Raw genomic sequence first — 72,089 nt, 5'->3', positions numbered from 1 at the left:
TATGTGTGTACAATGTCAACTATAACATCATGTAATTCCACATATGACTACATTTCTTATGTTCCACATCTTAATGCCCATTATACATAATCAAATTTAACATCATCTATATACTTACTCATATGGCCGAATATACATACCCCCATATAATATCATTTTCATTCCATTTAACACTTAATTTCCACCATATAAACACTTGGCCGATTTTGCTAGCACACAAGCCTATGACCGAATGTCCTTGACCTCTAGTCACCTAGATTTTTATTCTTTAAGCCTCATCCAACTCATATTTTTCATTGACAACCTCCTTAACTTCAATTTATTCACATCTTTAATCATGCTACATTCGACCATTATTTAACAATAATTCATGCATCCTTTTTATTAAACACTCAAAATCAACCATCTTCATACCTCATCACCAAAGACATCAAAATACCAACCAAGGATGTAACATTCATGGCCGAATATCATCTCCATCAATTAACAAAATTTGAACCATGGCTAGGTAGATTTTCACTTACAACTTAAAATATACATGAATCTCAAAGAATAATATCAAACATACCTTAGTCTAGCAAACCACCATAGCCGATTTTCTCAAGCTTTTCCCCTTCCTTTCTTTCCTCTATTCGGCCAAGGATGTTCAAGAATGAACACTTTTTTTTTTGTTTTCTTTCTTCAATTCACGGCAACAAGGGGGTATGGATGAGACCATGTTATTTTTTTTCATCACCCTTCCTTTCATTATTTAATCACCATGCTCATTATTTTATTTTTCTTAACATACATCACTAGCATAACATGTTGGAGACATGTTTCCACCCATAGCATGGCCGGCCACTACATATTAGGGAGGGGGAATTTGACATGCAAGTCCCCTTTTTCTTCCACATGCACTAATAGGTCCTCATGCATTGACCTATCACATTTTAGAATTTTCTCATATAAGTCCTATTGACTAAATTCACATGCAATCGACTAAATCGAAGCTTGAAATTTTCACACATTCATGATTACATATTCTAGACAATAAACATCACATTCGAACCTTTCGGTGACTCGGTTTAGCGGTCCCGAAACCACTTCCCGACTAGGGTCAATTTTGGGCTGTCACAATACTATCTTTAATTTTTACCAAGAAATTCCATTAAATAGCAATTTGTTAGTTACTTCCTAATACATCAACGAAAATACGATAGCTTGTATTATTGTGTTGAGTTTGACAACCCAGAGTTCAAGATAGTTAAATTGCATTAAAATCAATGTCAGAAATAACATAAATAATGACTAGATGCTGATGGCATAATCAACTAAAAAAGTGATGTGCTCTGTCTAAGTATGCAAGTTACAAAGAGGAAGGAGGGAGAATTAATGAATTATACCTGCAACAATGCTAGTAATTGTTGATTTTTGGGGCGGGGAAATGAAATTGTTTTTAACTTTAATGGTAAGAGTTGAAATTTAGGAACTAGAAGAGGTTTGAAAGTCAAGGAGTTGGAGATGAAGGGGAAGAATTGAAAGTCTCTTTTATTTTTTTTCTTGTTTTTCCTGCTCCAATGAACTCCTTTGTTTTTTTTTCTTGTCTGTAACGTATCAGAAAGTTTAGAAGATGAAGAGTTTTTTTTTTCACTTCTGAAGAAATAAAATATTTTTGGGCTCCCTTCCAACTTTGGATTCTGTGCAGCTGCACTCCTAGTCTACCCCCAGAGCCGAGCCTGTATGCGATGCTACTGGCTGAGAGATGCTGTTAAGCTGATTTAATTTGTGTTCTTGTTTTAGGCTTTATCCTTTTTTTTTATAAATAAAAATGTTATCTAGATTATTTTTTATCAAAATATTATTTAGATTATTATCTATTTGAAATTATTTAAATAATTTTAAAAAAATTATCTAAATTTATCATTTAAAATATCTAACAATTATAAATTTCGATTAATTGAATTATAAAAAAATTATTGTAGATGATATTCTTGAGAGACAATGGTCTCATGTGTGATTTATAAAATTTTAAAAATATTAAAATATCTAATATATATTTTAAAATTTTCTCTAATTTTAATAACATTCTCTAATATTTTTTAATAATTTTTTGTATTTTTTTTTCAAATTTAAAGATTTTTTAAAAGTTTTTTGAATGATGACATCATTCTAACATCATCATATGACATGTGATAGAATATGAATAGTTGAATATCTTAGCCATTAGTTTTACTGTTCAAAGGACTAAAGTGAGAATGTCTAATAATGTTAGGAACTGAAGTGAACTAAAAAAATTTTAATAACCAAAATGAAAAAAAGACATATTTCAGGGACTAAAAGGTGTATTAAGCTAATTATAAATTTGCCCATCATTTATATTAACTATAAAAGATAAATATGATTTATATGTTAAAATTAAAATTTATAAATAATTTATATTAATTACTTAAAATATTCAAAATTTATATTTTATATATCATAATATTAACAATGAATTATCATAAATTATTTTATTATATTTGCATTATAACTTAAATTGAATATTCATTAATACAAGAATAATAATAATAATATGATATAATAATAAGTGAAAATAAAGATCCAAATATAAATTTTATTATAATTTAAGTTTATATATTTTATATATAATAATATAAGTTTATATATTTCATATATATAATATTAATTTCTTAATAAATTATTTTTATTTTTAATATAATTTAAGTTTATACATTACATATACAATAATATTAATGAGTTTAATTATAATTTAAATACATATTTTTTTTAGAACAACAAAACAAAAACAAACATCTTATTTAAAAAAAATGTTTTTATGACACTGAATAATAAACAATTTAAGTTTTTTGAAAGCTCATTTTAACCACGTTAACCCTATACAAAACCAACTCACCCGAATTCATAAACACAAGCGCGTGGCAAAACAACCGGTTCAGAGTTTTATCTTCCCCCTTCTAGAGGCAGACCCCATGCGTCCTCGGTCCACCCGATGATCCAATAGTTCAAAATGAACACTAGAATCTTCTTGTCCGAAATAGACATCTTTCCTCTCTCTATATTTTCTAGTTCATCCCACCACACTCCATTTTTCATGATCTTTCTACAATCAGCATTTTGACAATAACCAGAAACAGAGCCAGTTCCCTTCAGCTCGTTATTGCAAAACGTTTCTTGTTTTTCTTTTTATCTGGGATCAGTGCGAACACTTGGAAATGGCGAAGAAGTGCTACCCGACAGTGAGCGAAGAGTATAAAAAAGCAGTGCAGAAATGCAAGAGAAAGCTTCGGGGACTCATTGCCGAGAAGCATTGTGCTCCCATCATCCTCCGTTTAGCGTAAGCTTTTTGTCATTTTTTCATTGTTCTGTTTTTCTTTTTTCTGCTGTGACTTCATTATCCGTTGGTTTATATGAGACAGATGGCACTCAGCTGGAACATTCGATGTGAAAACCAGAACAGGAGGGCCGTTCGGGACGATCAAGCATCGGGATGAGCTCGCTCATGAAGCCAAACATAGCTGTTAGGCTTTTAGAACCCGTTAAGGAACAGTTCCCCATTCTGTCTTACGCAGATTTCTACCAGGTATTCCAATCCCAAATCAGTGTTTGCTTTTGCTCTATTTACTCGGTGTTTTTCTTATTGACTTCGAAGTGGTGAAAAGTTGGCTGGAATTGTTGCTGTTGAAGTTACGGGAGGGCCTGAAATTCCTTTCCACCCTGGGTGACCGGTAAGATATCCATTAATCTCCCATTTGTGCTTGATCACACCTTATTTTTATGATCTTAAAAGGATGGGAAACATATATAGTTATAACTCCGACTTGTTTTTCTGGACAAAAATGAACCACCTCCAGAGGGTCGTCTGCCACAGGCCACCAAGGGTCAGTTTCATGCATGAAAATTAAGAAAATGGATAATTACAAGTGTTTCGTTGTAAAGAAGTTTCCATTCTTTAATTTTTGTTTCTATACAGGCTCTGATCATCTGAGAGAAGTGTTTGGGCACATGGGTCTTGGCGATAAAGACATTGTTGCTTTATCCTGTGGTCATACGCTGGTAAAGTTGACAAGAGAGATTATGTTTTCCAACTGTTAGACGTAAGTTCAATGCGTTCTAATTATGTCGTTGAAACCATTATTATTACAGGGGAGGTGCCATAAGGAGCGTTCTGGGTTCGAGGGACCCTGGACTTCGAATCCTCTCATTTTTGATAACTCCTATTTCAAGTAACAGCTCTTTTAGTACTTAAATTATTGTTGTGAGTTGATGCTCGAATCGTTTCCAACTTGATTGCATTGTGACCCATGTTCTTACATTCTTGTTTGAAACAGAGAACTTGTCAGTGGAGAGAAAGAAGGTCTGATGCAGTTGCCAACCGACAAAGCACTTTTGGAAGATCCTGTCTTTCGCCCTCTTGTCCACAAATATGCTGCAGTAAGTATCAATTCATATCTTTCAGCTTTTTGTTATATATATCATATAGATTTAACATATGCAACCTTTATTTTATCTCTCAAGTGCGGTTCATTTGTACCAGTACATGTATATATATATGTAATAGTTGGAACTTTTAGTTATGAATAATGTTGTGCCTTATTAGGATGAGGATGCCTTCTTTGCTGACTATGCTGAATCTCATTTGAAGCTTTCGGAGCTTGGGTGAGTAGCAACCAACTTTTTATTTCATCCCCTTCTGCAAATTCTCTTGCATTTTTCCTATATAATCTAACAATTTCTTTGACCATGTTTTAGATTCGCGGATGCCGAAAAGGGGATTTACAAAAGCATCCAACATGATCATGCTGCTGTCTTGTGCCTGATGTTTACGAGTCTTTGCCGTTTGTGAAAAACATGTTGATCAAAATTTATGTTTTGTGTCCTGTGTACGATTAATAAATATCACAGTATGATGAAATAAGAATTTGAGGACAAAGAAATGTTGGTGTTTAGTGCACGTTTTGTTGGAAATGAGTTAATTGTTTCCTCCTATTAATAGAAATGAGTATGTATTGAAAGCGTGGGAAATGTTTTGGGTACGAATTAAATGGTATATTTTGAATGTATTTTTATTATTTTAATAATTTATATTTTTATAATTTTTAAAGGATAGATCAATTTTTTTTATATTTTTAAGAATTAAAGTATAATTTTATCATTATTAATTTAAAATTTTATAAATTTTAAAAATATATAAATGAATTTTTTATTTCATGGTTTATGTTATATTTTCCTACTTGTATTATTGGTTGTCATGCTGAATATTTGTTGAAGATTATCAAAGTTATATTTGATTCAATTGAATACTATGATTGCTTTTAATTTAATCATATAATATTTTCATAATATCACTATCCAAAGCCATAGAAGTTAAATTAAATAATATATGAAATTCGTAAGCCTGAAACGTAAATAATGAATGTTTCAAAATATTTTGTTTTTCTTTTAATTTGGTATTCATATGAATACAAAAAATTCGAGAATCTTGAGTCCATTTATATATATATATGAAAAAATATATATAATGAAAGCTTTTGCTCTTGGCATTTACCTTTTTGTCCTAGAGACAAATTAACATCAAAAGAACATCACAATTCACTTCCACCATTTTCATGGATGGCTTCTACTCTTCCCACCATCAAAAGTTTTTTGCTCTTCCCACCATTTGGGAATTCTTGCACAACTTGTAACCAATGTTGCACCACCTGCATTTGCTCTTGAAGTTGTTTATCTAGTGTTATCTGCTCCCACCATGGTGATTACTTTTTTTTGGCTTTCCCAGCTCGACTAGTAAATCTTTGTAAGCTCTAATACCAATTTGTCACAACCTTAGCAGTGACAAGTTTGGATTTATGGAAGAATTTGAAGAAAGAAGGTTGAAGAAGAGAATTCTGAAATTTTCGTTCACAAGGAAGAAAAGACATTACAATGACCAAATCATGCCTATGACCATTAGCATAAAACTAAGCCCATTAATCAACTAGCCCATCTTTCTCGGTCCCTAACGTCTGTGATCCTCGTAGCCTATTATCTATCAGCTTACATATAGATATTAGCCCATATGTGAGTTTAACTAACCATCGGATACATTATCCATAACTACCCTATTTAGGGATTTCATTCCCAATTTCCCCCTTTGTAGTTGAGATCATGACAATGAGTTTCCTAATGTACCCATCACCTTAGAATGGATGGGATACTGAAGGTACGGTAAATTCTACCTAAGCAAAAAGGCATAACCATCATGCGGCATGTATGAATGTGATAATGCATGGGTGGGTTCAAATTTTCTTTTCCATTTCAAGATTAAAAGAAAGATGAATCTAATCTCACTATTTCGATTATCTAGTGGAACCTAATTATATTTGATATCGATAGTCATTTAATTATAAATAAATTTTCATTTTGATAATTTAATTAAAAAAATTACAATTTAGTTCCTAAAATTTTCAAAAAAAAAAATTTACACCCTAACTAATTCATCAGTAACATGACACTTGTTAAATTGGTATAATAATAAATTTAATTCTCAAATTTTATATTCCCTATCAATTTAACCTTGATTCTATGTAAAAATTATAAAAAAAATGAAAGCTCTTTTATTTTAAAAATTGAAAATTTCTATAAAAGTATTTTAAACAATATATAAAAAATTTAGATGCATAAAAATTATTTTTCGATAAGATTTATAGGGGTTTTAGTTTAACTACAATGCAAAGATTATGTTTTTCTTTTTTTAAGGTCAAGTTTTGATTTTATTTCTTGGTCTTGGTTGATCGATTCCATGGAAGATTGATAACAACATTTGCATAGATTTTTATAGGTTTAATCTTCTCTTTATCATATCATTAAGCTAATTTCCTTAGTTTTATCTTTCAAAAAAGTTTAAGAAGTTGAGTTTTTAATAACTCAAGCCCGAAGTAACAATGTCCAAGGCTACAAGAAAGTCGACGATTCAAGTTCTGAATCCAATCCACTTAAAAGTACTAAGTATGGAGGATTGTATAAGTTGAATTTAGGGGTCGTTGAACCGGGAAATATTAAGTCCAAAAGTGATGGTGTGAATTGATGACGAAGACGATTGGGAAGGGGAGGAGTGTACTATTAATGTACCGTAAATAGAGGACTTAGGATCGATCAAGGAGCGCAGAGGTGTATGGAGAAGAAGGCGGCAACATTGGTTCAGGGAGGGTAATTAGGGTTTGCCATTTTTGGAGGTAATTTATCTTAATATTTGGTAATAGATTGGGTTGGACATTTGGAAGGAAAAAAATTGTGTTAGAAGCACATATTAGGATGATTTGATTTTGAAATAAATTTTTTTATTAATACTTAAAATTATAAAATTTATAATTTTTTTAATTTATAAATAAGAAGATAATATATTTCAATACACTTGAACTCACGTTATTCTCTTATATTATCAACAAGACCAGACTAAATCAGCCATTGAAATAAAATTTTAAATCATCCAATTTACGATGTCGTCCACCTCTAGCTGTTGCGTTTTGGTAGAAGCCTTTAAACTTTTAGGCACCCAAAGTGCAACGTCAACCTACTTAGCTTTTGCGTGTCCCACCCAAGGTGCTTTGCTTTCTTCGCCTCGACGTATAATTCGGTGCTTTGAAAATCCAGAGCCTATATATTTTGTTTTTTATTCTTTTCGTATTGGGAATCTAGCTTTTGTACAAAATGTAAGTTCCTAATTGCTTCCATTTTATTTATATGTCAACTTATATATCATATATTATATATTATAAATTCTTACATCTTAAGTGATAAGAGAACTTAATTTATTCAAATCTGATATACTTAATATGATAATACGTGGGAATTGTATTATTTATTTTCATTTTTTATTGTTTTAAAATGAAATAAAATATTAAAATTGCACTATTATTTGAATAATATCAATAATTTATATATTTAAATATTTAAATTACACTCTATGTTATATACAATTTTATACAATTGACAAAATTTTAACAATTAAAACCAACTTCATATTATTTGATCATAAATTAATTTTATAAAATTATTAAATATTTGAATTTTTTAAAGAATATTATTTCAAAGATATATATTATTTATAAGTTTAAAATAATTAATTTTGCTATTAACTAAAATTACGTAGGTAAAGATATCAATAGAAAAAATGGTTATTTAAGTCTAAAATTAAAACCAAATTTTAAACAATAATAATTAAAATCAAATCTTAATTAACACATATTGGATGGTGCTTCACCTAGAATATCCCATTTGAGCATGTGTCACTTTAGTATTGGATGGTTTCGGGACATTATTTATTTTACTTGAAACGCACCGTTTGGATAAGAAAGTCTATAAAAATCCTTCATTTTTCTTCTTCAACCATCAATTTCTTGCATTAGCTGCTTTGCTTTCAGTATTGTTCTCCCTTTATTCAAGTTTTCTAGATTTTGTTCTTCTCTTCTTCATTTTCATCCTCAAGGTAAGAGATTTTCTTTTTATTGTCTGTTTTCTTCATTTTCTGGAACAATGTTGTCTAATGAAGTTCAATTTGGTTCATCAAAGTCCTCTAGATCTTCGATGACTGGGAATCAAGAGGGAAAGGTAGGCTCCTCCAGAAATGTTGGTGATGAAAGAGAAGATAATCATCCTCGAATGACGTGAAAGCCTAGGGGCTTCGTCACAAAATGGCTCTATATGAAGTATCTCAGATAAAAAGGAAGAATGGCTTGCTTGAGACTTATGAGAAACCTCCATGCTTTTTCCTCCCATTGTACGCATTAGAAAGGGGTTTTACCCTCCCTTTTCATCCTTTCATACAGAAGGTTTTGAACTTTTACAAAATAAATCTCGAGCAACTATTTGGAACCTCTTGATGGTTGTTGACTAGATTTATATCCCTTGCCAAGAAAAAGGGATGGATCCAAAGCTTAAGGTCTTCCAAAACCTATATCAACTATCTAGGAGGGATCAAAAGAAACAACTTAAGTTGTTGTGGTTCTGCTGTAGGCAGGGGCACCCTTAAGTTAAACACATTTTCTTTTGGATGACCAACAACATAAGGATTGACCGTTGTAAATATCTTACTGTAAAATTAAAATTCAGGAGTGACTTCGACATCTCTACCAAGTGGCTTTTGCCTCATTGGGATGTTTATAACCTCAAGCCTTTTATAGCTGAAGATCTCGAGGCTCAAGAGCAATTTAAAATTATTAATAGAGAGGTCTTACTTATGTCTCTCTCCGGAATGTATTCAAGTATTGCCTCTTTGACGCAGGAGATTGTGGATTCACTAACGCAAATATTACAGAATGATTTGACCTTGAAGAATGCTGGAAAGCTTGAACTTATTCATACCCATTTGATTACGAGTCTAGCATAGCTAAGATGCTTATGGGGAGGATTCCAGATTCTTGGAACCATTTGGTGAACATAAGGGCTCATCCTAACTGAAAGTAACCTATGCTTTGATCAATAATAGTGGATCCCCTGCCTCTCCTTTCCCCCGAGTAAAGGTCCTTATGAGACCATCCAAGATTGGACAATGTAGATTTTGAAGGAGGTTGACTTCGTTTTTCCTCCCACTCAATAAATGAGAAGAAGACATTGTAAGAGATCATCACGTTTTTAGTCCTTATTAGGTTAATAATTTATTTTTGACTTTTTTTGTCTATGCAAGGCCAAACATAGATGATGATATGATTTAGTAGCTTCCATTGTAAAGAGCATGCTAACAAGGTGTATACATTTTTGTCTGCCCTATTGAAGCGGGTGAATAAGAAAAGGAAGGGGGCTCCTTCCTAGGCAACTGTGGAAGGGGATCAACAATGAATGGTTGCTCCTTCCCATGTTGAGGGCCTGACTATTGAGGTTGATCCTCAAGATAATGCAGGTGATAATAATTTCTTCACTCGTCCCCTTACAATTATTACTAGTTTGGCCGACTTTTCTACTAATGTGGATGTGTAACATCCAGAGATCAGTCCTAAAAGTTTTAGCCTTGAAATAGAGGGTTCGTCAGTGTTTTGATGAACTGGGGGTTCACCAAAAAAGTACTAACAAGGGATTCGCCACTAGCAATGTATGCCAAAAGATGTGGTAAGGGATTCGCTAGTCTGTTTGGCGAGCTAGGGTTCACTAGGTAAGTTGTGAACTAGGGTTCACCAGTTGAGTTGTGAACTGGGGTTCACCAATAAAAAATTGTGTCAGACTCAAATTAAGAATTAAAGATATAGTGTATCTAGGAATATTTTACATGCAAGAAACATCTTTCTAAAGTCAAGTTGGGTATCCTAAAATTGTCAGGGCTCTAAGGTCTATAAAAACGACCCTTAATTCTATGAAATTATCTCATAGAATATTCTACCATCAAGTCTCCGTTCTGAATTAAGTTCGTAGCACCTAAAGTAAGACTCTGTCTTGTTAGGTGTTATTGTCCAGTAAGTTAGGTTTGCTTGCATGTATGAATCATATATGTTTTTCTGTTTTAGTAATTTGTGTGTTTATGTATGTTGAGAACAAGTCAAACCATCAACCAGCAAGGATAAAGGCAAAGCCAAGTTTGTTTAAGTTTCTCAGTTTTTTTGTGAGTAATTTGGGATTCATCATAAGTATGTTTGTTATTATGTTTTCAAAGTATAAGTGATTGTTATCTGTTTTGATTTCAAGAATTATGTTTCTAAAGAAAGTTTTTTTCTAAACCCTATTTTTAACTTTGATACTCTAATTTCAAATTTATGTTTTTAAGATAAGTTTTAAAGACAATTTTTATGCGAGCTCCTAAGCGAGCTGATGTTTTAAGTATGTTTTTAAGTACAATTGTATAAACTGTGCTTTTGTGAGCTTTTGTGCGAGCTCTTTACAAGTTTGTTCAAGCAAGCTCCATATGCGAGCTCTATGTGATAAGATTCTGTGCGAGCTCATTTTGCGAGCCTAACTCCCTATGCGAATTCTCTGTGTGTGTTCCTTTGAGATCCATGTTGGATATATTGGTATACCAAAGGATTGTTGGTACCCACCTCTCTATTTTTGTGATTTTGGGCGTTGAGGCCCTAGGACATTTTGAGAGATAAGGTAATGTCAAGCTATGCTCCATTCACTAGGACATGTTGGTGTACAAGAGAGTTTATTGCCTCGCGCTGCACTTATGTGACTTGTAAAAAGACTCTTTGAGTCATTCTAAAACGTTATAAGGAGATCCACATGTCAAATGAGACATGTTTCTGTTATGTGTGGGCTTGAACATATCTTATGTTTCTTAGCCATTCTGATAAGTGTGTTAAGTGCAAGAACATATTTTATATTTCTCAGCCATTCTGATAAGACAAGTATGTGAACATGTTTTCATGCTGAAAAAAGTTAAGTTTTCAAGAAAGCACAAGCTAAGTTTTTAAGTATGATTTTTAGTAATACATACAAACTGTTTTTACAAAACCTATGTTTTCTAACAAGATCTATAAACTAGGTCTCACAACCTCACCCACGAACCCAGCACGTGAAACAATTTAAGACTAATTCTTCTTTCCTGTTCACAATGAACTCACCCACTCCTCTCTTACTTCATAGGTAAATACGTCGTGGATAGCAATGTGGAGGTAGATGACTTAGCAAGGCTCACTTCTAATTAGATATTGATGAACCTGTGAGATAAGCAATAAGTTTATTAGTTTACATGGGTTTAGATTGACCATAAAAATAACTCTGTTTGAAATAATCCCTCATACAGTTTAAGTTTAGTTTGTTTTTGTGAACTGACCGCCTCCAGATGTACTAACGTTCAGAGTGTGAATATTGGAATTAAATATATGAATTAAGGTCAGGTTATAATATAGTTACAACGAAGTAAGTAAGTACTCCGAGGATTATACCCAAGGGATTACAGTTTGAGAGAAACTGCTATTAAGCCAATTACCAAAAATAACTACTAGTCTACTTGAGTCACGAATTAGTAGTATTACTATAGAAGTAGGATGATAACAATAGTAACAATAAACTAAATTAATTGAACTAAACCTAAATCTACTCCTATGTTCATTTATTGACTTCTTCTATTCTTTTTTTTTGACTATGCGAATTCCTTTAACCTAGATACAATTGTTTTACCTGATTAATTATTGATGTAAGGTTCTAAATAGTTGGTTACTAATTAACCTAGCAGAGCTTCTCAGCCTTCTACTAACCTAAATAGTTGACAAGAACTACTCACCTCTCGATGAAAAATTTCAGACCAGGGTAGGCTAAGGTTTTCACAAATAGGTAATGCTAGTTTTCAGTTAATTCCCACCTATATGACTTCCTAGGGTCGTCAAGCCTAGGGTTTAAGTTCTTCCTTCCCTAACCAATGATATACTAAGTGATGCTCGGTAGGCAATACCGATTTCGGGTTAATTCCTACCTAGATGACTTTCTATGGTCATCAATCCTAGGGTTTAATTGCACTCAACAAAATCTAACCAATCCAAATTCAACTTTATCTGTCAATCAATTAATTAGATTATGACAATTGAAACATGCGAAATATGTATAAAGCATAAATTGATTCTAATTTTTACACAAACATTTAATTAACAATGTTAAAGAAAAAGTATAAAGACTAGAATAAAGGAAAGAGATGCTCATGGATTTATCGATGAAAGCGTGGTTCCAGAACAATCTTTGCTCGCTAAAGTCTCAATTCGTAATAGGATCTTTCGATTACAAGAACATAACGTAAACTAAGAAAAAAATAAAAACGAGAATAAAAACCTAAGGATCTCTAAAAATTGTCCCCCTAATGTGTTGTTCTGAGTGAGTATTTATAGATTACATGTATTATGACTTAACTAGGTCAAATAAAGATGGTTAAGCATGTTAATTTAGATTGTGTGGATGAAAACACCCTTGCTCATTAATTGGCCTCGTCACAGTTGTGTCGCGACACCCACAACTCTGTGTCGTGACATCGAAGGCAGTTTGCTTTATTTTTGGTGTCTTCAGGGCTGTGTCGCGACATCCTAACGACTGCTCCTTGGGTATTCTGCTTGCTGTGTTGCGACATCCCAGCTCAGTGTTGCAACATTGGGAGCAGTCCGCTGTCTTTTTGCCCTCAAATGATGTCCTGCACAGTTAATCAACATGTTAGTATTCCTTTAGGCCCAGATTGGCCTAAAAGGTCATAAAATACATAAAAATGCTCATTTTATTCACTAGGTCCTAAGAATGGAAACTTAATACTAATTATATTACTTTGCTATAAAACCAACTCGTTAAGTATAGAATTAGGCCTAATCTGGTACAACAAATTATGGCAGATCAAACTTCCCCACACTTAAGTCATTGCTTGTCCTCAAGCAATGTAAACATATAATTAAAAGTAAACGAAAAAGACAAAATAGAAAAAATAAACATGAGAACAAAAATAAAAAAATTAGTTGCAAATAAAAATAAAAAAGGCAAAATAAAAAAATTTGACTTGGTTTCTTTCTTTAAACAATCTAGAGTTAGTGAAGATGGATGTAAATAAGAACCTCACACCTAAACTCTCACACACTTAACTTTTTACTTGTCTTCAAGTAAACCAACTCTAGATATATATCATGGAAAAAGAAAACGTCCCTTGTATTTTATTACTACTAAGAACATGATTGTCAAATATAAAAGGTGAAATGATTCTTATCGCATATGCAACTTAAACTTGATAGTTCAATGTGTTACTCCTCGAGAAATTTATGAGTTTTACAACGTCCCACACTATGAAAATGATTTTCTTGATAATACAGATTTAGATACTTTTAGCGAAATAGATATGAATGATGTTGTAAAATATTTAACTAAAGGGAGGGGTACATGGAACCACCGACTAGATATCGAATTACACACAAATTTTAATCAAGAAATTATGTTTCCGATTGTGAAAATGTGGATGCAGTTCATATGCACTCATATTACACTTGCTATAAATGTTTCTAAGGTTAATACTTCCAAGAGGAGAAGGATGACAATTATGAGGCGACATTCCAGCCACAATATTTTACACCGAAATGACCCATCATTTGTAGTCCAACTTGACATGCACATTCGTTGGGTGGAGGCTCCTCTCGAGGTCACATCTCGAGAAAAAGGGAAGGCACTAATGAAGAGGGGCCAATCGCCCCACTTTGACGATTCTAACAATTAAAGGACTTTTTAATTATTTCTGGATTGTAAACAATTAAATTGGATAATTTTTATTTTGTTATTTTAGAAGTAGGATTAACAATAGATTTATATGTATGTTTTATGTTTCCAAAGTTTTCTATGCTAGAACCTCCCATGAAAGAAGCACAACATTTACGAGCTTACAACGAACAAAGAAGAAAGTACCCACCAGAAGACTATAGCAATGTCATGACCAATCGGGTAACTTCTTTGCTTATCTATTCAAGGGATGCATATTAGGGACAATGTGATTTCTAAAGTGTAGGGGGTAACATAGGAAAATTTGCTTATTTTGTTTTTTTATTATTATTATTTATATGCTTTTTCTTTTATTTTTCTTGTCAAAGTGTGCTTGAGCTTGTATAAATACAAGTGATTGGCTAGTAGCATGTATATAGATTTATTTTGTTTACTGTAAATTTGACACGATAGTGAACGATTTTAAATTTTCGATTATTAGACTAGTAAGTTCTATATATTACATTGTAAATAAGCACTAAATAATTAAATATACTAAATACCATAGAAAATATAAGGAAAAAAACATGTTAGTATAGATGATAAATAGTTAAAGTTGTGATTACTTGATTGATTAAGTTTGTGAATATTGAGATACCTAGGGATGACCTAAGGCATTGTTTAGTATAACCCAAAGCCAAAAAGGTAACCTTATTCACCAATCCTTAGTACCTATTTTGAGCCAAAAAAAACTTCTTGATGAATCTTCATACAAAACCTGTAACACCCCTAACCCGTATCTGTCACGAGAATAGGATTACGAAGCATTACCGAAACATTCAAAACATTTACAAATGATTCACATTTATTACTATTCATTTACCAAAATTATTCATAATGTCCTTTAAATGGACCCTCGAGGCCCAAATCGAGTATTAGAATTGAGTCGGGACTTAATCGGGAACTCTAAGAATTTCACAAAATTTTCTAAAATTTTCCTAGGTGCAGGGCTCACACGTCCGTGTGGTCTAAGGACATGCCCGTGTGACCCTAAGACAAGCCTGTGCTGCAAGCCATGTTCGACCCCGTGTAACTCTCTAACTTGTGCCACACGGCCAGCCACACGCCCATGTGAGTAAGCCGTGTAATCAATTTAATTTTCAAAAATTAGGTGCAGGGTTCACACAGCCAAGACACATGCCCGTGTTCTAGGTTGTGTAGCACACACGGCTGAGACATACATCCGTGTCTCTGCCTATGTACTTAATTCTGAGCATTCTGTTTCTTGAATTTAAGATGCAGGGGACACACTGCCTAACTACACTTCCATGTACCAAACTGTATGACACACATGGTCTAGACACACGTCCGTGTGTCTACCCGTGTGGACAAAATAAAACCATTTCTATCTTCATTTTTCACCCAAAAATTTACCAATATGCTGCACCAAAACTTACAACCAAATACCAAGTAATCCAAGCATATATCAAGACCAATTCAAGCATTGGATTCAAGCAAATTTTAACATCTAAATATGGTATAACATAACATACACATATGTTTATAATCTTACCTTGGTTTAACCTATGCATTAACATCATTTGACCACATACACTTAACATAACACATGGGTGTTTATCATAATAACCTACTTTATAATACCAAAATAAACCATTACTAACCATTCCAATGGCTAAGTTACAAACATCATTTTCAAGCCACTAATGGCCATGTATCCTATACATGCTACTATATCAAAATGATTTTTACTATATATACCCAAAATAAGCTAGTGGATAGTGTGATGATGCTTCAATTGATCTCAAACCTTCGTGAGCTTCCGTGCATTATAAAATAGGGAAAATAAAACTAAATAAGCATTACATGATTAGTAAGTTCGTATAACAAGAATTAAAACTTACCAATTTACATTTATTAACATTAAGCATTCAATAACATGCTTTTTCATCAATTTGAAAAAGTTACCTATAGACATGCACTCAATCAAACAAGTTAGTTACCTAAATGTTCACATAAACATCAAGTAAGCATAGATGAGCTCATCATACTATATTCTTCCATGACATAATTCATTTCGCCTCATATCATGTCAAGTATTTTATCTGTTGAAACATTGAAATTCCGATGGATATTCAAACAATACACTCAAGGTGTTCAGTTCAATAACCTGCCAATTCATATTCAGGAGCACCCATTAGGGCACTTAATCAGAAAGCACACTCTCGAGCCTCATGACGTATAACAGGATTACTATCTAGACTAAATCCTTTTTGTAATATATACTCAAAAGAGCTCAATTAGGATTATCAGTCCAGGTTAAATCCTAATTGTAACATACGCTCGAGAGGGATTATATTAGGATTACCGGTTTACGCTAAATCTTGTCAACAATAATGCAGGACCTCATTCAGCAAGGAAATTTCGTTTATCCATCGAAATCTAATACCCATTTCAAACAAATCTCAAGCATGTGATCATTATCATGTTATAACAATCAAATTAACTCACATAAATATAAAACACATTCCGTACAACAAAACATTCTATTTATCATATTTACAAGCTCAATTAAGTTACACAAACTTACCTCGACACTTGTTCGCGTATAGAAATTTACTAATCCAAAACTTTTTTCTTTTCCTCGATCTAGCTTCGAATTTGTGTTATCTGAATCTATATAAAAGAATTTATTCATTAATTTATCACATTTCACATTCAAGTGGACTAAATTTACATCCTAGGTAAAATTTCCATTTTGCCCCCAACTTTTCCATAAATTCTAATTTCGTCCCTAGGCTCGAAAAATGAAATTTATGCAATTTACTCCTTATTCCAACCCTAACCAAAATTTCACTATAAAATTGCACATACATTCTATAACATTTAGAATTTTTCTTTAATTTTTACAAATTTATGTTTTAGTCTCTAAATCAAGTTTTCATCAAAAATCATTTTGTAAAAGTTGTTTATCTATCAACAACCTTTCATTTTCTACCATAAATTTCAAATTTTCAGCATATTCATCCATGAAATAATTTCCATACTTTGATAACTTTTCAAATTAATCCCTCAAATAGATAGATTAAGCTATCCCGGTTTTAAAAATATCAAAATTACTAAAAACGGGACAAAAAAACTTACCTAACTCAACCAAGAAAGTTTTTTTCTCTCTCCTAGGGTTTCCATGTATTTTGGGGATGAAGATGACATAAAATAAGATGATATTTCTTTTATCATCTTTTAATTAATTAAATTAATTCAATTTCCAATTTAGTCATTGCCTTTTTTTTTTAAATTTCCATGGATAAGTCACAAAAAAATATCTACATTCTTTTCTTTAATGGTCTAATTACCATATAAGGACCTCAAGTTTTGAATTCCATAGCTATTTAATCCTTCTAGCTACTAGAATTCAACTTTTACATTTTATGCGATTTGGTCCTTCCCGTAATTAAACACATAAACAGTAAAATTTTCTTATCAGAATTTTCACATGACATTTCTAACATAATACGAACCATGTAATAAAATTAAAATTAATTTTATTTTTAGCTCGGATTTGTGGTCCCGAAACCACTGTTCTGATTTCACTAAAATTGGGCTGTTAGAAAACCAAAGCCAAAATATCAATTTGTACTTACCCTTTTTCTTTGGTCTTTAAATTGTATTAATTTAGACATTTGGACATACATATTTAGGGATAGGTAGATATATCATGGTGAATTTTAAAAAAATCAGAGTGAAATTGGAAGAATCAGTTTGATATGGTGTTTATACATTAGCCAACATGTGCGAAACAAAAAAAAAGTTTAGAAAAAGTTAAAAAGAGTAGAAAAAGTACTAGTTCAATGATAAACAAAAGTATTGTGAGTGAGATGTATTAAAAAATTCAAATGTGACAAAATCACAAAAATTAGAAAACTCAGTCATTAGTGCACAAGAACTCGTAAGCTAGCCATAATTTATTATGTTGTGACTTCCTATGTGGAGAAATAAAGAAGGTGAAAGAAGGAGAAATAAAACGGTGAGGGGGCAAGGGTTATTAAATGGGAAAATAGGGAACAATATGATGTGTCAAACTACTTATTGCTTGCAACTATTTTGATCCTTCTTGTTCTTGAATTTCATATCTGTCCCAAGCCTCAGAATGTTAGTAGCCGAAAAGCCCTATGTGATCTAGGTAAATCTATTGTTGAATTAATTAAGTAATTACAATAATGACTATTTGTATTCTTCTATGATAATCAAATTGCTTGTATGATTTATCAAGGATCCATATATTTGAGGACCTTATTATTTATATACTTTGTAATATACAGAACTTAGGCATTTGATACTAAGAGTGTTAAGTTGTTTAAATATCATGCTAGAATTATGTGTAGATATGATTTTTTCTAGTTATGTGTTCCAAAACTTGTCTTTTTATCATACTTGTTCAAGAGTCGTCTTTTACTTATCAATTTTATCTTTCCTTGGTTGAGGACAAGCAATGACTTAAGTGTGTGGAAGTTTGATCTGTTGCAATTCATTGTAGCATATTAAACTAGTTTTCATACTTAAGGAGCTTGAATGCAAGCAATTTTAGTATGTTTTATTTAGTTTCTCTACTTTAATTACAATTTAATAAAAATTGTGATTTGAGCTGATTTTATTACCTTAGGGGCTGAAGAGGGCCTAAGAGAAGACTAACGTACTTAGTGAGTATGCAGGACACCATTCGAAGGCATGAGGACTTGAGGTTGGCTGTCATGTTGCAACTCGGGAGTTCAATGTCGCAAAATTGTGAACAAAGTGCCAAAACACCAAGTCTACTTCTGGTGTCACGACATAGATAGTGGATGTCGCGACACACCCCGGAAGCTGAGCCTGAGCCAAGAAAATTGCATTCAACATTGTGAAATAGGAGAGGATGTCATGACACTGACCCTATACAAGAAGAAATTTGAGTTGAGGGTGTTTTGGTTCACATAATGAAAATTAACGTAAAAACGTCGGCTGACCTAGGGCTAAGGACAACCACCAACCTTAAATATTATAAATAGGCTCATTAAACACTTGAGAAGGGACCTTTTCTATAAATTATAATTTTCCTTTGAATTTAGTTTTTAGTTTTTAGTTCTTTTTAGACTTAGGATTTATTTTCAGTTTGTTTTCGTTCGTGATATTTGGAGAATCTGGTTTAGGGATTCAACCAAACACTTTGTGAATTTCTGTGCTTCAACTATTTAATACAAATCAGGATTTCTCTTTAAACTTTTATTCTTGATTTGTTCTTTATGTTTTTTTAACTTATCAAGTTTACATTATTTAGGGAATCCATGAGGAACTGATCCTCTTATGGGGATTAGTGAGTGGAAGTGTGATTAATTAATTTCTATATAGGGTTTCTTAATGAATCAACTATTTGAGATATGAAAAACTTAAACCCTAGGCCTAACAACCCTATAAAGTCATTTAGGTGGGAATTAACCCAAAATTCGTATTTCCCATTCGTGAAACTTTACTCCAATTCTGTCTGGATTGTGAGGTCGATAGATAAGTAGTTCTTGTCGACTTGTTAGTTTAGTGGAAGATCGAGAGATCCTGCTAGGGTAATGACTAGTTGATTGAGAAAAACCCAAAATTGGAATTAGTTATGACCACCGAAGCAAGCTAATCACCCATGCTTAGATTTGGTTAAGTTTACATATTAATCTACCGTTTTCACTCTTTTTTTCATTTTTGTTTCTTTTCTTATAAAAACAACTTCTTTCACTATAAGTTTATCATGCTATAGTTTATCTAAATTACTAATTAGATCTATTTACGTTTAGGTTAATATTAATTTAGTACTCTTCTTCCTTGGGTACGATCCTCAGAGTACTTATCGACTCTGTTGTAAAATTTATATTACAACCTGACCCGTATAATTGCAAACACCACCTCAATTTAATATCTTTAGTTGCAATATTCTCACTTTGGGTGTTAGTACATGCGAAGGCGGTCAACTACATATTTACACCATGTTATATTAAAAATCCACAATCATAAACTATAGGATAAGGTTAAACCTCGGTGAGAGCTTGAAGCATCTCTTTGGAGTCCTCCTCATTTCAAACTATTGGTTCGTCTATGTTGTCAACTTGAGCTTCACGCGCAAGGTAGTGAACTTATTTGAATGTATTCTAAATCCTCCAAAATACAATTTCAATCATTGCTCGTTCACTAAGAATGATTGACCATCCTGATTTGTTAATTCAACCGCTCCGTTATTTAACACTCGATTGACTGTGTATGGTCCTGACTATTTCGATTTCAATTTACTAGGAAATAATTTCTAACGAGAATTGAATAGCAAAACTTGTTGATCCTGTATGAATGTAACGCCCTCGACCCAATTCTATTTACAGGATCCAGAATATAATTTAAATATTTCTTTTAACATTTTGCCTATGTAAAGTTCTATCTATGATTTATTTCTTATAATAGTGCAATTTATGGTTACTACTACAAATCAATAAAATTTCAGTGATCTCTATTTAAGTTACTTGTCGTATTGTGTACATATGGAAATGCTACTTAGTTAACTAACACGCAGTCTTTAATATGCCACTTAACTTCCTCTGTATGCATAACAACCCAACACGTAGCTCATTTGGTGCGGCCCTGGCATCGTCTCTCGGAGCATCCTTCTTTACAAACCTGAAAATAGAAAAAACTTTTGTAAGTTTATAAGAACTTAGTGAGATAAACATTTAAATAACTTTTTCATTTAATTTACATCGTATTTTTTAATTTGTACATCCTCGAGATATTCCTTAACATTTCTTCTCACTTTCGACAGGTACATCACTGAACTGCCATAGTCTTTCTTTCCTCGACACATTTCCTTTTTCTTGATTACCTTCAAATACTTGTCTTGCTTCCACGTTCGTTAAAACATTACCTTTCGTGTCTTTTTAATATCTTATCTTATCACATTCTTACTAACTTTACCATTTCCTTTGGGGCGAGATAGGCTATGCTCACTACCTATCACAAAGGTCATCACGACCTTTCTTTCTTTAGAGTATTATCAGTGTTTAACTTTAGTTCATATCCTGGGTATGCTACATATTTTTTCGCTCTCTAGCATCACTGTTGATTTCTCGTTACTAAACAGGTTTGCCATTTCATTTACAAACAAAGCCTTTTTTTTCTGATTTCACCAGTTATTTAAATTCTTTACTTGTCTCATACATTATTTCTTACACTTACCTTATCTTCAGAGAATTGCAAATTTCCTTCTTTCCTTTCCAAAGGTTTGCCACAAAGGCCATCCTTAAACAGAGATCGCCACAAAGGCTTTCCTGTCTAGAGTTTTGCCATAAGGGCCTTTCTCCAGTAGAGTTCGCCACAAAGGTGCTTCCTTCATGATGATGGCCACAAAAGCATTTCTTATCATATGCGCTGCAAGGGTGTCTTTAACAGAGTCAGCCACAAAGGCGTTCTTTTCTAGAGACTTGCTAAAGAGTCAGCCCTTCGAAAGGTTCGCCAAAAAGGCATTCTTTTCTAGAGTTTAACCATAGAGGCTTTATTTCAGAGTTTAGACACAAGGCTTTCTTTCACTAATTGCCACAAAGGCATTCCTTTAGCAGAAATATACACAAAGGCTTTTTTAACAGAAAAAGGCCACTAAGGTCATTCTTTACCGATTTTTTTGGGTGATAAGGATTTTCTTAGACACATACTTAGTGAGGTTTTCCCCTCATCATCTTGGTACTCATCAAACCATCCTTTAAATTTTTCCATATGATGCCATAGCCCAACTATGGTCTTACACGGTATGGTCTTTATAGTGCCATGGACTTTTCCTTTTAGAGTTTATGTTTTTAGTCCCGATGGACCCCTGTAGACGAATCCGGAAACAAACATCGACACATTTACTTGAACTTACTTGTAACCGACTTGCTCACATTAAACTTACTCATGGCAGACACTTCTACGAAAAACTTATTCATTTTCTCAGACATGTGGACACATTTCCTTCAACTTCAGGCATAGACCCTTCATATAATGACTTGCAGACACAATCTTGCTTTTAGACACATATATGCATGCATATCATTCTTTTCCTTATCAGAGTTATAGTTTCACGCTTTATCAGTCTCAATTCACGACTAAGTCACTTAACATACAAGTTTCTAAAACATATAGTATACAAGCAAGAGTCAGTTTAAGGACTCACCTGATAGCCTCAAAGGCAGTTTAATATTTTTACTTAGTCTTTTCTTGTGAAGTCATTAGCTTGGCTCCAGATCTATCATTTAGCAAGATGCTACAATCTCCTCTTCTCTCGATAAATAGATACATCATTTTAGAACCTTATTTGAGTAACCTTTATCACCATTGTAAACCTAAATGTAACACTAAGCCTTATTTCTTCAAGTATACTTACAGATTTGTGTTCCTTTTTACAAGCAAAACAACAGAGCATACCTTAATAGGAGGGAAATCACTAGCAAAAATTTAGGGTTTCAAGCTCATCTTTTAGAAGTATTTTCATTTGCCTTTAGCCCTTGGTCCTTAAGAAAGAAGATATTTCTTCCTTGAGTATCCTTTTAACTTAACCAGATTTCTATGTGAACTTGATAATCGTCACATCAAGACTAAGTTGTCTTATCCAAAGTTTGCTGCTTCTAAGAAACTTATATAATTACTCCTTTAGCCTTTAACCTTTCTAGCTCATGTTTGGTTAATTCCCAACCAGCTTACCTTACAAATTAATTAGTATAGGACCACATTAGCTACGGAGTGTCCAACGTCTTTGGTGTGGACCTATATCTCATAACCATCCTTTTTGTAACCACCATTTTAGTTTCACTTATCATTATAATTTAATCGGGAATTCTTGTCTACTTATTTCATGTCAGAGTCCAGCCATTCTACGCGCTGAAAAAGTGCATCTGGGTGATTACTACTACTTTTTCAATCATACCTACTTACGATTCTTTAACCGTTCCTATTACAGAGGGTCTAACAGACAGAACACTTTTGGTTTGCCTACTTTATACGCCAAGATGGGCTTTTTGGGTGAACGCTACTTCGCCTGTCGTACTTCTTTATAACTACACCTTATTCATATACACATATCCTTACCATAATTCTTTGATTTGTCATACTTAATTTTCCTCAAAGTTAGCCATAAGCTTCGTTCTTTCAGAATTCGCCAGATCAAGGCGTCATTGGCATACTCAAAAAGTAACTTACACTTAGTCAAACCCTTAAGCTCTATTCTTCTAGACAATATTTCAAACTTTTATGGCTTTGCCCAGGGGCTTACCTATAGACTTCAATTTCTTAAATAAATCTAATCGTTTTCCCAATTTCTAACGTTGAACATTTAAAATAATTCCTTAAGCTCTATTTTTCTAGATAATATTTCAAACTTTTAGGGTTTCGCCCAAGGGCTTAGCCATAAAATTTAGTTTTTTTAAATAAATCCAGTTGTTTTCCTTATTCAAAACTTATTCCAAAATTCTTACTTCTAAAATAACACCCGAGCACTAGGACTTTGCTAAGTAGGATATTACAACGAAGCTTTTTTCTTCATACAATTTGGCATTCTCATATGCCAAAAATTGAAACTCCTCTAACTCATGCAATTGAAACAGATGAGCTTATTTTGCCAAGCCTAGATATATATTCAGTTCTTTGATAGCCCAATAAGCCCGTTTTTCCTACTCGATAGGAAGATGACAGTTTTTTCCATAGGCCAATCGATAGGGAGACATCCTAAGTGGTGTCTTGTAGACAATATTTCAAACTTTTAGGGCTTTGCCCAGGGGCTTACCTATAGACTTCAATTTCTTAAATAAATCTAATCGTTTTCCCAATTTCTAACGTTGAACATTTAAAACTAATTCCTTAAGCTCTATTTTTCTAGATAATATTTCAAACTTTTAGGGTTTCGCCCAAGGGCTTAGCCATAAAATTTAGTTTTTTTAAATAAATCCAGTTGTTTTCCTTATTCAAAACTTATTCCAAAATTCTTACTTCTAAAATAACACCCGAGCACTAGGACTTTGCTAAGTAGGATATTACAACGAAGCTTTTTTCTTCATACAATTTGGCATTCTCATATGCCAAAAATTGAAACTCCTCTAACTCATGCAATTGAAACAGATGAGCTTATTTTGCCAAGCCTAGATATATATTCAGTTCTTTGATAGCCCAATAAGCCCATTTTTCCTACTCGATAGGAAGATGACAGTTTTTTCCATAGGCCAATCGATAGGGAGACATCCTAAGTGGTGTCTTGTAAGTTGTTCTATATACCCAGAATGCATCATCTAAGTGAATCGACCAACCCTTCCAATTTTAGTTCACCATTTTTTCCAATATTTACTTAATTTCGCTATTCAAAACTTCAGCTTAGTCGCTCACTTGAGGATGGTAAGCATTAGTAATAAGGTGCCTTGCACTATATTTGGACATTGCACTCTCGAGTTGCCTATTACAAAAATATGATCCTTTATCACTGATAAGAGCCTTAGGTGTCCTGAATCATGAAAAAATGTTTTTTCAAAGGAATTTGACAACAACTTTTGTGTCATTAGTCGAAAGAGAACAACCTCCACTCACTTGGACATATAATCCACTACTAGCAGGATATATTGGTTCTTAAAGAAGTTTGGGAATGGTCTCATGAAGTCAATCCCCTATACATCAAAAACTTCAACTTCTAGGATTCTTTCTGAGGCATTTCATCATGCTTGGAAATGTTCCCTTTCTTTGGAATCGATCACATTGTTTCACAAACTTATATGTAACAACCCGTTTTTAGTCAATTTAGAATAGTGGTTTTCGAATCAAAAATCTGAAATCAAAAAATTATTTTAATATTATTTTGAGTGTTTACAGCATGATAGTATCTATGTGTGAAAATTTTGTGAATTAATTTTGTCGTTTGAATGTTTAATTCGGTAAAAAGGACTAAATCACGTAAAGTGTAAAAATGGAGTTCTATTAGCTAAAAGTATCCAATAGCTATATAACCTTAAATTTAAGGTCCTTATGTTGTAATTAGACCATTATTACAAGTAATGGACATTTATGGACATAAAACAAGTGAATTTCAATGTTTTATTAAAGGTTAAAATAGTAATTATAAAATAACTTAGTAAAATAGTGGAAAATATTGCATCAACTTCTTCATTAACTATCTACCACCAAAAATAAGGGTTTGAAAAGCCATTAGAGAGCTTGAAGCATTTGGCATTTACAATTGCTAGCAAGCAAGTGATTTTGACTCGGTTTTTAATGATTTCTATGTTTTTGTTATCATTGCAACTAGTACTAGCTAGCCCAGGGACTATTTTGCAAAAATGTTAAAGATTTTGAATGATGCAATTGATGAATACATGTGTATTTTGAAGTTTCTTGATAGATTATCAATGCTTGTTGATAGATATACAAGTTTTGTTAAGTGATTTTTAGTGAAAATGTAAAATAGAGATTAAATTGAGAAATGTTAAAATTTTGTGGTTAAAATGTGAAATAAATGAGAAATATGGGCTGCTAGGTGCATTATGGTAATTTGGCTATCATGGGTATTGAAGAAATTTCATGAATTTGTGATTTTGTGTAATAAGGACTAAATTGTAAATATGTGAAAGTTTAGGGACAAATGTGTAAAATAACTTTAATGTATATTTTGGATTGAATTGAATAAATAGATGATTAAATAAGTTAATTTTGAATATATTTAGATCAAGAAAAACGTCATTCAGATCTAAATCGAGGGAAAACTAAAGTTATTGACTAATCGATTTATTTCGTCGTTTCCACATTCGAGGTAAGTTCGTATGTGATAAATTTCAATACAAATGTATTTCATATGCTTTGATATTGCAAAAATTGAAAATACGAGACTGTGGATATGAACGATGGTGATTCGACGATGATTCGACATTTGAAATCCCGATTGAACCTTAGGAATAGTTTAGGATGCTAGTGACATGTCATTAGGGGATACATTGAGTTGGCTTCGGGCCATGATATAGCACTTAGGGTGCGAGTTATACCGATTTAGCTTCGGCCCATGCATATCGGTTGATTTGGCTTCATGCCATGATATCAGTACTTCAGAGATAAGTTACCTTGATTTGGCTTCGGGCCATGGTATAGGTACTTATCGTGTGAAAACCTTGAGTATCCGACTTCTATTCCGAATGGTTCAATGGGTATACAAAAGAGGTGGATGAGTATGAGATTGATGTTAAATGATACAGGTACGTACATAAATTATAAGCTTCAAATCGAAGACACTTGTGAAAGTATTGTTGATCTCACAATTGAGAATTGGAAAGGTTTGTTAACTAATAAAAGCTACATAATGTTGTATTTAAATTATTGAATTATATTTATGTGATTACATTTAGTTTATTTCATACGAGCTTACTAAGCTTTATAGCTTACCTTGTTTATTTTTCCAGTGTCTTATAGTGTTAACAAATATAGCTCGGATACGGTGATTGCCGGAGATCGCTTCACACTATCCACCTATCTATCGGCACCTATGAACTTTGGTAATTTAAGTATATGACATGTATAGGGACTTTGGTCATTTTGGTTATGACTTGATAATGATTTTGGCCAAATGAATTGGCTTGTAAATGTATATGTTTGGTTTGTATGAAAAGCCATGAGTGATGGCATATTTTGGTCTATTTTGGCATGTTGAATCATGTATATATATATATATATATTTATGTCTTGTGAATTGTGTTGGTTGATGGTTGAGTGATGATTGTTGATAATAGGTACTATGAATGTTAAATTGATGATTTGTGAATGTTGGTATGCTTGTGAAATTAGGCCAAATAATGCATATTTGAGTTTGGTCATTTTGATATTTGAAGTAATTGATTTTTGGTATGAACTAAATGGCAAATTGGAATATTGTGTGTCTTGTATATTGTTCGTATTGAAATGGTTTAAATGACACTTGGTTAAGGAGGATTTAATGCCTATTATGCCTTGTGTTGGTGCTTTGAATTGTGATGTAAGTGTATGACAATTTGGGTGGCAAAATGGCTTGGTAAACAACCTATTTTTGTCCACACAGGCAAAGACACGGGCGTGTGTCTCAACCATGTATGACACACGGTCAATCATACGGCCGTGTGTCCCCTGGTGTTGATTTTGAAATTAAGTCAGTATGCTCTACAAGACCTCACACACGGGCTTGTGACTTGGTCGTGTGGCATAAGTCAGTATACCCTACAAGTTTGGCATGGCCTAGCACACGGCCGGATACACGAGCGTGTGTGGCCATTTTTAGAGCACGCAGGCGTGTGTGTTGTCCGTGTGACCCAAGTCAGAGAGTTACACAGGGTCAGACATGGGCTGGGACACAGCCATGTACTCCCATTTCGAATGTCTACATGGCCTATGACACAGGCGTGTCTGGTGGCCGTGTGTGACACACAGTCAGGCCACATGGACATGTGTCCCCTATTTTAAGAAAATTTTCAAAGTTCGTGAAAGTTTCTTAAGTTATTGATTTAGTCCCAAACCATTCCCAAATATATGTTTAGGGCCTCGTATGCTCTTATTAGGACAAATTGATTGAGATTAATTGACGATTGTATGATTTGATTAAATGTATGTAAAAAGTATGTTTTAAATGTGTTGTAAGTCTGGTAATGCTCTGTAACCCTATTCTGGCGTTGAATACGAGTGAGGGGTGTTACATTATATGCATCCTAAATCATAGTGGGTCAATAGAAGCCATGTTGAAGAATTTTTTTAGCGGTTCTCTTTCCCATGAAGTGTCCCCTACAAGGAGAAGTATGGAAGTTGCTAAGAATATACCTCATTTCTTCATCTACAACATACCTCTGGGCGATCTGGTCAGCATACTCTCGAAAGGCGTAAAGTTCATCCTAAATGTAATCCCTATCATCATGAGCAATCTTTTTCTTTTGTTGACTAGATGCTCTTATAGGGAAAACGCCTTGCACGAAATAATTAACAACATCTGTGTACCAAGGCATGGATTCAATTTTGTCCTTCACATGATAACATTAGGTAAAGAACAGTTCCTCGTTTATAAAAGATTCTTTATGTTGTCAGTTTCCTCTTGGTCATTTTCGATATCTAAGTGAGATAAGTGATCAACCATTTTATTTTTTGTCTCTTTTCTGTCCAAAACCCACAGATCAAATTCCTACAAAAGTAAAACCCAGCTCATCAGTCAAGATTTAGTATCTTTCTCTTTCATCACATATTTCAACATAGAATGCTTTGTATATACATAAACCCGATTGGCCATCAAATACAATTGGAACATTTCACAAGTGAACACCACCACTAACATGTCCTTCCTAATGGTTGTGTAATTACATTGAGCTAAATTCAATGTTTTACTTGCATAGTAGATGACATGAAAGATCTTGTCTCTTTTTTATCCTAACATTGCCCTGACCATGCAATTACTAGCATCGTACATGATCACAAAGGGCTTATTCCAATTTGGACTTGTTATGTTCGGAGCTGTAACTAGTTTCTATTTCAACACCTCGAAGGCCTCGAAGTATGATGTGTCAAAGACAAAAGGAACATCATTTTGGAGGAGATGAGTCAAAGGTTCAACTTTTTAGGAGAAATCCTTAATAAAGTGTCGATAAAATCCTGCATGTTCGAGGAAATTTTTATTCCCACAAACCATCTTCAAAGGAGGGAGGTTTTCAATGACCTCAATCTTAGCCTGGTCGACTTCCAACCCCTTCTTAGAAATACGATGCCCCAAAACAATCCCCTTCTTGACCATAAAATGACACCTTTCCCAATTCAAAACTAGATTCGTGTCTTCACATATTTCTAGAACTCTTTCTAAGTTAGCTAGATAATCAGTTAAAGGATCCTTATACACAAAAAATTCATCCATGAACACATCCAACCCATCCCTATCATGTTGGTGAAAATTGTTGTCATAAAATGCATGAAGGTAGCTGAGGTGTTACACAAACCAAAGGGCATTCTTCGAAAGGCATAGGTCCCAAAAGCACATGTGAATGTGGTCTTTTCCTGATCATCAGGGTGAATTTGGATTTGATGGTATCTAGAGTAGCCATCAAGAAAACAATAGTACTCTTTCCCCACTAGCCTATCTAGCATTTGGTCAATGAATGGTAAACGAAAGTGGTCCTTCCAGGTAGCATCATTGAGTTTCCTATAATCGATACAAACACACCATCTAGTTACAGTGCAAGTCAAGACCAACTCATTCCTTTTATTGGGGACCATAGTTTAACCCACCTTTTTTGGAACACATTGAGTTGGGCTAACCTACTCACTATTGGAAATCACATAAAAAATACTCGCATCTAGCCATTTCATTAAATCCTTTTTCACAACCTTCTTCATCGTGGGATTTATCTTATTTGAGCATCCACCATTGGATTTTTACCCTCCTCTAGTCGTATTTTATGTTGACACAATGTTGGGCTCATACCATTGATATCCACGATGGTCCATCCAATAGCCCTCTTATGTGCCTTTAACACTTGGAGTAAAGCTTCTTCGTGTTCTGGAATCAACTGAGTAGAAATAATCACAGGAAACATGCTGCTTTCCAACAAATACCCATGCTTTAAATTTTTTAGAAGCGACTTCAATTCCGATTCCAGCGGTTTAACTATGGAGGGTATCATTTTCTCAGAGGTGTCTTCCAAAGGCCCTAACAGTTCCTTGTAATGCCTCCACCAATCTAGTTGGTTCACCTGATCTTGCTCAATTTGATCCTTACTATCATTATGAGTGTCCAAAGATCATTATCATCAGAATGACATTCAACCTCTTATTGAGATGCAAAAAATAAAGGTGAACCTTGTCGTTCAATATCCATGGAATCCAAACTACCGACATAAAAAACTATTCTATTTCGTACTCAATTAGTTCCTCAGAATGCCTTTCTCCCATAGGATTTGTTATGTAACAACTCTAACCCATATCCATCGCTAGAACAAGGTTACAGAGCATTATCGGGGTTTACATATCAAATACTATTAATTCATGTCATTTACTATTCATATCCGAAAATAATTATATTCAATCATACCATCCCTTAAATGGACCCTTGAGGCCTAATTTACGCATTAGAAACCAATCGGGACTATATCGAAAAATCAGAGAATTGTTCACGAAGTTCCAAAATTTTTCTTACAGGGGTCCCATGCTTTTGTCTTAGGCCGTGTAGGCATTCGATGTAAGGCATACAACAGTGTCCCAGCCTATGTTCATGCCTGTGTAACTCTCTGACTTGGGTCACACAGCCATTTACACGCCCGTGTACTAGGCTGTGTGGACAATTTAATTTTCGAAAATTAGGTGCAGGATTCACACGACCAAGACACACGCCCGTGTGTTGGGTTGTGTGTTTCACGCAGCTGAGACACACGCCCGTATCTCTGCCCGTTTAACCAATTCTGAGTATTTTATTTCTCAATTTTAAGATGCAGGGGACACACTGCCAAACCACACGCCCGTGCGCATGGTCGTGTGTCACACACGACTGAGACAACGCTCGTGTCTCTTCCCATGTGGACAAAATAAGGTTATTTCTAAGCCTTATTTTTCACCCAAATTTGTCTTCCACCTACATAAATGTTCCATCACACATGTAGCAACCAATCCAAGACATTAAACCAAGTCAAAACCAATCTTTACATGATATACTACTATATATGTTCAAGTATCCATTTTACCCTTTTGATCAAACATTCATTTAAATATGCTTGTACCTATTTTACCACTTTATGCATAAACATATCAACATAGTATAAACTCATGTATATATATACACAAAATATATCATCACTAGCCATTCCAAAGCTATTTACAACCAAAACATTTCATCATTTGGTCTAATTTAGCCTATACATTCCATTATACTAAAAGTAGTTTTGCTAATTATACCAATTTGAGCTGAAGGATAGTGTGATCTTACTCCAACCTGCTCCAATCTTTACAAGTTTTCAAGTACTATAAAATAGAGGAAATAAACAGAGTAAGCATATTATGTTTAGTAAGTCCGTATAACAAGAATTTAACTTACCAATCATATTCATTTAAAGAAAATATACAAACATGCATTCAAAACATTGTGGCCAATTGCCTAGACACATGCTCTCATCAAACAAGTTAGTCATGAATTTACACGATTATCAAGAAAATAGAGATGAGCTCATCATAAAACCATTTTCGGGTATTTCAGGGATATTCAAGATATAATTAATTTAATTCTCATATTTTTTCATATCAGGAGTTTTGCCCGTTGAATCATTGAAATATTGATGGATACCCAGGTAGTACACACAAGATGTATTTATCAATGATCTGTCAATTCATATACAAGGGTGTTCATTAGAGTATATAATTGGGAAGCACACTCTCGAGCCTTATAACGAGAAGCTCATGTGAGCCATGTATCAAGAAGCTTATTCGGGTTGTACAACGGGAAACTTATAAGAGCCAAAATCGAGAAGTTCACAAAGAACTATATTGGGAAGCTCACGAACATCCTATCGAGAATCTCACAAAGAGCTATGTAACAAGAAGCTCTAGATAACAATATATCGGGAAGTTCAAGCGAGCACTGTCGGGAAGCTCAAAAAGAGCCAATTTAACGGGAAGCTCACAAGGAGCCATATATCGGGATGCTCATAAGAGCTAAGGTGTGTCCACAAAAAATGTAGGATCACAACCTATCGAGACACTCTGAAGAGCTATAACGGAAAGCTTGCAAGAACTATATAACAGGAAGCTTGAGAGGGCTAATAACGAGATGCTCTTTCGAGCTGTGGTGTGTCCGCAACATATCCAGGACCACAACCAATATTGAACCCAGTATCCATCGACTTTCATTTATTCAAACGGGCCATTATATTTGTCAGACATTACAGGATATGTCATCAATTTCATATATATTAAATTTACGCATTTCACATATACAACATTCACTTCAAACATATAAATATACAAAATTTAGTTACACGAACTTACCTCATCACTTGCTCGTATATGGTTTTCTATTAATCCGATACTTTTTGTTTTCCTTGATCCAATTCTAAACTAGGACTATTCAGATCTATACGATTAAATTCAACTCAATTTAATGAAAATCATAATCAATTCAATCAATTTCACATTTTAGGAAAAAAGTACCATTTTGCCCCTATACTTTTCATTAATTCCAATTTTATCCCTAGGCTCGGAAAATGAAATTCATGCAAATTTAATCTTATTCCAAGCCTAGCCAAATTTTTCATATAACATTTATAGCTCATGTATTTCACAAAAATCAGAAATTTTCCATGAATTTTACATCTTTACAATTTAGTCCCTAAATCACAATTTCATAAAAAATCACTTTACAAAAGTTGTGTATCTATCAACAACCTTTCAATTTCTACCATAAATTTCAAAATTTCAGCATATTCATCCATGGAAAAATTTTAATACTTTGATAACTTTACAGATTGATCCCCAAAATAGCTAGATTATTTTATTTCGATCTCAAAAATATAAAAATTACTAAAAACAGGACAAGATTACTTACTCAATTAAGCTTGCTTGATTTTCTTTCTCTTTCCTAGGGTTTCCGTAAAAATTTGGGGAAGAAGATGATAATAAGATGATATTAAATTATTATCATCTTTATTTATTTCTATTTTCAATTTAGCCCTTTTCTTTTTCTAAATTTTCATGGATGAATCATCAAAAAATATCTACTAACTTTTCTTAATGGTCTAATTACCATATAAGGACCTCAAGTTTTGAATTCCATAGTTATTTGATACTTATAGCTACTAGAACTCAACTTTTGCATTTTATGCAATTTGGTTAAACATGAAATCGGTAAAATTTTCTTATCGAAATTTTCATACGTTTTTCCTATCATAATGTAGAACATACAATAATATTAAAATAAATTTTCTTTCTGACTCGAATTTGTGGTCCCAAAACAACTGTTTCGATTTCACTAAAAACAGGTTGTTACAGGTTACTGCAGCTACAAAAACTCCCTTATCATTTTTGGTTTCCTCTACCCCACTACTAAGGTTCTCATAATTAGGGGTATGCTCAAACCTAAATGTAGAGACATTACTACTGAAGTTCTCAAGTGACACAATGATTTCCTGCAATTTTTGGTCCAAACACTTCCTCTAGATATGACATCAAAGTGCACCTGGCTATCCTTTTCTAAGCATGTATAGAAATACTAAAGCATATCACTCTATCAACCCCGTTTCAATTAATTTTCGTATTATTCTCTTGAATCTATCCCAAGTCTACCCTAGCGTCTCTGTACTCCCCTATCTGAAGTCAAATAACTCTTCATAAGCGGCTAGCACTTCAGTTATAAGAATATTCCGCTTCAAGAACAATTGTAGAAATTCTTCTTAAGAAGTAATAGTATCCAGAGGTAACATATCTAACCACTCCCTAACTTTACCTCATAGCACGAAAGGTATTAACAACAGTCGAATCGTATCCTTTGGGAACCTCGCATAGCTAATAATGCTACAAACATGCTCAAACCTTCGAAGAAAAACCATAGGATTTCTCCCCATCCTCACTAAATTGAAGATTCATCATAATCCTTGTTATCAAGAATGGATTAGTCTCAAAATTTGGCATATTAGTATAAAAACTCATAACCAATTACAGTCATATAACATGTTCCTTAGCAATGAAGCCATGATCAATGAACAGAAGGTGCCTTACTCCATAAGAAAGCTCAAATTCCTAGAATCAATGAAAGAATAAACCAAGTAAACAAATTGCATTATCCATTCAATGAAAACAATTAATATTTGAGGTCATATCTATAAATTCAACTTTCTTTGATTACCTCTCTAAATACATGCAACGGAAATAAAAATAGTTTAATCAAACGTCGATTACCCGACAACGACGCCAACAACTTGATCCCCCCTCCCTCGATCTCATGAAGGAAGGTTGAGATTAAAGATCAACACTCAAGAATTAAAATAAAATATATTATCATGAATTTATTGCAAGTGTGACAGGTCAGTTATAATATTTGTAGTGTTACGATGGAACACTGGAGTATTTCAAGGATCGAACCCAAAAGAATCGCATATTGAACAATTTCTATATAAAGTGCATGTAAAATAAATAGTCTAACCAACTAATCGCAAAAAGTTATATTACGACAGATTCTAAAGTCAAGAGAAATTAATCTAATTTACTATCTAGCTAGCAAATACTAAATTGTAAAACGTACAAAGTTATGAAATTAACAATTAGAATAACAAACGGTGGTTGATTGACATTAATGTGGTTCACGAATCCTTGAATTAGGGATCCAAATCGCTTAAAATCCCAAAATGGCTTCATTTTACCTCTCGATCTCCATTTTTCCAAGTTAAACAAATTAATCTGAATTATCTCTCGATCTCACCTGTTAACCTGGAACTAATGAATTGGTGCCCAACAAGAGCTCCTTTTGGTCTCGCCTGCCTAGATGTTCCCTTAAGGTCGCCAATCCTAAGTTTTTAGTTTCATTCAAATTAGTCCAATTTATTATGATTTGGTCCTTCATTCAAAAATCAACTCACCACATCTCCATCAACCAACCCCCTTAAAGGTTGAACATATTAGGTAAGCTCAAAAGGTATAAAAATGTATATATGTATTTAATTGTTGTTGAAATGTGTATTTGTTTATATTGTTTGAAACTTGAAATGCTATAAACTAATACCAAGGTAAGAAAGAACTTATTTGAAAACCAATGAAGACTTGTGAAACATGATTCATATGGATTCGGAATAAATGTGACTTGTTCATTGTATGTGTACTGAGAGCATGGAAGTGCCCCTGATTTATAAATGTTATGAATCCAAGTTAAATGTCCATTTGAACATGGTAAACGATTAGGGTACAATTGGCATTCCACTAGGGTTAGAATGCGCACTTGTACAGGTTTGCACTTCGATGCCCCTGTTCACACTTCGGTGTCCATGTTTGCACTTTGGTGCCCCTGATAGCACTACGATGCTCCTTGGTATGGTGTAGTTACTTGAGTATTCGAATTATTTTTCTATGGTTCATCGGGCTAACTGTTAAAAGAAAGTAAATTGATTGACTTCATGAATTGCTTGGAAATGATTTGTTTGTACAATAATTAAAATGTTAACTAATGATATTGAATGAATGATGAGTATGTGTTTAAAAGTTGTTTGAAAATGATATCAAAATGACTGGAAAGTTTATAGTTTATATATATGAAACGTTCGTTTTGGAAATGTGACATGTGGTGATAGGGTTATATGTTTAAAAGAAAAAGATATTTGATTTTATGTGTGATGAGTTGAGAAGAATGTGTTTGTGAATAGATATGATCACTTGATTAACTTGATTCATAGGTTTTATAGTTTTGACTGAATGATACTGTTATGTATCGTATTAAATGGATTTGGGAAGATTATATGATTTGATTCGTAATATACTCACCTTACTATTGTAAAATGTCTTGACAAGAAAGTGACTTAAATGTGAATCTAATATAAGACTATTGTTTATGTACCTTTGAACTTACTAAGCATGTCAACGCTTACCCTGTTTTATTTTTATGTCTTCTGTAATTGCATTTTTACGAAACTTTCCTATCAGATCACTTCCAGAGCCCACACTATCTAGTGTCTCTTTTGGTAATCTTTGTTTCATCTTGGCTCGATAGTAACTAGCATGTAACAAGTATAATGTATATATACGCTTGATGTTGAACTTGTGAAATTGCCATTTTGGTATGTTTATATGGTCTTGTATGAAAGTGAGGTTGATAATGTTAATTTTGGTAAATTGAGTCATACTTATGCATAGATGAAGTGAAGGTAGATGTGCCTAAATTGAATGTGTATTAGCATATTGAAATAAGATCTCTATGATGAATGTACAGGCAATGCATGAATGGTATGGTTGAATTGAATGGATAGAATTAGTTTTGTTATATTGTGGTGCCAAATGAGGTATATCGGTTAGGCACTTTAGGTTGTTTTGTATCATGATTTGGCTTGATTTCTTAATGTTTTTTAGGCAAGACTTTGAAGTATATTGATTTGTGTTGGGAAAGCTTAAGTGTTCAGCTTGAATAAATTGTAAAAATGGTCATTTTCTATGTCACACGGTTGGTTGACACGACCGTATGCCACGAGTAATTTTGATGCATGACTATTGACACGGTCTCATTCTATCACTTAACCTAGCCATACAACAGTGTGAATATTTTCAAAATTTTACGTTTAGGTCCACAATGCCTCAGTTTGTTACACGGTCTGGTGATACGATTGTGTGATTCAGATTTACACAGCTTCAATCATTAGCATAATTAGAGTACACAACTGTGTGATTCAACACTACACAACCTCAGCCTGTCACATGGCCGTGTGACCCCTGTTTACTAAAACTTCCTTATATTTTGTTAAGTTTACAATTAAGTCCCTTTATGTTTCCAAGATGGTTTAAAGAGCTTCCATAAGCTTGTTTGGGACTTGGATTGATGTGTAAATCATAGAATGCTTGAGTTATGAACATTTTAATGATTTTTTTATTTCTAAATGTGAGATTTACATGTATTTTGTTCTGTTCTCCTTTTTAACATCTTGTAGCTCGAGCCCGACAGTTGGACTAGGTATGGGGTGTTACAAATATCGTGATACCCAAAGTGGATATTGTGATACCTAAAGTGGATATCGTGATACCACTGAAGAATGGTCTCTAATATCGATTCTGTTGGAGGTATCACAATTCCAGGGTTTGGATATCGAATACCCTCTCATTTGGTGTCATTCTCATCTAATTTCAACCTCTAACACGTCCTTACATCACTCAACCATAGGTTAGGGCCCCCACTGGCACTATTGGCCAAATTGGGTCTCAAAATGAGTAAAAACAATGCATTTACACTTATTAAATTAAAATCTAAAAATTACGAAAAACTACGGAAAAGACACTACTTTGATTGAGAATAAGCTCCTTAAGTATACCGGAAAATCCTAATTTGACATATCAAATTAAGAAAAATCACCTACTCAGCACGTCATGGAAGTTACTTGTGCTCGTGTTTTACTTTTGTATGTTATTTTTCAAGCGAGACAAATAAATGTGGGTGACCTGATTTATCACAATATGAAGCAGTGCACTGATTGGCATACGAAAGGAATTCTGTATCCACATTTGATTATAGAGATGTGTAGGAGAACGAGTGTAGAGATAGACTTGAGGATCTGACCTACCCACCGAAGGGCAACCTTAATGATGCCATCTCCAAGAATTTTTGCAGCAAACATTCAAGTTGAGTGGAGGAGAAAAGTGAGAGTGTGGCCATACATAGAGAATATACTTGAGACCATGGGCTCTGGGAACCAATGGAGGAGCCAAGACTGATGATATTTAGGGTATAGTAAAATAAGGCAACTTCAGCAGCTCCGACAAGTGGAGACTTGAACATGCAAGCATATCTCGAGTACATTACACAGTGTATGGTGACTCTCAGGCCAGTAGTGACCCACTACGCCGAGAGACACGATTTAGAAATGTCTCTTAAGGTCGTAACCACCTTTATTATGGGACTCTCTCACTGATGTTGATCCCGCGATTCCACCACAAAGTGGTGATATGCGTTCGAGACCAAAAGAGAAGGGGACCACCATCTACGACCCATACAATGCTCCACATCCCACAACAAAAGTACAATCCATGAGCAAGGGGAAAGAGAAAATGATCATCTCAAATGAAGACAATGACGACAAGATGAACAAGTTTGATGATGATTATTTTGTTGACCTTTGAGGGATTTTTATTTGTTCTTTTATTTCTTTTACTTAGAAATATTGTATTCATTTTTAATTTTCTTTTTACAGTATTTAGGTTTTATGCTATTTTGGGTTTTATTTTTTCTGTAGCTATTTTTCCATCCATTTGGAACACATGTGATCTCAATGCTGAATTGATTAAGGATTCGACCTTCTTCAGGGAAGTTTTCTTGTTTATGCTTTATTTGTTTGACATTGAGGACAATGTATGTTTTAAGTGTGAGGGGAATACATAGATTTTAGTTTGTTTGTTTCCTTTGTTTTCTTTATCTTTTTTCTAATTTATATACCGAATTTTTTTAATTGAATGGTGCTTGGATTATGTTGAAATTAAAAATATTGGTGGTGAATAATGAATTATGTGTTGATTTCTATCAAGCATGCAACTTATTATTGATACAAGATAAATTGGTTACTTTTAAAATAGATTGATTAATTTACATGGTTAAATTGCATAATAGACTATAGGTGACTAGAGGTGATCATGGGTTGGGCCGGGCCCAGACAAAATTTTAGGCCCGTCTACTAGGCCCGAGATCTGCCCGGCCCGAAATATGGGCCTAAAAATTTGTCCAAGCCGGCCCGAAATAAAATTGCTAAGCCCGAGCCTGGCTCGGTCCGACCCATATTAAATTTTTTTTCTTATTTCATTAAATAAAAAAATTTAAAAATATAATAAATCAAATATATTTAAAAACATAAAAACAAATATTAAAACAAATAAAAATGATACTAAAACAATTATTAAAACAATACACAAATTGAAAATATAATAAAAAGTGGTTATATTAAAATTTTAAAATGATTAAAAATAAAATAAAAAATTTATTAATATATAATTCGGGCCGGGCCGGGCCGGGCCCGGGCTGTAACATCCTGATTTTGGGCTTAGTCGGAACAGTGGTTTCAAGACCACAAATCCGATGAGGAAAATTTTATTTTTTATTATATTTTTTGGTCTACAATTTCACGAAATAATTTTGTGAAAATTTCGGTTGAAAATTTCGACGTTTGGGCACTCAATTTGGTCAAAAGGACTAAATTGTAAAAAGTGCAAAAGTTGAGTTCTACATGTTAGAAGTGTTTAATTGTTATGAGTTTTTAAATCTAAGGTCCTTAAATGGAATTAGACCATTTTGAAGTTTGTGGACAAAAATGGACATGGTATGATAGGTTTTTAAAAGTTTATCATTAAGGGCATTTTAGTAAATTGGTAATTAAATGAATTAAAAATGCCAAAATAAGTCAATTTTTCTCATCTTCTTCCTCATGGCCAATATTTCATGAAAAACACCATGTCTAGGGTTTTCAAGCTTTCCAAGCTCATTTGTAAGTGATTCCGAGCCCCGTTTTTAATGTTCTTTACATTTTTGAAGTCCCGGTAACATGTTTTAGCTATTTCTATCATTATTTTGAGCTAGGGTTTGTGTTTAAAAATTTTCCCATTAATGATATGCATGTATTTTGATGTTTAATGGTAGAATATGAAGCTTGAAATTGTGTTAAACAACTTTTGCTAAGTGATTTTACGTGAAAACGAGTAAAACGGCATAATCGGTAAAAATATCTAATGTTCATAAGTAAATGTTAGAGTGAGAATTTGATGTTTCCATAGAAGGGAAAAATGATCAACATGTCATAGAACATAAGAAAATAGCATGAAGTTTAATTTTCGAAACTTGGCCAAAAAGTGCAAATATGCAAAAGTTTAGGGGTCAAAATGCAAATTTGTAAAAATATGATTTTTGGACCCGTATGAATAATGTGACTAATTGTTAGGCTAAATGTGATATTATAGATGAAGGAAATCAAGATTCAGGCTTAAATCGGGAAAATACAAGGTTATGGACTAAAATGGTAAATTACCGTTTTTGGATTGAGGTAAGTTCGTGTGTTAATAATAATGCAATACCATGCATGAATTGTAATTCTCTATTGATATGGCGTAAATTGTATGAGTTAATATGTTTAAGAGAAGTTGATGGATGGTATGTATGATATGGAAAAATGTAATGCTTGTTCTGACATGTGAAATTGAATGGCAAATTATTATTACATGAATTGAGTGTTAAATTACTATTACCTGCATTGTATGAATTGCTACACGATTGTACCTGATGAGATTTCAACAAGTTTGTACGTAAATAATTTATCGATTCTTTTTATTTTATTATATTTTGTTATCATATGAAATGTGGCTGCCTATAGAATGACTATTTGTTGTAAATTGCAAATTGAAAAAGGACTATGAATAAATTTGTAACATGTTGGAAAGTGAGAAATTTCCCGATTGAGCCTTCGGAATAGAAACGATACGAATGATCTATTGTGAGGTCGCATGTGTAGTACTAAGTGCAGGCTACTATGCGTACCCGATAACTTCGATCACGTCTGTAGTACTAAGTGCAGGCTACTACGTGTACCGGATAATTGGTCGCATGTGTAGTACTAAGTGCAGGCTACTATGCGTACCAAATAGCTTTGGCTATAAGTGTGAAAATATGTGCAGGCATCTGAGTATCAGTTATTATTCTGAAGAGTTCAACGGGAAAATCGATTAAGTAAAAAATACATGTGAACATGATTATATGATGAATAAGTGCAGCTATATGTTTAAGAAAATTTTGAGCAATATGCTCGATATTTGAGTGAACTTCGATAAGACAAAATGGATTAAGTGAAATTATGTAAGAGTGAATTTTAGTAGTAAAACAGTGTTGGACAGCAGCAGTTGTGTGAATTTGAAAATTTACCAAAAATTGTGTAAGTTGAATTAAATTTCAAATAAATTATGGAATTAAATCTTAATGAGTCTATTTTCATATAAAGAAAACATGGGGAGCAAAAGAGTTGTATATTATGTGATATTCTAATTTTTGTAAGACAGTGTCAGAATGAATTCGAGATCCCCTGTTCTAACTTGGAAATTTTTTTAAAAATTGTAGAAGATTAATTATGGGTTATAATTTATATTATTAGAATCTTTTATTAGTCTACTTTTAATAGAAACAAACAGGAACATTATCTGAGTCTCGTACTATGAGATAAATAAATTTTAGTGAAGAAAGGTCGAAGCTGTCAAACAGCAAAACAAGGGAGACTTTGAATAATAAATTATATTTATTGGCTGGACCAAAAATTTTGAATATTTTATGGTGGAAATATATATGAGTCTAGTTTCTGTGAAAATTTACAGATGTTAATTTGGAGTTCCGTAACTCCAGATATAAATGATTTAGTGACTGTGACTCAAGAAAGCAGCTTAACCAGAACATGTGTAAATGTACAATTGGGTTAGTTTTACTATGGAAAGCATGTTAGTAAATTGCTTATTATTATTTCATGCGAGCTTACTAAGCATAAAGCTTACCCCCTCCTTTCCATTTCTTTTAGTATTGCCAGGTTAGCTCAGGGTTGGAGATCGTCGGAGGCAGCATCACACTATCAAGCCAACACATTGACAGTATAAACACATATGTTAGAATTATCAAGTGAGTGGCATGTATAGGGACCTAGTTTTATAACATGTGTTATTATAATTTGGCCAAATATATTGGTCCTTAGTGAGCTAATGATTCTGACTTATAAATCTAGCTATTTATGTTATGTTTGATATTGGTGATGTGCATATGCTTGTTTGTCATACATGGTTGGTAATATGTTATGTGTTGTTGTGAATGTTTAAGTCCGTTAACGCCTCGAACCCTATCCTGACGTTGGATACGGGTAAGGGGTGTTACATGGGCCGTACCCAGGCCAAAAAACTCTTACTCGAGGCCCGGCCCATTTTCTAAACGGACCTCGTTTTTTTACTTAAGCCCATTTTTCGGGCCTATATTTTTACCCAAACCCTCCCATTTTTCGGGCGGGCCTTCGGACCGGGCGGCCCAGCTCTATAGGTGACTACCTATGTAAGAATGTTTGATTTTGTGCCATAGGATAAATAAGTACAATAATGTTTGTAGATACATGCTGGCTGAGTCAATTATTAGTTATTGGTTTAATTAAAATCATGAAAGAAATTATGTTTTGTGGGATGCTTAAGAATAACCTAAGATATTGTTTGAATAGCCAACGTTTAAATGACCTACCTTTACGCTATGTATCTCTAGTGTCGCATGTTTGAGTCTATTTACTTTTCCTTGATAAACCTTTCTTTCATATTGAAACCTTGAGCCAAAACTAAATTAAAATTTGAACCTTTGCTTATCTTTTTCCTTGATTGCATTGTGAAATAGACGTTAGGCCACGAATATTGAGGGCTTAGGTAGAGACATTCCAATGATTTCAAAAAGAAATTGACTGAAAAAAAGTTAAGAGATAGAACAATATGGTGAGTATAGAAATCTTACAAAAATGTGCGTAATGAAAAATACTTGAGAAAATAAGAACATTGTGAGGGTTAAAAGCAAAGCGAGTGGATAAAAGCATGGATTTGGTTAAAAGCATTTGGGGTGAAAAAGAGTGAAGTATTTAGAATTTTGAGCTTAAAAGAGCATTTTTCATTTCTTCAATGTACTAAAACGTGCTAGCTTTTTTTATACTCATTAATATTGAACTGAATCTTCCACATTTTTGGAGAGATAAGAAAGGTGAGAGAAGGAGAAATAAAGTGGTGAGCTTAAAAGATAAAATTGGGGGTGAAAGGGAACAATGTCATATTCGTAACTATTTCTAACATTTGAACCATTTTGAATAATATTTCTTTGAACTCATATCGTCCTAAGCCTCAAAGCGTTACAAGCCTAAAAGACGTATGCAACTTAAGCATTTTGTATGCATAATTTTTTATTATTACTAATAATTAACTTGTTGAATGTCTTTGATTCACATGATTGTATCTATTATGTATCTATATGACTTAAATTGATGGTAACAGGATTGAATATTTGGTCATTTCGATTACTTCTAGGTCCATTAGTTATTTAATTTAGTAAACTAGGGAAATTTACTTTAAGAGTTTTCAAGTTATTAAACTATCAAGATTAAGTTGCATGCGAGATAAAATTGATACAAATTTAATATTTGCGTACCATGGTTCTTAGTATTTAATATAATCCAAGGGACGTCTTTTGCATGTTCATGTGTTTAGACTCGATTTTGCTTAAGGACAAGCAAAATGTTAAGTGTGGGAGATTTGATCTAGCACGAATTATCATGTTATTTGTTATCCCTTTTCACATAATTTTAGCATGTTTACTAGTAAAATCAAGTCAATTTCATAATAATTTATGTTTTTAGATTCTAAGTAGTAGTATTACAATTTATAGTAGTTTTTATGATATTTTACAACTACTAACTATTTTGTGGATAAGTAGGATGGATCGGGAGATGAAGATACAGCTTCTGGATGAAGGTACTATCAATTTTGCAACAACAAGCCTAGAAGTTGCAACATTAAAGCCAGATGCGAAGAAGAGCCAAAACAGTCCACGTCGTGACGAGCAAGTACTCGACATTGCGATGATTTCTTAAGTGTACGAGCCATGATTTTAAGGGCAATTTAGGGTAGGTTTTCAACTTAAAACCCTAATTATTGTATTAAATGGAAAGGCACTTTGGTCTTTTTATTTTTCACTATTTAACCAACATTATACAAATATTAGAGGAGGCGGATTTGGAAATTCAACAACTTTCAGTAGAGTAGATTAGGTTTTCTTAAGTTTGTAATATTTTCTTTCTTATTATTTTAGATGTTAGCTTTCTCGTAGATTGGGTTTTTATTTTCCGATTGAACGATGCATTCGAGGAAGATTCAAGACTTCGTAATCAGTAAGAATTATGAATAAGAATTTTCTCCACTCAATCTTATCTTTATTTTTTTCTCAATTGGTTGATCAAAAGTGTGTTTATTGATGAGAATGAGTTTATGTTAATTGATTAATTTGTTATTTGGTTTATGTTGATTTTGATTTGATCATGAATTGTTATTCTATTTTGCCAAATTATTAAAACACTAGAATTGACAACTCTAGGTAGTAAGCTAGGTAGATGAGATCGAAGGGATATTTTGTCGTGTATCAATTTGGTTGAGTTATGCTTCTAAGTGAGACCGAAAGGGTATCTTAAGGGTAATCTTTAGTCTGGATGAGATCGAAAGGGTATTTAAGGTTAGTAACAATTCAATCAAATTAAGATTTAGCTTAATTAATTAATTAATTGACTAGTTAAGTGTTTAATTGGGAATTAGGAATTCATTAGTAATTAGTAAATTAGAAATATCTTAGTCAATTAGTTTTGTTTCAATTTAATCCTAAATTTGCACTACTAATTCGTAACTTGATTAGACTAGTGATTGTTTTCAGATGGTTAATTTAGTAGCAGTTTTCACCAACTTTACCAATCCTTTGGGTACAATCCCCAGAATACTTCCAGCATTTCTTGTAAATAAACCTATATTACAATTTGATTTGTTCACTTGCAGACACCGCACATTATATCTATATTTAATAGCATTATTTTAAGCATCGATGCACACATACCGAGGCATAGTCAATTACTTATCTATCATATCGCACAAAATCAAACATATTTACAGAGATAGTTACCTTCAGTCTATTATGCAATTTACATATGTGAATTAATTAATCAACCTCAAAAGCAACCAAATTATTTAATATCACTTAAAATTTGCATGCTTGGCAGAAATCAATACGTAAGTTAACATTCACCACCAATAATATCAGTATCGACATAATCCAAGCACCATGCAATTCAAACAAAAACATATTTTTTTAGGGGTATATAAAATAAAAAATAACAAAAAAATAAAACAAACAAACAAACTAAAAATCTATATACTCCCTCTCACACTTACAACATACATTGTTCTCAATGTAAAATAATTAAAGCATATGCAAGAAAACTTCCCTAAATAAGGTCGAATCCTTACTATTATCCTGTATCAAGATCACGTGTACTACAAATGGTCGGAAAAGTTCTATAGAAAAATAAAACATAAGACTGAAGTAGCATAAAACATAAATAATGTAAAAATTAAAAATAGAGCAACAAAATTACAATAAACATTTTTTCCCTTTTTTTAATCATAAAATAAAGGAAATAAAAAGATTAAGTAAAACTCCATCAAATGTTAGTAAAATAATCATCATTGAACTCCCATCAAATGTTAGTAAAATAATCATCATTGAACTCGTCCGTGTTGTCATCATTTTCTTCATCCGAGATGATCATTTTGTCCTTTCTTTTGCTCATGGAATGTAATTTTGTTGCATTTTGTGGAGCGCTAGATAGGTTGCAGATGGTGATCCCTTTCTCTTTCAATCTTAAATGCACACCACCATTTGATGCCGAGGCAGGTTGTTGTGGTGGGATCGTAGGATCAATATCGGCGGGAGCATTCTATGATGAAGGTGGTTGCGACCACGAAAGCATCTCTAAACCATGCTTTTCAGCGTAGTAAGTCATTGCCGACCCAAGGTTCACCATGCAGTTCTCTCTAAACCATGCCTTTCTGCGTAGTGAGTCATTTTCGCCCCAAGGTTCACCATGCACTAGTCAGGTACTTGATATATGCTTGCATGTTTGAGTCCCTACTCATCGGAGTTTCTGGAGTTGCTTTCTTCCACTGCACCTTTGATGGCACAAGTCTCAACTCTTCCATAAGTTCAGGAAGTCTATGGTCTCGAATGTACTCCTTATATACCACTACACTTTCTTTATGCTCCTCAACTTGACTTGCATGCTTGTTGCAAAATTGCTCGTAGATGGCATCATTGATGATGCCCTTTAGTAGACAAGTCGACTCATCAGGTATATCTCTACACTTGCTTTTCTACACATTTTTGTAATCAAGTGAGGATACAAAGTTCTCCTCGTATGCCCATCGACACATCGCCTCATATTATGATAAATTTGGTCTCCTACATTTATCTGTTCTCTCTGCAAAATGACATATAAAAGTAAAGCATGATCATGGGTAACTTCCATGACATATTGAATGGGGAATAATTTAGCACAAATAAAATACATGCACATTTTAACAATCGAGAACATTATTGATTGTTTGAAACAAATGGGTTCTTTAGTAATTAACTTCTGAACCCAACTACCTAGACATTTTTGTTAAAAATTTAATAATTGCATCATAATCCACCTCTTTTTCATTCAAATTATCAGAAAAATCAGATTTGTAATGAGGTTTCTTATGGAAAGACTCAATTGTTATAGGAGAGACATCTACAAGAACATCTCTCATAAGGACCTTTTGGTCCTGCTATTTAGGAAAATTCGCATAGAATTCCTAAACAATTAAGATGACAACAGGTCGGGTAGCGTGTCAACAAAATGCTATCCACTTCAATCATTCATATGGAATTTTATGATTATATTTATTAACTTATATTATGTTTGAATTGTATGATTATATTTATTAATTTATATACATGTGAAATAATAATGACTTATGGCTTCAAAAGGACTAAATTGAAAAATGTGAATAGATACGTAGTATGGAATGAATTGTAAATTGTTATATGATTAGACAAGTATAATATGACGTTACATGGTTCAAAATGTATATGAATGATTTTTTGGAATATGAAAGTGTATATGATTATAGGGTTTGAAATGATATGAAAAAAGAAGATGGGTGTTTGATCAGGAATTAATACGATAGCTTGAAATCCAACATTTGTTGCGGATTCTCTGAAGCTAGTGTTAGTAACATCATACTAAGTTAGTGTTAGCAATCCTGATCAGAAGCTAGTGTTAGCAACCCAAATATGTTAGCTTGTATAAATAAATGGATGTTGCGATCAGGGATTAATTTGATGGTTTGAAGTCTAGCATCTGTTGTGGATTCTCTGAAGCTAGTGTTAGCAACCCTGATCTGAATCTAGTGTTAGCAGCCCTATAATGTCAGCATATGTAATCAAATCAATTCTATGTACTTGAGTTTAGTTGAATTCAGTTCTACAGGCGAAAAACAGAAATGAAAGTGGTATTAATAAAAAAATAACTATTAATATACACAAATTTGAATCAAGTTTTTTATGATGCAAAAATGAGTGTGATTGGAATATGGTATGAATAGGGTTTGAATTATATGTTTAAGAGATGTACATGATTGGGATGACATATATTATGTTATACTGGATTGTTGAATATGTATAGGTGAATTATAATGTAAGTACTTGATGTGTAAACAACTAACCTATTGGCTATTTGTTTTAGATGTATATGAATGTTGAGGATGCCAAAGGATGTCATGTCTAATGCTAATGTATTTCAATTACTACGTAATAATACGATAAGTTACGTAAATTTCTTATGGACTTATTAAGCATTCGTAATGCTTACTCTGTTATGTTTTCCTGTCTTGTAGTTGTCTTTTGCGAAACATGAAGATCGGATCAAATCAGAGTTCACACTATCTAGCCTTTGATTCAGTAGTCTTTTCTTCGTTTGGACTCAGTTATGTGGTACATATATAGGAAATGTTATGTACATATGTGTACCTTGAGTTATGGTATTTTTGAATCAAAATGTTGTTTGAATTTTGAATGATTTCATGTCATATACATTTATGTGATTGTTGGATATGTCCAAAGCTATGAAGAAAGCATAGGCTACCAAGAATGGTATTGATGTACTTGATGATTGGTGAATGTATATAGGACTTGAATCATATATGTGTTTATATTAAATGTTCATAAGTTTTGAACCTAGAATGATGTTGATATGTTTTTTAAACATACAAATGTGCCAGGGTTGAATTTAGAAATGAATTGTTTGTTGTTGGACTATTCGTAGGAGAGTCCGCCATTTGTACGTTCACTTGACTATTCGCCAATTACAATTCATGAAGCAGTCTGTAGATGCTTTGTGTATGTATGAGTACATCAAGTCAAATTGCTACAAGTCTATCCGTGAGACTATCCACAATATGTATATTTGCAGATTCTATTTGCCACATTTCTTTATACGGAGTTTAGATGCACTGTAATAGGATTGTTTGTGAGATGTTTGTATGCGTTGTTCGTGTTGTATCTGCCCACAAGATCTATTCTCATTTCATCTATTCGCTATTTGTACGGGCTATAGTAAATCTATTCTATTGTAATTATTTTGTGTATGTGGTTGCTTCGGTGACTATGGTAGTACCCTGTAACTTGGGCCCGTTGATTGAACTGGGTAAGGGGCCATTACATTCACTGGCTATTGACTCCCTCAATTCTAAATAAAATGTTGATTATATAGTCACTAATCCAAAGACCAAATTGTCCCTCCGTTTAATACAATAATTAGGGTTTAAAGTTGGAAAATGACATTGGTTGCCTTTAAAACTGAAGTCAACACAGGCAGGAATTTGTCATGACATCATGACATCAGGTACTTCCTCATCACAACGTGAAGTCTGTTTGGCCTTTCCTTGTGTCTGTCTTTGGTGTCGCGACTTCCACGCTTTGTTGTTGTGGCATCAACTGTAGTTTCATCCCATGAGTTGCATCTTCAGCTCCCAATCCATCCTATATAACCACATAATCTTTATTAAATATAAAATAATAGAAAACTACTCAAAACCATACTTTTAATGCTTAAACTCTAAAAACATAAATTATCATCAAAATGACTCGATTTTGCTTAGAAACATGCTAAAATAAGTGCAAAAAGATATAAATAGACATGAAAGTTCATGGTAGATCAACTTTCAAATTATGCTTGAGACAATTCTTGCTAATGTTGGTGAGTTTATTTCTCAAACTTCCAATTATCATTGAATGTCAGATTGCCAGTGTAAGTAAGTATTGTAAAGCCTGGTGTTTATATGTATAAAATGGTTTAGTAGAATTATGAATTAAATGCCTCTAATTAGTGGTTAAACCATATCTTTTGAAAAAAAACTTTGTATATGTATAAGGATAGGATTTTTATATGAATTGACACTTGTACGCATCATTCCATAAGTTATTGATAAATACCCCCCATTACAATTGGCTTTTGGTCAAGAGCCAAATACAATCCATTTTAGAATTTCTTTTAATGTGTAGTATATGTTCAAGTTGCACCACCACAATGCATAAAATGAGTATTCATAGAAAGTTGAGAATATATATTAATTATTAATCCCATTATATAATTAAATGTCTTGAATAAATTGGGTGAAATTCTAAAATAGGTTTATTACTATTTTGATTTGACTTTTTTCCAACATTAAAGTGAGATAAATAACAGTTGGATGAAATAATTACTTGTAATGAATTATTATTATCTTGATCCTCATATAAAGTAATTTGAACTAGAAGTTTAAAAGGATAATTCAATTTATTGCAAGTTAACTATCAGATGTATTTTCTAACATAATGAGAAAACCAAATGATGTCATATACTGAAAATAATAAATCAAGATTGTCATATACTGGAGGTAAGTCTCTAGAGGAGACTAAATACATAACTAATTACTAAAATTCCAAAAAGAAATTAGGTACCTAAAATTGACGGTGGAAATAATGGAAAAAATGTCTGGATCAATTACGTCTATATGAGAAAATATGGATCCGAGAATGAAAAGTTGTTGACAACAGTTTTGCATGCAATCGTATTGTTGAAATAATGACAAAAAAAAGAGGACTTGAATAAATCTGTCGAGAAATATAGACATGAAATAGATTGACCAAGAATAGAAATATGCAGTTCAAGTAGTATAAAATTCATGAGGTTTTTGAACCAATAGTCCAGATTTCTAAACCTATAAAGCCAGTGAGGGTGCGAATGTGTAGCTCTGTGAAAACGAAAAAAGAAAATGAAGATTTTCACTAAGTCTTGGCATTGATTATGAAAGATATAATATTCTTTTGTGGTGAATGCAAAACATTTAGATATCTTATTAGTTTGGCAGCTTATGAAAGATTTGATATGCGTCTAATGGTTGTTCTTACAACCTTTTATATAAATTACTATATAGTAAATATATTAAATCCTTAAAGGATTTAGAATGTTGGAAGCATATAGAAATCCTAGGGAAATTGTTCACTACTTTTGCATAAATATTTATATGAATTAAATTGACTTGAACATATGTGGTAAATTTGACTCAGTGAATAATAGTTGAAGGAAAATTACAAAATGATCTAACATGTGCATGCATAGAGGGATATGATCAAAGTTTGTTATGATTATTGTTGGAATTTTTGGAGAGATTAAAATATATTTCTCCAAAATTATTCCTCACTCATGAACTCTAGAATAATAATGATGCAAACATTTATCAAATTTGTTCAAGTGATCATTTGAAAAGCTAGTATTCAAGATTAAATATATAGGATGAAATATTATGTGATGCTGTCATGAGGGGAATAAATAAGCGACACTCTTTTCCCCTTAACCCAGGTTTTGTCTCATTGATTTTTTTTGTAAGGTTTTTAATGAGGCAACATATTAATGCATATATTTACTCTTTTTCTTCACCGATAATATTTTCCACATATATCTTAGTGAGGTTTTAACGAGGTACTTATCTATCGATGGACATCCAATGAGGAATGTTATAAATATTTTATTATTATAGAAGTGGATGTGATTAGGATAATAAGTTTGATTTATTTTGGGACCCTAATGTCTATTAGAAGTAATTTTGGTATAATGTATACTTCTTATGTTTATAAATATAGACTTTGGAGAAGCATGTTCTCATTATAAATAAATTACACACCTATCTTTTGCTTTCCTATTTCTCTTTATTCTTTTTTGAAATTTCTTTTATTTTTATTCTCTCTATTCTTTTATTTCATAATAAAAATATATTAAAAATTAATTGCTATTTCCTAAAATCACAATTACAAATTACAAATTTACAATTGTGTTTGCTGAATTAAGGAAGGGTGACCTTAAACCAAAAGGCATTGCTGACTTAAAAGACCAAAAAACATCAAAATCTCTCCAACTGCCAAGGCAAAAAATTTTGCATCTTATTATCACAAAGGCAGTAGAAGTATCTACTTTGTATTTAGGGTAATATTATATTTTTTCATTTTTACTGAAAAAACAAATTATTCGATGAAAATATAAATTTGTCTTTCTATTAAAAATTCACTCTATTTATTTTTACTGTTTAAAACTAATCTTTAGATATTAATATGAGAAATACATGACACATTACGTGTCATTATTTGATTATTCTATTAACCACATTAATTTTTAACATTACAAATTGATAAAAATTTTAATTGAAAAGATCAATTTTGTTTTAATCTAATATATAGAAATTAATTTATATATTTTTAAATAAAAAAATCAAATACAATCTATCTCTTACCTTGTTAACTATATAATACTTTTACCGCACAAAGCCACAACTAAGCCAACGATGATAATCTGTATAGCTAGTACTTTTGAAGGTGTACGTTTTTCCATACGGTCGAGTAGCACACGATACTGTAGGAGTCTGTACTAGATATATAATTACGATAACTTATTCGGTAATCCCTGGTTTTCTTCATTATCATCACAATCGTATAAATCAAACATCAGCAATAGGAAGAAGAGCGAAAGAAAAATAAAAGGAAAAAGGGAAGGAAAGATCGTCAATCTTCTATAAGTTGATCGCGTTGATTAAAATTTTGTAGGTCTTCGATTCTTTCGAAAGACCGATTAACCATCAATTCTTCTTTTTAGGTACTTAACAGGAAGAAAAAAATAATTTTTTTTGACGTGATTTGTTTTTTCTCTTTGATGTTTTTAAGCTCATCGATTAGTTGTTTTTCGCTTTTATTTTCTCATTAATTTCTTTGTTTTTTCTATTTTCCTTTTTAAAAAAGAACATTTTTAGTTGTATTAGGTTTGCTTTGAAGAGATATATATTTTTAATTGTTTTGAGGATTGATCGCTTATTAATGGTTTTGACGATTCAGTTGCCCTCTTCAAACTAACCCTATTTTCTTTGTTTTGATTTTCTTTCGTCTTCTAAATACTATGCTTTTATTTATTTGTTTTAAAAAAAATTCCCTTTTTTCCCTTTTGAAGTTCTAAACTGAGCCTTGTTATGATTAAAATTTTGATGGTGATTATATAGATTTTTTTTGGGCTACTGTACAACAGTAATGTTCATATTCTACGATGATATTCTTATTTTCTTCCGTATGAAACTGTTAATTTTCGCTTTGTTTAATGCGATTAATTTTTTTATTCAGGTTGGAGTGAATTGTCTTGGTTTGGAAATTCGTCAGTCCAAAAGAAAGAAAAAGGGAACGAATTCACATGGGAAGTCGAGGGCAGAAACGAACGGAAACAGCCGACGAATTACCAGCAGATAAGCGAGCTTGTAGTTCATTAGATTTTCGACCAAGTTCCTCTAACTGTTCCTCAGTCAGAACTCACCTCAATTTACCAAATTCCACTCCCGATGCTGACATGGAAACTTCCTCCTCCACCTCGGCTTCGAGCCGATCGGATGGTGAACACGAGAAGGAAGACGAATCAGCTTATGGATCATGCGATTCTGACGATGCTGAGCAACAACCACGGCACCACATTTTAAGAGACTATCAGAGAAGAAGATCGTCGAGTGATCATGGAAAATTGAATACTATTTTGTCAAATTTGAACGAAGGAAATGGAGGTTCGGGCCAACTGGCTGCGTTGACTGAACTTTGTGAAGTGTTGTCTTTTTGTAATGAGGATTCGCTTTCGAGTTTGATGGCGGATTCTTTATCACCAGTACTTGTAAATCTTGCGAAGAACGAGAGTAATGCTAATATAATGTTGTTGGCAATTAGGGGTATGACTTATCTATGTGATGTATATCCTAGATCATCTGGTTTCCTTGTTAGACACGATGCAGTTCCTGCTCTTTGTGAAAGATTATTGGCTATTGAATATGTGGATGTAGCTGAGCAGGTATTTTTTTAAGCTTGCTTGTTAGATTATACTGTGATTGAAGTGACTAAGTTTGTTAGGGTAAGAAATTACAGTGTGATTGAAGTAAGAAAACTTGGTTATGCTGAGAAATATTTGTTATGCAGTGTTTGCAAGCATTGGAGAAAATATCTTGCGATCAACCAGTTGCTTGTTTACAAGCTGGTGCAATTATGGCTGTTCTAAATTTTATTGATTTTTTCTCAATTAGTGTGCAGGTAATTCAATTTGCACTCTGTTATTAATTCTGGAATTAGGGTATATTTTGTTTAATTGAGTTTTGATTCTATGCCAGAGAGTTGCACTTGCCACGGTGGTGAACATTTGTAAGAAACTTCCTTTGGAGGGTCCTGCACCTTTTGTTGAAGCGGTTCCCAAATTATGTGATTTACTTCAGCATGAGGACCAACAGGTCTTTAACTATTTGTAGTTTTCCTCCTTTTGATGACCCCTTCAATTTATTTCTTTCTCATAAATTATATTGACCTATTAACTTTTACATTGTTGAAATTCCTAGCTTGTTGAAAGTGTTGCAACTTGCTTGATCAAAATATCTGAGAGAATGTGTCAGTCTTTTGAGCTGATGGAGGAACTCTGTAAGCATGAGCTGATTAATCAAGTCACACTTGTTATGAAATCGAATAGCCGAACTACTATATCCCAGCCAATATACAATGTATGCAAATTTCCTTGATCATGGTCAGAGATTAGCTATATTTTCCACTGCCTTTTAAATGGTGATTTGATTGTTCCATGTTGGTTGGCACTTGGCAGGGCTTGATAGGATTACTTGTCAAGCTTTCTTCGGGTTCATTTGTAGCTTTTAGAAGTCTGTATGAGCTAAATATAAGCAACATACTGAAGGATGTCTTATCTACTTATGACCTCTCACATGGAATATCTCCTCCGGACTTAGTTGATGGCAATTGCAATCAGGTTTGCATCTTAGAGTGGACAACTTCTCTGAATGGTGTTCCATTTTGGTTGATATTGGCTTGGGCGTTTATTTCTGAGTCTACCCTTGTAGTGAATAATAGTAATTACTGTGGTGATGTGCACCAAGGTCATCTCCTATAATGATGCTTTCTTTTTTTGTTGGTTGTCTGGTTCAGAGGCAAATTGAAATGTCTCTATTTAAGTCAACAATAGTTCTTCTAAAAGAAAAGATCCCGGTCACTATTGCTATTGTCTCTGGCAGGTACATGAAGTTCTGAAATTGCTCAATGAGCTGCTTCCCACCTCCACCGGAGATCAAGCTAATCAGGTAGTGTTGGATAAGGAATCATTTTTAGCTGACCATCATGATCTTCTGCAAAGATTTGGAATGGATTTATTTCCCATGCTGGTCCAGGTTAGCTCCCTGATATATAAAGTTGAAGTTTCAGTATTTTGTTCTTTCAGTAGTTTTACAATTCATGTTTCACCAATTGAACAGGTAGTCAATTCTGGTGCAAACATATATGTTTGTTATGGCTGCCTCTCTGTCATCAGCAAGTTAGTTTTTCTGAGCAAACCTGACATGCTTGGTGAATTGCTTAAGACTGCCAACATTCCAAGGTGAATAGGGATATTTTTTCCTATGCTTTTCTTTTTTATAAAATGCATAATGATAAGTCAACAGATCTTGGATATATTTTCATGAATCTATAAATGGCAGTTTCCTGGCTGGAGTGTTTACTCGGAAGGATCACCATTTGCTGATGTTAGCCCTACAGATTGCTGAGATCATCCTCAAAAAGCTTTCTGATGTTTTTTTGAGCTCATTCATAAAGGAGGGTGTTTTTTATGTGATAGACGCACTTCTAATGCCTGAAAAATGCTCGCAATTGATGCTTCCGGTGTTTGGTGGTATCCAACCATCATTTGATTCAAGCCAAAAGTCTTCTGTGAGGGAGTTCCAGAGATGCTTGTGTTATGCATTTGATATGGTGCCATCTTCTTCAGTCTCATCTTGTAAGATTGACAAGGATACTGTTTGCAATCTTGCAAAACATATTAAAACCAATTACTTTGCTCCAGAATTAATTGAATCCGACAAAGGGATGACTGATGTTCTTCAAAATCTCAGAACCTTGTCTGCTGCCTTGAGTAATTTGATAAACATGCCTGTTGATGATGATACTACTGTTCATCATGAAGAGAAGTTCTACAGCATATTACATCAAATTATGCTGAAGCTTAATGGTAGAGAACCTGTTTCTACTTTTGAATTTATTGAAAGTGGAATCGTGAAATCGCTTATGCATTACCTATCTGATGGGCTGCACATGAGAGGGAATGTGGAATTTACTGGCAGTTATGATCATTTGGTTGTTCTGGGGAAGAGATTTGAGGTGTTCACAAAGTTGTTTTTTTCTTATTCAGATATCCTTGTCGAGGACTTGCCTCTCTCTATACTAATACAAAAATTACAGAGTGGATTGTCAACTTTGGAAAATTTCCCTGTTATTCCAAGCCATGGATTCAAGCAGAGAAATTCATTTGCTACTGTCCCAAATGGACGTTGTGTTATGTATCCATGTTTTAGGGTTCGTTTTGCGAGGGCGGAAGGGGAGAACTGCCTATCTGATTGCGCTGAAGATGTTTTGGCTGTTGACCCTTTTTCTTCCTTAGATGCCATTGAAGGATATCTTTGGCCCAAAGTTTTTACTGAAAGAACAGAATATGGGGAATTAGATGCTGAAGAGTTGGAACACAGAGAAGTTCTGCCTAATCTTTTATCATCGAATGCAAACTCTACTCAAGGCGAGAGTTCAGGTTTTATAGACAGCATGTCCATTGACTTGCCAGAGATGCAGGTCACTCCTGTAGTTTGTTGATCTTAAATTAGTAGAGTTGTTTAGTATCATGACCCCCTTTTTTTCCTGTTCTTTCATATCTTTATTGTGCTATTTTTTATAAGTTTTGAGCTATACTCAATTCTTTTAGTTATGCTTTCCTGCAGGAAGATGAAGCTAACTTTTCACAGATTGCATCTGAACAAGTTCATTTCAGAGAATTGAATTCTGGTGAAACAATGTCTTTGGATGAAACCAATATGGTATATATTCCTAGTTTTGTTTAATACTTGTATGTATCATAAGAGCGTGCTTAAATGAATCTTAAATGTCTATATCCAATGGTTTTTTCTTATTGTAAGGGCTGCCTGTTAAAAACGGGTATACTCTCACTGAGTGAAAATTGGATTACTTTACAGGGCTCTGCTGGGAAGGAACAAGAGTTTCCTACAGAGTCAACTAAAAATATGAGAACTCCCTGTTCTGCAGCTGGTGACAATGACATTAAAGATTCCTCAGCTAGACTATTGCTTTATCTAGAAGGACATCAACTAGACCGAACTTTGACGCTATATCAAGTGATTCTTCAACAGCTACTAAATTCAGAGAAAGAATTTATGACATGGGCAAAGTTATGGAGTCGAGTATACACAATAACATACAAAAGAGCTCTAGAATCTAACCAAGATGATCCTCAAGAACATACATATAAAGAACGAAAGTTCTCAGTATCAGATCAAAAGATTGCCTCTATTCAGAATATGGGATTTTTTGCCAGCATGTTTGCTTGCAAACTCACTTCTGATTTGGATAAGTCAAGTCCTATTTATGATATATTGTTTCTGCTTAAACTTTTGGAAGGCATCAACAAATATTCATTTCATCTGATGTCTTGTGAGAGAGTTCGTGCATTTGCTGAAGGTAGGAATGATAACTTGGATAATTTGAAGGTAATGGTTCGTTCAGTGTCTCAAAATGAATTTGTGAGCAGTAGATTGACAGGAAAGCTAGAACAGCAGATGCAGGATGCTTTCACCTTATCCACCGGTGGTATGCCTTCATGGTGTAACGATTTAGTTTCTTCTTGTCCCTTTCTGTTTAGCTTTGAGGCAAGATGCAAGTACTTCCGTTTGGCTGCTTTTGGTCCACGAAGAGGTCAACTCAATGCCATTTCACGTAGTAATTCAGGCGCTTCAAGTGACAGGCAAACTACTTCAGGTGGTTTGCCTCGTAAGAAATTTTTAGTCTCACGTGATCAAATTCTAGATTCTGCAACCAGAATGATGGACCTACATGCTCATCATAAGGGACTTCTTGAGGTGGAGTATAATGAAGAAGTTGGCACTGGTCTCGGTCCAACTTTGGAATTCTATACTCTTGTTAGTCATGAATTTCAGAAATTTGGCCTTGGCATGTGGAGAGGGGATCATTGTTCTTTTATCACTTCAACTACCTTGCCTACAGAATCTGTAATTCTGAGAAACGGTTCTGGGCTTTTCCCTCGTCCATGTTCACCTAAATCTGATGCGAATAATGGAATACAGTTTTCTCAAGTACTAAAAAAATTTGTTCTTTTGGGTCAAATTGTCGCAAAGGCTATTCAAGATGGAAGAGTACTTGATGTTTCCTTCTCCAAAGCCTTCTACAAATTAATTTTGGGGCAGGTACCCTTCTGTCCTTAACTTAATTAATGATTGAACTTCCCATTAAGCATTTAATTAAAAAATTTAACCTTACACTCTAGCAATTAAGATAGGCAACCTTTTGGTTTTGTAGGACCTTAGTTTGTATGATATCCAATCTTTCGATCCTGAGCTTGGTAGGACGCTACTGGAGTTTCAGGCTATTATTGTTAATCAGAAAAGGCATCAGAAATCCATTTGTGTTGAAAACACAGCATTGAAACAGGATTTGTGCTTTCGAAATACCAGGATTGAGGACCTTTTTCTGGACTTTACCCTTCCTGGTTATCCTGATTATGTTCTTTCTTCTGAGTGTAATCTCAAAATGGTGAGTCTCTCTTAAGCATTATGACATTCACTTATCCTGAGATCCATTAATTTAGTTAAAAACTTGAATACTTGATTCACATAAGTTATGCATTTTTCCAGGTAAATTCTGCCAATTTGGAGGAATATCTTGAGCTTATTGTGGATGCTACCATACATAGTGGAATTGCCAGACAAGTTGAAGCTTTCAAGTCTGGATTTAATCAGGTATGTATCATCATGAAATTTTTTCTAAAGAAGTAAGCAAAATGGTAATGCCTTTGTGTTCTACTTTACTGAAATCAACCGTGAGATGTTCAATTTGTTCTATGTGCTGTGTTGTAAACTTCAAGAAAATAATGTTTGAATGATTGTAGAGTAATTCCTTGCACCTTTAATTCATTGAAAATGAAAGGTTCTTCTACGAGTTGGCAATTCAGTTTAGCAGGGCCTAATTTGTTTGTTCATCTATGTGCTCCCAAGTCTGAAATCTCTTGCCTAGTATATATTGCACTTAAGAAATTTCCTTCGGGACTCATTTTGGATTTTATTTTCAAAAATACGCAAGGCTGATTCTGGCTGTCATTCCAGGTTTTTTCAATTAGCCATCTCCATATTTTTACGGAGGCGGAACTAGAGCGTTTACTCTGTGGAGAATGTGATATCTGGGCTGTATGTATATCTATCTCTTGATTAATCAGTCTTTTTGGAGTTAGCAGAGATGGATTAACTTTACTAAATTTTAATGTTGTTTTTCAAGCAGTTCAATGAACTTCTGGAACATATCAAGTTTGATCATGGATATACGGCTAGCAGTCCACCAATCGTTAATGTTAGCCTTGCATTTTCTATTATTTTCCCACTTCCATTTTCTTTTTCCTTTTTAAGTTCTCCTTTTGTCATCTGCTAAACCTTAAGTCACTGTTTCTTTTAATTTCAGCTTCTGGAAATTATACAAGAATTTGAATATTCACAAAGGCGAGCATTTCTGCAGTTTGTGACTGGTGCTCCCCGGCTACCTCCAGGAGGTTTGGCGTCTTTAAATCCAAAATTGACAATTGTTCGCAAGGTCCGTATAATAATTGAACCTTAGTTTCCCAGTTTTTGTACATATATTTTCCCATTGTCATACCATGTATGAATTTCTTTAAATTTTAATGTTTCCTTCAGCATAGTAGCAATTGTGCTGATACGGAGCTGCCCAGTGTTATGACTTGTGCCAATTACCTGAAGTTGCCTCCTTATTCTTCAAAAGTAATCCTTCACACCTTAATTGAATCTTAAATTAAGTTTCTCGTAAAGATAAAGTTAAAAAGAGAAATACGGGTTATCAATATTTTTTGCAGGAGAAGATGAAAGAGAAGCTATTATATGCCATAAGTGAAGGGCAAGGCTCATTCCACCTTTCGTAGCCTTTTTAGAGGTACTATAATCTGTGAATTTGTAATTATTATCTAGGTAGGTCCTTGGTCTGGTTGGTGTACATGAAAACGGGTGTTGAACAGTGATGATTGGGTTAGTTGAGGATTTTGATGGGAGGAAAAAGTTACTATGAAAATAGCTGACTAAATTATTTGGGGTGGGATTTGTAAGTAAAGAATGGGGAATGCACAACTAGTTGTTTTAGGTTTCAAGTTGGGGTTTGGCTGTATATATAGTCAGAGATGGTTGGCTGTTTCTAACTTTGCTATTAATGCTCAAAGATGCTTGGCACTGTCAACATCTGGTCTCTTTTACAATGCTTAAATTTTAAATCTCATTGGCTTTGTTATCATGTAATGAGGTGTTTAAGGCATAAGCACAATCTTCAACTCGGAACATGATGTAAAACACGATATCATGAAAATATGAGTTATATGAACAATATTTGCATAAAAATATGAATTATATGAAATGTATGTGTACCTCATGGTGGCTAAGTGCTACATTTCTTTAAAATGAACTTTTATCTCACCTATTCATGTTGCATGTATGTTCATGAAATGATAATGGCTAAAGGGTCCTTTGAACTTTTCCAAAAGAAGATAATAATAATTATACTTTTTTGCACTCGGCCTTTAAATGTCAAAGTTGCTATCAATTAAGTCCTTTGACTCTTAAGTTAAAATAGTAATGGGAGGTTGTGTTTACCGAGTGATACGATAGGATGGTGCTAGGTGGTGAAATGTAGTATCTAATATTTTAGAAGATATTTTAAAACATTAAAAATCATAAAAATATACAAAATCATAAAAATATAAAAATTATACACAAATATTAGAACATTACAACGATTATAAAAATATAAGAAGTGCAAAAAAATTATTATAAATAACACATTATGTAAAATCTTTTATCCTGCAATGCACTATCTTAGTGTATAAGTTAGTTATGGTTTTAAAACGTGCAACATCTAACTTTTAGATGATTAGAAGGTTTTAGAATTAGTTTAATGTCATTTAAAAATGGTTCGAAGTTTATTAAAAGTGTTTTCAGAACTTAAATCGAGTATTGAAAGGTGCGAAGAAGTATATTATTGTAGATCTTGGGATTCTGTCATACTTGTTGTGATACTATAGAGGTTTAATATCAATATCATATCCTCTAGAATTAAAAATTGACTTGAAAATTACTTGTTTAACATCTAAAAGCTTAATAACAAAACTTGAACAAAAAAAACAAGTTTAAAACATAAAAAAATAACTATTGAAACACCTCCAAATGCTTCAACCCTACTCTAAAGACATCATGAAAAACAAATTTCAAGCAAAGCATTAGCTGAGGAAATGACACCATGAATGCCAACTAATTAGAACTTCAAAATAATAAGCTCAAACATAACCACTATCCTTTGACATACCGACTTAATACTAAACTACACAAAATACTTAGTAGCAATTGAAATTAGCATGATTATACATATTGAAATTCTAAATACATGTCACAAGTTACAAATTGCACTGACTTCCATACTTTTAATAATTTTGTTGATGGTATGATGATTTTAAGTTGAGATAACTTCAAGAATCTAAAAGTGAGAATTTACGCACAAAAATAATAATATGTAAGCATAAAATACTTAAACTTAAATTGTAAATATTATACTTACCTTACTTGAAAGGACATTCAAACACATGGCTCAATAAGCTTACATGTTAGCTTAATAGCAAAAAGATAAGATGAAAACATAAAAATCCACATGAATGTGATGACATACAAGCATACTTCAACATTTACAATAAGTGTTAAAAAATTCTCTTTTTAACTTTAATATACACATAGTTCATGTCTTTGCAACATTTAATTACCATTTCACAATTATGTATTCCATAACCATATATTTATTTCATTAATTATTTCTCGCCCATCTTTATATTAATGCCCAATGTAATATTAGGGCTTATTTCTAGTCTTTAGGTACAAAGGTGAGATTTTTATATTTAGAGAGTGATAGAGTGTGAATCACTTGTCGTATTTGTAATTAAATATAGTGAAATTACTTACTGAGTTAAACTCCGCAAACGTAGTAAAATCGAACTATGTAAACAAATTTTGATGTTATTTCTATTTTGTTTGCATTGTTTTTCGCAATGTTAAGCCGTAATAACCATTGCGGTCTAGCACTTTAAGTAAGTAACAAAAATTTAAATATTTTCCATCATAATTTACATCAGAGGTTGAATATTCATGTCGAAATTGTGACATTTTCAACATTGAGATTTTTAGATGTTACAACTGCATCTACCTAAGAAAAATTGCGTTCACAAAATTTGCAAGTAACGGTACTCCCTTTTAACTAATTTCAATCACTGAGATAATTAATGAGCATTCAGAAATGAACTCAAAATTATGAGGGATTAGAAGAAACCTTGAAAATTTGCATAAGAATGACTCAATTGGAATAACAAATTTAAGATAAATTTTGCATAAATTGAAAACATATAGAAAACCACGAAACATTTAGAGCAGAAATATATGCAACATTTTCAGCTACTTTTGGCCTTTCTTCCATAACACACCTATCTTTTTCAACATGTTGCCATTTTTCTTCTTTGGTGAGTCATCATCCATGTCTTCCGAGTTGGGTGAACCCGTTACAGGGTTATGGTTACCGTCAAAAGGTATGGACCTGTCCATATGTTTTCCGTAGTTCCCAGTAGAAAGCATGGCAGTGGCTGCCTCAGCTGCTTTTCTCCATTGATCTGACTGAACCTTTATTCTCCTTAACTCAGCCTCCATTTCATTGTTTGCTGCTTGTGCTGCACCAAGTTGTTCGGTCACCTGAGCTGCTCTTTTTCTACTTTTTTCGGCTTCCTCGGTTAAATTGTCGTGTTTCAGTAGAGCCTCTTGCTCTGCTGCCCTTGCTGCTTCTAACAAGGCAGCAGATTCATCACTAAGTTTATTACTATCCATTTCCATCTTCATAATCTCCATTTTGAGCTTCTCGTTTTGCATGGTTACGCTCTTCAACTCGGTTTCTTTGGCTGTCAAATTTGCATTCAATTCCGTCAAATCGGCCTCTAACTTTTTCTTCAACTTCATTGAAAGTTCCAGCTCTCCTTCATCGAACTGTTTTTTCTCGGTCTTCAAATTCAGCTCCTCGTTTTGAGCCAAAATACTCTGCAGTTCAGTCTCCTTATCCATTAAGTTTGCTCTCAATTCTTCAACATCAGCTTTCATTTTATTTAATTCGGTTTCCAGTTCCATCTCCCTCTGACATGACTGCGTTCGTATGCATTCCACTTGTTCGTAAGCGCTTCTAATTTGCAATGTGCTCCGAATATATTCTTCTTGATACCTTACCTCGGATGCATCCAATGCTGATTTCAATTGACCCACTTCAAGTTTCGCAAAATTAAGCTCCGTTTTGAGCTTCTCTATATCCTCATTTTCTCCATTCTTCTGCGACAGTTCATCATCATTGCGATCCTTCAATGTTTTGCTGCTATTACCAACGAGTTCTGCCTGTAGCTTGCTCACAAGTTCCTCCAGAGACTTAACTCTAGCCTGTGACTGTTCTAACTCCGATGACAATTTGTTGTAAGCTTCGGTCCTTTTGGTGGCATCGAATCGCAGTACTTCCACGGTTTTATTTGCTGCTTCCAGTTGCATTTCTGTTTCGCTAACAACTTCAACGGCCTGGGCTTCAGATTCTCTGCAGTTATTGATCTCAGACTTAAGTGTTTCAACCAAGGCAAGAGTTTCAGTCAGTTCAATCCTCAAGTTCTGAATTTCAGCATATGCGGATTCAGCATGTTTAGTTTGAATGGCTTCTGATTCATATGCCTTTTCCAGCTGAGCTTTAAGCTTCTGGATTTCATTCAAAGCAGAAGCCAAGGCAGCAGAATCCATCGAGTGCTTCTTCTGGACAGCCTCGAGTTCTGACTGCCATGCTCTATCTCGTTCTTGTGAGATCTTACGGAGTTCTTGAACCCGACCATCCTCAGAGACAGAAATTTCCAGCAACTGCTGTTCGGATTCTTCAAGCTTGGCTGACATTTCTGATAGCTGCTTTTTAGCCTCCTCAGCATCTTGCATGGCTTGCCTCTTCCATGACTCGGAAGCAGTCAGTTGGTCCTTGGTCTTTCTTAGATCATCCTGAAGTTGACAGAGTTGCGCTTCCAGTTCGGTCACTCGGCTTCCACGCTTTTTCTAGAGCTCACACCAAACATTTGGACATTTTGTCAGTGCGAGTAATCAAGTGGAGAAGTAAAAATAGACAACTATCCGGTAATAACGGAAAACAATTTGCAGATTTCATTACGGTAAGCATCATCCTAGTCTTAACCATTCATAAGTGACCAAAGAATACCTCAGATACCGGGCTTCTCAATGCTTTACGCTCAGTAACCTTCGGACTTCTATCTTTGGGTGTCTTACTTGCAGGATTTGGGGATGAGACCGTGTCAGCATCAGATCCTGATATCTTCATTTGATGAGAAGTTCGAGGTGTAGCAGAAGAGTTTCTCTGAGGCACTTCTAGGGGGCTTGTTTTACTGCCAAAAACAATGAAAATACAATTAAAAAAAACATCAATGAAGCTTCTAGTCGATGACTACTATTACATCATACAAGAGGTTCTTTCAGGAGGTTGTAACTACTTTTACAACTTTCTATATAACCAATCATAATGCAGGGCGGATAGATAGCTTACTAACAACTTCATAGCTAAGCAGTCACCCACCTTAAAGAAGTTAATGTTGCAACCATTTTTTCAAGCACAAGCTAAACAACTAAAAACTGCCCTACTTCAAAGGGGGTGAAAAAGGGGTTTAACAATATACCGAGCAACTAATGAGGATCTTACCTTGCTTTTGGGGTCTGCATGATTTATATATCCCCTTGAACTGGTAAAAGGGCCTTGCTTCAAACCCGACTTGACCCACACAAGCTGCAAAGAAATCATGGATTGAGAAGCTACATTGGGTAGATTCTGATATTATAGATGTAGAGGTTGTGCAAGCTGGAATGTATATCAAGCCTTAACCAACAAACAATCAAATACAATTCCTTCGAAGAAACTCCACAGAAACTAATTCCACTACTACCAACCAGAACCAAAATGACCTAATTTAAAATGAAAGGAAAAATAAAGTTGCCATATGTGGATTCGAGCGCGCTGAGGTGTATTATCATGAGTTAAGGAGGGGTTATGGATAGTTCTAGGCATTGTCTAAAAAAGAGCAAATATGATGAGATTATTTTAAAAAAAAAAACCATCTTTTCACTCTGTCTCTCTAGTGAAAGATATGCTACACAACACATTATTGAAACCAACGATCAAAAAAGAAGAACCCACATTATTGAAACCACAAAGGACCAGCTAGAAATGAACGAAGTAAATTAATAATCCATGAGGGACTGCTTGTACTCAGTTTGGAATTAAAATTTGTTTATTTACATTACTTATTGGACCAAAAAACTGAAACATTATGCTCTTAATGAAAATATGTGGCAGTGGGGTGTACTCAACCAATCCAATAAAACTACTTTTTCCTATATTTCCATTTTCTCCTGCAAATTTAAGACCAAAAAGCTCTATAACTCCATGAAAATCTCGTTTATCTTCCCCAAATTTTGCTTGATAACTTTGAAAATAAAACATGGAAGAAAGAATTAAATGAACAATGCTTAATGAAGGAGTAGATGAACTTGAAGAAGACATAGTTTCAAGGATATATAAAAAAGGCAAGCAGGGAAAAAGGGTCTGAAGAGCAAGAGAGATAGATATAATTGTTAACATAAAGCAAAACCTACTCACTTTTAAACACATTTAGAAACAATCTTTTCTGATGAAGGAACTAAAGGAACATGAACACCACTAGAAATTTACATTGCTGAAAAATGAAATATAACCTGAAACATACATGTTTAACAGAAAGGATAAGGAGAAAACAGAGCTGGATTTTTAGTTTTTACCTGAAGGATGGATGGTAGTCCTTGAGATAGCTAGCTTCAGTTAATATTTTCAGGAAAAAGAACAAATGTAAAAGGCTTGGAAATAATGAACCCTGGAAAACCCAAAACCAAACAGGGTTGGTTAAGTTAAAGCTTCTCTTGGAGCTGAGGTTCTTTTTCTTCTCTATCAATGCTCACTGCTCAGGTTCCCTAAGGCCGAGTCTCTCTTTCTTATATTTTCTTCTTTTTTTGAGAAGCTCGCTTTCTTTTATATATTTTCTTACTTTTGTTTGTTTTACTGTTTTTGTTGAATGTCAGTTAAGGGAAAGAGGAAGCAAAAGCTATTGGCTTATAGGGACGTTTACCTATACAGGAGATTGTGATTGATTAAAGCACCACGCTCCTTTTTCACGCGCTGTTTGACGCTCCTCTCCTCACTCAACTGCTGCTACGTTATGATTGGTGCTGTTGAGGCTCCCGAATCCCAACCCAAGGTTAACAGTATCTGCATACTCAGTTTCTTTCTAGATTTGAATCTGTGAATAAATTTGAGTTAAATTAAAAAAAATTAAATTTAAATTCAGATCATATTTGAGGTGATAAATACTATTGATTATCAAGTTATTATATGGGTTAACACATATATTTAAAATTACATATATTTAAAAAATATTCAAAGTAAAATAATAAAAACTAAGATATTTGAATTGAATATGATAAATTTGAATAATTAATTAAATAAAAATTATTATTTTAGAAATTTTTTAAAATTTTAAATTTTTTAATTTTAAATATATATTTTGAATTTTTTATAAATATTTTAAATTTAATTTAATTTAATTTTTTGTAATTTTGTTGAGATAGAAACTAATTTGCTTATTTTTAAAGTTGATAATAACTAAAAGGATATTTATACCAATCTGTTATTTGAATTATTTGAAGTGTGAAATCGAATTATTCGAACTGACTCGAATAATTTAAATAACTCGATTCAATAAACTCAAAATATGAAATTTTTTTCGATATTTTCAATTAACTCCCGTGTTCGAATATGCCTTCTTTTTTGTTTTAACTCTAGAATTAATCAATTGATGTTTGTCGTAAATTGTAATCAAAGCATATAAAAACAGAGTTGATTCATCCATAAGAAACTGGCATCTCTATCTTGCTCCCAAAGTACAAACAAACCACAATAGTCAAATATAATTAAGTAGTAATTTTTAGCTATGACTTTACTTCAATCTTCATTTAATTTAAAAACATTGGAGTTGTTAGTATGGTTTATGCAATCAAAAATTGCCTTGAAATATATAACTTTCTTTTTGTTTTAGGTCAATTTTGATATTTTCAACTCAAGTAAAGTATCCTTCCATTCATGATTGTATGTATTAGAATATGGATCATATCTCCATTACCACTAATTGAGATTTCTTCCAATTGTATTCCTAAATTCATACGAGTCTTTCTGAAATGTGGAATATATATCGGTGCAACTAATTGTCGGATAAAAGAGGTTAGTTCAGAAATTTGATTCTCAAGAAAAAAAAAAAAGTTTTTTTGTTTCATTCGCTCTACTTGGAAACTCCTATTTGAATTCCAAATATTGTCAATATGCAATCATGATCGAATGCTAAGGATAATGAAAAGAAATAAAATTATTAATATCAGTCCCTAGCAATAGGCAAAATTTGTAGGATTGTTCAAAAATCAATTTCTATTCAAAAATAAACTTATAGAAAACAATAGTGAATAAAGTCGAATCTATAAAGACCAATGATAATTTTATTTCCTAAATAAAAATAAACAAAATAAAGATGATAGGGAATTTTTAAAAAAATAGAAAATAGAAAAACTTAATTTAAACTTAGCAAAGAAAGCAATAATTAAAAGTTGTGAGAAAATCAATAAGACGAAGCTCTAGTCAAATATAAAATTTTCATTTGATTCATGAGTTTGATCGTCAATGCATAGATGATAAACTAATTATAGTTGTCAATGCATAGATGACACAGGTTGTAACACCCCTTACCCGTATTCAAGGCCGAAACAGAGTACGAGGCATTACCAGACTTAACAATACACATAGATGAAAACCGGGCCATAAAATTTCATTTAATTCAAAACTTTGCGAACACATGCATAACAAACAAAGTTAATATATCATTACATCAAAACATAGGACATGGCACGATTAATTAAACTTATAAACCATAATGGATAAGGACCACATCTCATGATCATATACGATAATTCAATGCAGACTGATACGTATAGTCAAAATCATAATAAAAATACATATCACAAACCAGCTTCCTATACATGCCACTCACTTGATATTTCTAATATTTGAATTAATTCTCCCAAAAATGATAGTTTGATAGTGTGATTTTGCCTCCGACGATCTCCAACCTTGAGCCGACCTGCCAATACTAAAGAAATGGAGAGGATGGGCAAGCTTTACGCTTAGTAAGTTCATATGAAAATAATAAGCAATTACTACCACGCTTTTCAAGATAAAACACTATAATTGTACAATTACACATGTTCAGGTTAAGCTGTGTTATCGAGTTACAGTTACTAAATCATTCATATCTGAAGCTAAAAAACTCCAAATTTAGTTTCGTTAATTTTCCTTGAAACTAGATTCATATATATTTCTTCCATAAAATTTCCAGAATTTTTGGTTTAGCCAATTAGTACAGTTTATTCATTAAATTTTCCTCTATTTTGCTGTCTAACAGTTCTAACCTCTCTTCACTAAAAAATATTTATCTCATATTTCGGGACTCGGATGATGTTGCCGTCCATTCCTCCTGAAATTAGACTCATTCAAGATTCTATTCATGTAAATTATAATTCATAATTTTTTTTTACAATTTTTAACAATTTTTCCAAGTCAGAACAGGGGATCTCTAATTCATTCTGACACTGTCTCACAAAAATTATAATATCACATAATATATAACTCTTTTGCTCCCCCTGTTTCTTTTATATGAAAATAGACTCATTAATATTTAATTACATAATTTTTTGAAATTTAATTCAACTTACACAATTTTTGGTGAATTTTCAAAGTCACGCAACTACTGCTGTCCAACACTGTTTTACTACTAAAATTCACTCTTACATAATTTCACTTAATCCATTTTGTCTTATCGAAGTTCACCAAAATATCGTGCACATTGCTCAAAATTTTCATAAACATATACCTGCACTTATTCATCATGTAATCATGTTCACATGTATTTTTACTTAATCGATTTTCTCGTTGAACTCTTCGGAATAATAACTGATACTCAGTTGCCTGCACATACTTTCACACTTGTAGACAAGGTTATCTGGTACGCATAGTAGCCTGCACATAGTACTACACATGCGACCAATTATCCGGTACACGTAGTAGCCTGCACTTAGTACTACACACGTGACCTAACCATCTGATACACGCAGTAGACTGCACTTAGTACTACACACGTGATCGAAGTTATTGGGTACGCATAGTAGCCTGCACTTAGTACTACACATGCGACCTCACAATAGATCATTCGTATTGTTTTTATTCCGAAGGCTCAACCGAGAAATTCCTCACTTTCCAACATGTTACAAATTTATTCATAGTCTTTTTTTTTCAATTTTGAATTTACAACAAATAGTCAATCTATAGGTAGCCACATTACATATGATAGCAAAATATAATAAAATAAAAAGAATCGATAAATTATTTACGTACAAACTTGTCGAAATCTCATCAGGTACAACCGTGCAGCAATTCATACAACCCAGGTAATAGTAATTTAACACTCAATTCATGTAACAAAAATTTTCCATTCAATTTCACATGACACAACAAGCATTACATTTTTTTTTCCATATCATACATACCATCCATCAACTTCTCTTAAACATATTAAATCATACAATTTATGCCATATCAATAGAGAATTACAATTCATGCATGGTATTGCATTATTATTAACACACGAACATACCTCAATCTAGAAACGGCAATTTACCATTTTAGTCCATAACCTTGTATTTTCCCGATTTAAGCCCGAATCTCTATTTCCTTCATCTATAATATCTAATTTAGCCTAATAATCTCTATTTCCTTCATCTATAATATCTAATTTAGACTAATAATTAGTCACACTATTCATACGGGTCCAAAAATCATATTTTTACAAATTTTCATTTTGACCCCTAAACTTTTGCATATTTGCACTTTTGCCCCAAGGTTCGGAAATTAAACTTCATCCTATTTTCTTATGTTTTATGACATGCTGATAATTTTTCCCTTCTATGGAAACATCAAATTCTCACTCTAACATGTACTTATGACTATTAGGTATTTTTACCGATTAAGCCCTTTTTTTCGTTTTCACTTAAAACCGAGTAGCACAAGTTGTCTAACATAATTTAAAACCTCATATTCTATCATAAAACACCAAAATAAAAAAATTTCAACTATGGGTATTTTTCCAATTATGAACCCTAGGTTGAATTATTGCTAGCATAACCTAAATCGAGCTACCGGGATTTCAAAAACATAAAAATCATTAAAAACGGGACTTGAAATCACTTACAATCAAGGCTTAAAAGTGTTGAAACCCTAGCTATGGTGGAGAGCAAAGTTCAGCAGCAACTTATGGAGAAGATGATCATTTTTTGTTATTTTTCCCTTTTTATTTCATTTAATATCAAAATGAAAATACCCTTCCTTACTAAACTTTCAAAAATTCCATCCATGTCCAAAATTTTGTCCATAAACTTAGAAATTGGTAAAATTCTATTTAAAACCTCCTAATTAATATTTCAAAGCAATTTCATACTAGAAACTTCTAGAATGCAAGTTTTGCAACTTATTCAATTTAGTCTCTAACTTCAAATTAAGCACTTTATGCATAGAATTTCTTTACGAAAGTTTCACACAATCATGCAATCATATCATAGACCTATAAATAATTATAAAATAATTATTTCTATCTCGGATTTATGGTCACAAAACCACTATTCCGAATAGGCCCTAATTTGGGATATTACAACTCTCCCCCCTTTAGGGATTTTCGTCCCCGAAAATCTTACCGGAAAAGTGGTCTTCACTTAGATTCCTCAATTTCATATTCGGTGCTAAAGAACTTTCACTTAGGCAGTGCCTCCAATATATCTCTTTAATTTATCATATATTCTGAAAGCTTACGGACTCATCTATCAATTGTTCTTAAATTTTCAACCCTTCTCAGTTTCCCTTGTCATCTTGACATAAAACCAGATCTCAATTTGGTTAATGGAGACTAGAATTCCAAGAAATCCAAAAATCAAAGGGAACTGCACTCTTCCGAAATAATCATACAGATTTTCATCATCAATAAATCACAATCCAATAATATTTGAATCAAATTACAGTACACATCATTACTCTCTGAATGAATAGGCAAATTTTCACTGTGAGCTTTATACAATTCTTTCTGTATAAGCCTTGGAATAATAATACCATGAATCAAATCCAATCTAAAATTCAACATCAGAAGTCGATCCTCACTGTACTCTTTTAGTTTACTACTAACTATCACATTTTCCTTTTTCCGTTACGGAAATAATTCTGATATAGCCTCGAAAATAATCCTTTCTCATTTTCATCCTAATATCAATACTGGCAGAGATAACTCTGGTAGATCCTAATGCTCGGCTTTAACCCCATTAACAACTCAGATTTTCCATGGCATCGAATGCTCTAAACTGTTACATTACCTTATTGTCTTGAATCACATTACAATTCATACAGATTGAACACTCGAGTCGATCTTAATCACCAGTGAATGGCATTTCAAGTAATCCTTTCTTCTAGTTACAAAACAATTCATCATGCCATCCTTTACTATTCATTCCTTACGTTAATCAAAACCTTCTCAATTGCATTAGCTCAAATAACCAAAATATCTCAATTGAAGACATTAACTATAATTAACTTATTTGAGAGAAGTAATCCACCATACCGATTGAAACTTGCACTTTTATCACTTATGCCTTTACTGTTGTCAAACCTTACACGAAAATTAGAAAAATCCCAATACTGAAATCAACACCTTACCCAAATCAAATCAGAAGTATAGTCATACTTGACATGATTATCACGAGCTGAAGAATACACTCCGAACATGAGTCATAATTGACAAATTACGGAATAAAGATAACAAGAAAACCGAATAAAGAAATCCAAGATAGAAAAACCCAGAGTAAAGAAATCCAGAATAAAGAAACCAAATATACGATACTATGCCGGAAAATTGAAAACCAAACTCATTGGAAAATATAGAAGATCCCGATAATTCCTCAGAGAAAAGAAATCCAGTAGAAAACATCATTTAATCTCACTGGAATCAAATGCAACAAGAACAATGTATCTTCCTATATATACACATCAAATAGAGCATCAAGTAGAAGAAACAGAATCATAGTATCATACATATTCTCTCATCAATTTTTATCAGGCAGAATATAATAGAATGCCCGAAGGAATAGTATAACAAGAATTTCTTCAAAAGATCAACAACCATAGAAATATTTCTGGGAACGGATAAACACATAGAACATCTTAGAAGAAACTGCTAAAATCTGTCCAGCCGTAACTGTCACACTCAGATATTACTCATTTCAGATATTATTTCCCCAACTATTCCTGTTATCACAAATTTCATATTACTTTTCACTAAAGAAGACTAGTTCTGAATAAATTTTGATTTGCATTTTTCTCGACCTTGTACCTTAGTAATTCGATTTATCAAAATAAATTTCTTCTCTAACTGGAACAGTGCATAACTCTAATAATCCTTATGCCAATCTGATACTTTTCTAGCTTTGACTTTACTTATCAACTCATTCTTCAATCTCTAATCATATTTATAATTATTCTAGCACTGAACTCTTTGGTTTCTCAACCGGAAACTTATTCAGTACAAATCTCATGAAATTCCATTATAAAACACCACTTTGGTAAGGGGAAGGGTCGTAGAGCCTCTGACTCAACTCTCATATACATATACATGTAACACAGTTTTCATCATAGCAATCAT

General features: G+C 33.2%; 2 protein-coding genes and 1 pseudogene across 4 annotated transcripts; 2 read left to right on the top strand and 1 right to left on the bottom strand.

Moving 5' to 3' along the window:
* The first annotated feature begins 3,009 nt into the window (after window positions 1-3,009).
* Window positions 3,010-5,039, top strand: LOC107949273 (L-ascorbate peroxidase 2, cytosolic-like; annotated as a pseudogene).
* A 46,287-nt stretch (window positions 5,040-51,326) lies between these two features.
* On the top strand, window positions 51,327-59,362 carry LOC107948335 (E3 ubiquitin-protein ligase UPL4). 3 transcript variants are annotated; one of them, XM_016819207.2, is made up of 18 exons: window positions 51,327-51,585; window positions 52,154-52,859; window positions 52,985-53,095; window positions 53,173-53,289; window positions 53,395-53,553; window positions 53,652-53,813; window positions 54,076-54,228; window positions 54,313-54,434; window positions 54,535-55,675; window positions 55,822-55,917; window positions 56,074-57,318; window positions 57,431-57,664; window positions 57,766-57,870; window positions 58,234-58,314; window positions 58,406-58,474; window positions 58,583-58,711; window positions 58,813-58,896; window positions 58,989-59,362. In XM_016819207.2, the coding sequence occupies exons 2-18, from the start codon at window positions 52,221-52,223 to the stop codon at window positions 59,052-59,054; spliced, it is 4,713 nt and encodes a 1,570-aa protein (XP_016674696.1). In that variant the 5' UTR covers window positions 51,327-51,585; window positions 52,154-52,220; the 3' UTR covers window positions 59,055-59,362. The 3 variants fall into 3 exon arrangements, with proteins under 3 accessions (XP_016674696.1, XP_016738326.2, XP_040967028.1); XM_016882837.2 differs by having other exon boundaries at window positions 51,327-51,638; XM_041111094.1 differs by lacking the exon at window positions 51,327-51,585 and adding an exon at window positions 51,715-52,060.
* Window positions 59,363-61,523: 2,161 nt separating this feature from the next.
* Window positions 61,524-65,338, bottom strand: LOC107947797 (interactor of constitutive active ROPs 2, chloroplastic). The gene is made up of 4 exons (XM_041111093.1): window positions 65,041-65,338; window positions 63,929-64,012; window positions 63,434-63,617; window positions 61,524-63,273 (listed from the first exon to the last, which is right to left on the bottom strand). The coding sequence occupies exons 2-4, from the start codon at window positions 63,946-63,948 to the stop codon at window positions 61,612-61,614; spliced, it is 1,866 nt and encodes a 621-aa protein (XP_040967027.1). The 5' UTR covers window positions 63,949-64,012; window positions 65,041-65,338; the 3' UTR covers window positions 61,524-61,611.
* Window positions 65,339-72,089: the final 6,751 nt, after the last annotated feature.

This window comes from Gossypium hirsutum, chromosome A04, assembly GCF_007990345.1.
Source record: "Gossypium hirsutum isolate 1008001.06 chromosome A04, Gossypium_hirsutum_v2.1, whole genome shotgun sequence".
In the NCBI taxonomy this organism is placed as follows: Eukaryota; Viridiplantae; Streptophyta; class Magnoliopsida; order Malvales; family Malvaceae; genus Gossypium; species Gossypium hirsutum.
Note: the sequence above shows the minus strand (reverse complement) of the source record. Positions and strands in the feature narration are given on the sequence as shown.

Excerpts from the sequence above, each read along its gene's own strand:
- LOC107948335 (XM_016819207.2), top strand. The coding sequence starts at position 52,221 with ATGGGAAGTCGAGGGCAGAAACGAACGGAAACAGCCGACGAATTACCA. Across the intron at positions 53,290-53,394 it reads TTCAGCATGAGGACCAACAG|CTTGTTGAAAGTGTTGCAAC; the intron begins GTCTTTAACTAT and ends TGAAATTCCTAG. Across the intron at positions 58,712-58,812 it reads AATTGACAATTGTTCGCAAG|CATAGTAGCAATTGTGCTGA; the intron begins GTCCGTATAATA and ends TGTTTCCTTCAG.
- LOC107947797 (XM_041111093.1), bottom strand. The coding sequence starts at position 63,948 with ATGCAGACCCCAAAAGCAAG. Across the intron at positions 63,618-63,928 it reads ATGCAGACCCCAAAAGCAAG|TAAAACAAGCCCCCTAGAAG; the intron begins GTAAGATCCTCA and ends TGTTTTTGGCAG. Across the intron at positions 63,274-63,433 it reads TGAGAAGCCCGGTATCTGAG|AAAAAGCGTGGAAGCCGAGT; the intron begins GTATTCTTTGGT and ends TGTGAGCTCTAG.